Source organism: Meles meles, chromosome 4 (assembly GCF_922984935.1).
Source record: "Meles meles chromosome 4, mMelMel3.1 paternal haplotype, whole genome shotgun sequence".
Classification (NCBI taxonomy): Eukaryota; Metazoa; Chordata; class Mammalia; order Carnivora; family Mustelidae; genus Meles; species Meles meles.
In genome coordinates, this window is record NC_060069.1 from 89454768 (window position 1) to 89526856 (window position 72089).

Consider the following 72089-nt stretch of genomic DNA (forward strand, 5'->3'; position numbering starts at 1 on the left):
TATCATGTTGAGCTAAAAGCACTATTCACATTGATTACTCTGAATTCAGTTCCTCAGTATCTGTCTTCTCTGTTCTGTTATTAACAGTTGATGTAGGCAGACAGTATTGGGAGATAGGAAACATATGGTTAAGAAGCATTGACATTTTTAATCCTCATAACGCATACAATTTTCTAGCATCTTTTTATTTCACTATACACAGACATAACGTAAACAACAAAAATTTATTAGAATTTCTAATGAAATACTGATGTATGAAAACATGGTAAATTTAGACTTTTGCAAAGGCAATAGGCATTCTTGCTTTTCTTTTTTTTTGTTATGTTTAATATTATATTCTAAGTACATTAATAAAGAACAGGAAACAGCAACCCTTTAAAATTTATCAAATGCTTGCAAATACTAAAAACAATTTTTTCACACTCCATTCACTTTCCTAAATTCTTAGGTAAAGATAAAAGTAGTTCTTTTGTTATTTAAATATATTTAAAACAAGTCTGTCCCCCAGAAAATTAATATTAATTTCCTTTTTCTAAATATTAGGACTTTCTTAATCCCATCAAAAGGAAATGCATTTTAAACCTTCTTAAATTTAATAGGGTTATTATTTTTCATTGTAAGCAACTCATGTAAGTAATCTTCAGCCTGACAGGCTGGCACCATTAGAGTCTGGTTAAATCAAATATTTCCATGACCTATAATTTCAAGAGCAGAAGAATTCTAGTTCTGATTTACAAAGCTTTTCTGTATCTTGTCTTCCAGGTAATTTTCAACTCACAAAACCAATGTCGGTTCCTGTCAAGCCTTCTCTTTCTTATACAATCTCTCAGAATTAATATGTATCCTCTGAACTTGAATCTGCTATTAAAGTGCTTTCTTCTTATTCCAAAGCATTATGTGGATTTTTCTGCTCTTAACCATTGGCATTTAGGGGGATGTTTAGTCACGTGACATACCAATCCTTTCATATCTCCTCCTCTTTTTCTCTGAAGCTGCAAAGGAATGTGAAATGATACACAGCTTGCATCTGCTCTCCATGCCTCACCACCTCTCAGCTTTATAGACCACATGCCTTTGTTCTCCCTCCTAATTCATGAGGACTGGTGTTTATAACATTCTCTCTTAAACATTTGTCATTCTATCTCTTTCATATTAATATTTCCATTTTCCCTTCAAACTTCAAAGTTATTCACTTATACCTTGGATAATACCGGTCTGAGCAATGTTAAATAAAACTTGAGTTTTATTTTGCAAATGTATTTTCTACATCTATGGACATGATCATATGGTTTTTATCCTTTCTTTTCTTAATGTGCTGAATCATGTTGATTGATTTGCAAATATAAACTACCCCCCTTGAGTTCCTGGAATAAATCCCACTTGATGGTGGTGAATGATTTTTTTTAAATGTATTATTGGATTCAGTTGGCTAATACTTGAAGATATTTACACCTCTGTTCACCAGAGACACTGGCCTATAGTTTTCTTTCTATCTGGTGTTTCTTTAGTTTTGATATTAGGATAATTCTGGCTTTGCAGAATGAATTTGGATGCTTTCTTTTCTATTTTTTTGAATAGTTTGACAAGAATATGTATCAGTTCTTCTTTAAATGTTTGATAGAATTCATTTGTTATCCCTAAACTTTAGTTTTTTGGGAGTTTTATGTTTGATGATTAGATTTCATTGCCTATAATGTCTCTTCAAATTTTCTATTTCTTCCCGATTCATTTCTGGAATGTTATAGGTTTCTAGGAATTTATCCATTTCTTCTAGATTGTCTAATTTGTTGGCATACAGTTTTTCATAATATTCTCATAATTCTTTCTATTTCTATGGTGCTGGTTATTATTTCTCCTTTATAATTTTGCTTATTTGAGTCATCTTTCTCTTTTTATTGATGAGTCTGGCTGAAGTTTTGTTAATTTTATTTATCTTTTCAAGGAACCAACTTCTGGCCTCTTACTTTTCTTTCTTTTCTTTTCTTTTCTCCTTTCTTTTTTCTTTTCTCTTTTCTTTCTTTCTTCTTTCTTTCGTTTTCTCTCTTTCTTCTCTTTCTTTCCTTCCTCCCTCCCTTCCTTCCTTCTTCTCTCCCTCCCTTTTTACCTCACTCCCTCCATTTCAGTTATTTCTGCTTTAATTATTATTCTTTTCTTTCTTCCACTGCCTTTGCAGTTTGTTATTCTTTTTCCCCCCCAGTTGTATTTGAGATTTTCTTGTTTCTTGAGGTAGACCCATATTGCTATAATCTTACCTCTTAGAAGAGTTTTTGTTGTAACCTAAAGATTTTGGATTGTTGTTTTTTGTTTCATTTGCCTCCATGTATTTTTTTTTTCTTCTTTGATTTCTTGGTTGACCCATTCATTATTTAGTAGCATGTTATTTAATCTCCATGTATTTGCATTCTTTTCTGATTTTTTTCTCGTGATTGATTTCTAGTTCCATAGCATGTGGTCAGGAAAGATGCATGATATGACTTCAATGTTTTTGAACTTGTTGAGACTTGTTCTATAGCCTAATATGTGATTTATTCTGGAGGATGATTCATGTTCACTTTAAAAGCATATATTCTGCTGTTTTTAGATGTAATGTTTTGTGTGTATCTGTTAAGTCCTTCTGGTCTGATGTGTCATTCAAAGCCACTGTTTCCCTATTGATTTCCTATTTGGATTATTTCTCCACTGCTGTAAGTAGGGTATAAAGTCACCTGCTATTACTAAATTACTGTCAACTTCTCCCTTTAGTCTGTTAGTATGTACTTCACGTATATATACACATTAGGTGTATAGATATTTATAACTGTTATACCCTCTTGCTGGGTTGTTCCCTTTATTATTATGCAGTGTTCTTTTTCATCTATTGTTAGAGTCTTTGTTTTAATGTCTATTTTGTCTTATATAAGTATTGCTACCCTGGCGTTCTTTTCGCTTCCATTTCCATGGTGAATGTTTTCCATTCCTTTGCTTTAATCTGCATGTGTTAGGTCTGAAGTGAGTCTCTTGTAGGTAGCATATAAATGGATCTTGATTTTTTTTTTTTTTACCCATTTGGTCACCTTATGTCTTTTGATTGTATCTTTTAGTTCATTTACACTTAGAGTAATTATTAATAGGTATGTACTTATTGCCATTTTACTTGTTTTATGGTTGCTTTTGTAGTTTTTCTTTGTCCTTTCTTCCCTTGCTCTCTTCCTTTATAGTTTTTTTTTTTTCATGGTTTTCCTTAGTATTGTGCTTGGATTCCTTTCTTTTTATTTTATTTATTTATTTAATTTTTGTGTGTGTGTGTGTTCCAAAATTCATTGTTTATGCACCACACCCAGTGCTCCATGCAATACATGCCCTCCTTAATACCCACCACCGGGCTCACCCAACCCCCCACCTCCCCTCCCCTCCAAAACCCTCTGTTTTTTAAAGATTTTATTTATTTTTGAGAGCGAGCAGGAGCTGAGGGGTAGAGGGAGAGGGAGAATCAGACTTCATGCTGAGAGAGGTGAGGTCCTTGATGTGGGGCACCATCACAGGACACTGGGATCATGAACTGGGCCAAAGGCAGATGCTTAACTGACTGAGCTACCAGCTGCCTCAGTCCTTTCTCTTTATTTTTTGTGCATCTCTTACAGATTTTTGATTTGTCAGTACCATAATGTGCATATATAACATCTTACGAATATAGCAATTAAAGTCAGTTGATGGTTGCTTAAGTTTGAACCTATTCTTTTTTATAATTTTTTTTAACATATAATGTACTATTTGTTTCAGGTGTACAGGTCTGTGATTCATCCATCTTACACAATTCACAGTGCTCACCACAGCACATACCCTCTCCAGTTTTCATCACCCAACCACCCCATCCCTTCAGCCCCCCTCCACTTGAGCACCCTTCAGTTGTTTCCTGAGTTTAAGAGTCTCTTATGGTTTGTTTCCCTCTCTGGTGTTGTCTTGTTTCATTTTTCCCTCCCTTCCCCTATAATCCTGTCTTCTTTCTCAAATTCCTCATATCGGTCAAATCATATAATTGTCTTTCTCTGGTTGACATAGCGTAATACCCTCTAGTTCCATCCACATCATTGAAAATGGCAAGATTAATTTTTTGATGGCTGCATAATATTCCATTGCATGCATATATATATATATATACAACACATTTCTTTGTCCATTCATCTGTTGATAGACATATAGGCTCTTTTCAGAGTTTGGCTATTGTGGACATTGCTGCAATAAACATTAGGGAGCATATGCCTTTTCAGGTCACTACATTTGTATCTTTAGGGCAAATACCCAGTAGTGCAATTGCTGGGTCATAGGGTATCTCTATTTTCAACTTTTTAGGAACCTCCATACTGTTTTCAAGAATGGCTGCACCAGCTTGCATTCCCACCAACAGTGTAGGTGGGTTCCCCTTTCTCCACATCCTCTTCAACATCTGCCATTTCTTGACTTGTTAATTTTAGATATTCTGACTGGTGTGAGGTAGTATCTCATTGTGGTTTTGATTTGTATTTCCCTGATGCCCAGTGATGTGGAGCACTTTTTCATTGTCGGCCATTTGGATGTCCTTGCAGATATGTCTGTTCATGTCTTCTGCCCATTTCTTGATTGGATTATTTATTCTTTGGGTGTTGAGTTTGTTAAGTTCTTTATAAATTTTGGATACTAGCCCTTTATCTAATATGCCATCTGCAAATATCTTCTCCCATTCTGTCAGCTGTCTTTTGCTTTTGTTGACTGTTTCCTTTGCTGTGCAAAAGCTTTTTATCTTGATGAGGTCCCAATAGCTCATTTTTGCCCTTGCTTCCCTTGCCTTTGGTGATATCCCTGATGTACATGGATGCAAAAATTGTTACCAAAATACTAGCCAATAGGACCTAACAGTACATCAAAAGGATTATTCACAACTTCCAAGTGAGATTTATTCCTGGGCTGCAAGGTTGGTTCAACATCTGTAAATCAATCAATGTCATACAAGACATTGATAAAAGAAAGAAGAACCATATGATACTCTCAATAGATGCAGAAAAAGCATTTGACAAAGTGCAGCACCCTTTCTTGATTAAAACTCTTCACAGTGGAGGGATAGAGGGTACATACCTCAATGTTATAAAAGCCGTCTATGAAAAATCCACAGTGAATATCATTCTTAATGGGGAAAAACTAAGAGCTTTTCCCCTAAGGTCAGGAACACAGCAGGGATGTCCACTATCAGCACTGCTATTCAATGTAATATTAGAAATCCTAGCCTCAGCAATCAGACAACAAAAATAAATTAAAGGTATCTGAATTGGCAAAGAAGAAGTCAATCTCTTACTCTTTGCAGATGATATGATACTTTATGTAGAAAACCCAAAATACTCCACCCCAAAACTGCTAGAACTTGTACAGGAATTCAGTAAAGTGTCAGGATATGAAATCAATGCACAGAAATCAGTTGCATTTCTATATGCCAACAATAAGACAGAGAAATTAAGGAGTCAACCTCATTTACAACGGCACCCAAAACCATAAGATACCTAGGAATAAATCTAACCAAAGAGGCAAAGAATCTGTACTCAGAAAACTATAAAATACTCATGAGAGAAATTGAGGGAGACACAAAAAAATGGAGAAAGTTTCCATGCTCATGGATTGGAAGAACAAATACTGGGAAAATGTCAATGCTACCTAGAGAAATCTACATATTTAATGCAATTTCTATCAAAATGCCATCAACTTTTTTCAAAGAAATGGAACAAATAATCCTAAAAATTGTATGGAACCAGAAAAGAATCTGAACAGCCAGAGAAATGTTGAAAAAGAAAACTAAAGTTGGCAGCATCACAATTCCAGACTTCAAGCTCTATTACAAAGCTGTAATCATCAAGACAGTATGGTATGGGACAAAAACAGACATATAGATCAATGGAATAGAATAGAGAGCCCAGAAATTGACCCTCAATTCTATTGTCAATTAATCTTTCACAAAGCAGAAAAGAATGTCCAATGGAAAAAAAGACAGCCTCTTCAACAAGTGGTGTTGGGAAAATTAGACAGCCACAGGTAGAAGATTGAAAATGGACAATTTCCTTACACCACACACAAAAATAGAATCCAAATGGATGAAAGACCTAAATATGGGCCAGGAATCTATGAAAATCCTTGAGGAGATCATGGGCAGCAACCTCTTCGACATCAGCCCCAGCAATTTCTTCCAAGTTTGAACCTATTCTAGGAGCATTAAATGTTTTATATATACATTGTCATATTTTACATCCTTTTATTTTGTAAAACTCTTGACTGACTTCTGTACATATAATAGATTTTACTGCTTTTGGGCTTTAACTTCCATACAACATCCATTCATGTTAAAAACTCTCAAATAGGTATAGAGGGAACAAACATCAGTGTAATAAAGACCAGATGAAACCCCCACAGCTAACATTATACTCAATGATGAAAACAGATTATTTCCTCTAAGATCAGGAATAAGACAAAGCTATTCACTCTTACCACTGTTATTCAACATAATATTGGAAGATCTAGCTGTAGCAATCAGGCAACCAAAAGAAATACAAGGCACCCATATTGGTAAGAAAGGAGTAAACCTTTCATTATTCATGGATAATGTGATACCATATGCAGAAAACCCTAAAGACCCCACCAAGAAACTACTAGAACTGATAAATTCAGTAAAGTCTCAGGATGCAAAATTAATATACAGAAATTGGTTGTATTTCAATTTACTAATAATAAGGCAGCAGAAATAGAAATTAAGAAAATTTTATTCTTTCTGCATAAGAAAGAATAAAATACCTAGGAATAAACTTAACTAAAGAAGTGAAAGACCTCTACTCTAAAACTATAGAACATTGGTAAAAGAAATTAAAGATGATAGCAACAAATGGAAAGTTTTGTCTTGCTTATGGATTGGAAGAATATTGTTAAAATGTCAATATTACTCAAAGCAATCTAAAGATTTAATGCAATCCTTATAAAAATACCAATAACATTTTTTGACAGGACTAGAAAAAATAATTTAAAATTTGTATGGAACCACAAAAAAAAAACTTGGAATACCCAAAGCAGTCTTGAGGAAGAAGAACAAACCTGGAGATATTACAATTCCAGATTTCAAGTTATATTACAAGGCTGTAGTAATCAAAATATTATGATAACTGGCCCCCAAATAGACACATAAATAAATGAGATAGGATAAAGAGCCCAGAACTAGACATATATGGTCAGTCTATGACAAAGGAGGCAAGAGTATACAGTAGGGAAAAAGGAGTCTCTTCAACAAATGATGTTGGGAAAATTGGACAGCTACATGCAAAAGAATGAAACCAGACCACTTTATAACACCATTATACATAAATTAACTCAAAAAGGATAAAGGACCTAAATATAAAACTGGAAACCATAAAATCCTAAAAGAAAATACAGGCAGTAATTTCTTTGACATTGACCATAAAAACATTTTTCTAGATATGTCTCCTAAGCAAAGGATACAAAAGCAAAATGAACTACTGGGACTACAACAAAATAAAACCTTTTTGCACAGTGAAAGGAACCATCAACAAAATGGCAAGGCAAACTACTAAATGTTAGAAGATATTTGCAAATAATATATCAAATATGGGATCAATATCCAAAATATGTAAAGAACTTACACAACTCAACACCAAAATATATAAATAAAACCAAAAACAAAATAATTTGATTAAAAAACAGCTAGAGGACCTGAATAGACATTTCTCCAAAGATGATATACAGGTGGCCAGCAGACACATGGAAGTATGCTCAACATCACTAATCATCAGGTAAATGAAAGTCAAAACCACAATGGGATACAATTTCACACCTATTAGAAAGGCTAGGATCAAAGAGACAAGAAATAACAAGTATTGATGAGGATGTGGAGGAACCCATGTGCACTGTTGGTGGTGGTGCAAATTGATGCAGCCACTGTGGAAAACAATATGGAGATTCCTTAAAAAATTTAAAGTAGAATTACTATATTATCTAGTAATTCCACTACTAGCTATTTGCCCAAGGAAAATGAAGGCACTAATTCAAAACATATATACACCTCTGTGTTTTTTGCAGCATAATTTACAATAGCCAAGGTATAGAAGCAACCCACATATCCATCAATCAGTGGATAAAGAAGATGTAGGGTATGTGTCTATCTGTGGTGTATACATACTGGACTATTACTCAATCATAAAAAAGAATGAGAGCTTGCCATATGCAACAGCATGTACAGATCTAGTGGATGTAATGATAGAGAAAAACAAATATCAAAATGACTTCACTTTACTGAATTTATTTCTTCTAGTAGTTTTTTGGTGGAATTATTAGGCTTTTTTATGTGTAGTATCATGTCATCTGCACATAGTGACAGTTTAACTTATTCTTTGCCAATATAGATGCCTCTTATTTCTTTTTCTTGTCTGATTGCTGTGGCTGGGATTTATAGTACTATGTGGAATAAAAGTGATGGGAGTGGACATCCTTGTTTTGTTCTTACTTAAATAGATTGGTTTACATTTTTCATCATTGGGGATGGTGTTAGCTGTGAGGTTTTTATATATAGTATTTACTTTCTTGAGGTATGTTCCCTTTAACCCCATTTTGCTGAGAGCTTTTATAATGAACGGATGTTGAATTTTGTCAAGTGCTTTTCTGCACCTGTTGAGATGACCATATGATTTTTATCCTTTGTTTTGCTGACATTGTGTATGATACTGATTGAATAAATCCCATGTGATTGTGGTGAATGATCTTTTTAATGTTTTATGCAGTTTGCTAATATTTTGTTGAGGGATTTTGCATCTGTGTTCATCAGAGATATTGACCTGTAATTTTCTTTTTTTGGTGATGTCTTAGTTTGGTTTTAGTAGTGAGTAATGTTGGCCTTTTGTAATATATTTGGAAGCTTTCCTTCCTCTTCTATCTTTTGGAATAGTTTGAGGAGAATAAGTATTAACTATTCTTTAAATGTTTGGTAGAATTCACTTGTGAATCCATCTGGTCCTGGACTTTTGTGTTTTGGCAATTGTTTGATTACCAATTCAATTTTGTTTCTTGTAATTGGTGAAGTGCCTACAGCAGCTTGAGAATAGAAACTCTCAACTGAGCTAGTAAAGAGGATTCCAAGGAATCCAACCAATAGTACCTCCTATATTATATATGGAATGGCTCCTAATTTTTGTTTTCAGCTGTGTCTTTTCTACTGATCTCAAAATGTGTATCCAGTACCTTACCGAATATGTCCATTGGATTTCTAATAGATATCTCAAATTGAATTAGCCAAAAACAGTACACCATATCTATCCTTCATCTCTTCTATCTTCTCCATTTCCCAAATCAGTGTTTCTCATTTGAGCCAATGGCATCAACGCCTATTTAGTAGTTCAGGTCCAAATATTTGGTGTACTGCTCTCTTTTCCTCAAACTCCACACATCTAATCAATTAATAAGCCTTGTTGACTATAACACACATATATACATGTGACAAGTATCTATCAATGTGACAAGTTTGCACTGCTTTTGTGACTATAATTTAAACTCTTCAAACTCTTGCCCGAATCACTGAAATGGCCTCCTGAGTGGTCTTTCTGTACACTTGCCATTCTTCTGAGGGCAAGCAGTAGAGTGATTTTTCTAAAGTATAAATCAGGTTAAGCACTTATACCCAAGTTATCATGTTTATCTTATATATGTAATGCTCACTGCTGCCATCTCTACTCCCCAGTAGTTAGAGCACAAAAACATTTAATAAAAGTTAGTTTTTGTAAGCAATGTTAAAGAACCAAAAATTGCCCCCACAATTTGTTCAGAGACAGTATTTTTATTGCCAGAAAAGGATACCCAGGAAGTGTTTAATTATCACTTCCTTTTATCCCAGGTCACAGGTGGTTAAGTCATTTTTTGAACATAGGCAGACTGGCTGAAGCTAGCTTTTTATGACCAAACCCTATATAATCTTTTGTTTAAGTGTTAGGACCATCTTGGTTAAGTCAAAATCCTACATTGACTGAAATTGCATTTACTTTATAATTGTGGAAGTAGATTATTTCTTTATAATAATATATAATTATAATATTAATTGTAATTTCTTATTATAAATGTCATGTAAAAGTTTTCTTTGTACAAGTAACTTTATAACATTAGTTACTGAATACCTCATATTTATTTTTTGCCATTATTGATTATATTTTTTTCATGGTTGTTTCTGGCATGTAAAAATCCTTTTGACTTTTTTTTGTGGAAAGGGAGTTGGGCAGGGGGAGGTAACTCAGTGATGGGCAATAAGGAGGACATGTGATCTGATGAACACTGGGTATTATATGCAACTAATGAATCACTGAACATTGTATCAAAAACTAAAAAAAAATCCTTTTGATTTTTGTATATTTTCAGTTTGATGAACTTGCTGGGCTCTATTATTAGTCGTAATAATTGGTTATACATTTCATTCATTAATTTATCCAACATCTATTTATTGGGTGTCTAATATATTTTAGCTGCCTTTATAGATGATAGAATAACTAAATAAATGAATAATATATGGTATAAATTATGGTATTTCAAATTATAAATTCCTGTGTACATAAGGGAATTTTTTTATGCTAATTCTTTATCTGATTTTTTTTTTGTCTTATTGCACTGGATGGAATTTCTATTCAAATATCAAATGTATCATTTCATTGGGAGGGAGACAAACCATAAATGACTCTTAATCTCACAAAACAAACTGGGGGTTGCTGGGGGGAGGTGGGATTGGGAGAGGGGGAGCGGGCTATGGACATTGGGGAGGGAAGGCGAACCATAAGAGACTATGTCTGAAAAACAACCTGAGGGTTTTGAAGGGTCAGGGGTGGGAGGTTGGGGGAACAGGTGGTGGGTAATGGGGAGGGCACGTTTTGCATGGAGCACTGGGTGTTGTGCAAAAAGAATGAATACTGTTACACTGAAAAAATAAATAAAATGAAAAAAAAATATCAAATGTAAGTAGATATAGGAGGAATCCTTGCCTTTTTCTTATTTGTGAAAGATTACATCTCAATTTTTACCATTAAATATCATATTTGCTATGAGATTTTGGTAGATATTATTTGTTAGGTTAAATAGATTTTCCTTTATTTTAGTTATGAATATGTGTTGGGTGATGCAGAATGTTTTTCTGTATTTACTGAGATACGCATGTTGTTTTCTTTAAATTTGTAATATGGTAGATTATATTATACAAGTTTTCTAATGTAAATCATTTTCACTTTTCTGGGATATATATGGAGTGCCATATCACAATGCTGTACATGTCTTAAATACGTGCAAATTTTACTAATATTTAAGAATTTTGCATTTATAATAAATGAAATTAGTCTTTGAGTTTTCTTTCTTTTACTGTCATTTTCCAGAGTTATTAAGGTTATACTAGGTTCCTGAAAGAGCTGTAGGTCTCTTGCTTTCTTTTTACTCCCTACAAGTATTTGTTACTTGAATATTTAGCAAAACTTGCCTTAAATGTAATATCCATACCATTTAATTCAGTAGACTTATGGCAAACCTAGTATATATGCACATTTCTGCCTTCCCTACTAGGTTCTGTTTTCATGTGCCCAAAAGCCTACTAAGGTGGAATGTTCCATTATTACTCTCAACTTAAATACACAATTTGAATATTCCTCTGTTATTTTCAATCTCAGTATGTATATATTTTCTGACTGTAGGTTATTATTACATGTTTAATTGATGTTTAAAATTCAATTATCCTTGTGTTGTCTTTCCAAATGCTTCCACTCACCAACTTTTTTATTTCAGCCTCTGATACTAAACCAGGAACATTTTTTTAAAATCTAGAAAATTCTTTCTCACCAAATTCTTAGATTTTATTTGTTTTCACATCTAGTTTCTCATTCTTTCTTAGTAAGACTTCTTAGATCTATCATCATTTCTCCTCCACACAACTAGCTTCATCCCTGAGTTGCTGCATTTACTTCAAATTATTGCCCATATTCCACTCTAGCATATGAACCATCATGAGATTTGTCTTCTAAAATGGTACATACCACCATGTCACATTTTTAGTCATGAAACTCAAAAACTCACTAGCATATCTAGTGTGATATTTTTTCTCTGACTTCCTCCATAACTTTTCTTCCCTAATCATTGCCTTAGTTGTTATTATTGTTTTGTGTTTAAATTTCTATTGCTCTGTACCTGTAATTAATATCCCCAAATTGATTGTAAGCACCTGTAGGGCAGAGACTGTGTTTTATCTTTTTTATTTGTTTTCACTGCAACTTCTGGCTGAGTGCTTGATATGTGTTGGTATTCAATAACGTGCCGTTTGATTGATGAATCACTTGTCTCTGCTTGATTAAGTTAGTTGTTGAGTACAGGGTGTTAATGAGGCCAGGGTCATAAGATCAAGCCCTGTGTGGATCAATTAGCTTTGGCTTATTTGATAACCCCAGTGTGTACTCTACCTTAAATCAACATTCACAGAAAATGTGTTTGGGTACAAAGAGGGGAGCTAAGTAGAGGATGAACATTAAGCTAGCATAATTTATTTCTACTAATAAAGGTAACATGTTCAAAAGGTAAAGACTCTTCCCAGTGATGGATCTGCAGTAATTTTAGAATATTTTCCTCTCATTATTCATATCAAAATCAGTAATTTACTTAATTTGTTTATAAAGGTAATCTCAAAACCTCATGAATGAAAGTTATATGAAGGTTAAGTGTCCTGGTCATATAATTTATTTCAAATTATTGCCAATGTAACCTCATCTATTATTTTATAACCTATTTAGTGTTAGATTTTCCAATATTCAAAAGGAATATACTTTATCAGCCATTTTCTAAAACATCTGTTTTATATTTATAGATCTCTATAGTACAATTAATTGGATTTAGTAGTATGAGTTGATTTCACATAAGTGTATGTTCAGTAATAGTCATTCTTTTTTATATTCAGTATAAGAGAAAATCTCAATCAATAGAGACATAATTGTAAGATGAAATGAGAAATGGTGTAGTTAGAATCAAATGATTAAAAAGAAAAACAAATGCATATGAAAATGGGGAAAAATGTAAAAGAAAGTACTCATACTCTTTTTAAGTCCTATTTGATAGAAAGCTAGTAGAAAGATAACACTATTTTTACTTGAAGGGAACACATAATAAAGAACAAAGGAGATAAGAACATCATTGAGTAAAAATATTTTATGCTTTCTTGGAAATTATAATCGGTGTTTGGGATGAAGTAATTGGAAAAACATAAAGTAGATTTGTTTAAATCAACACATTTCCTAAATGTGTTTAAATCAACACATTTCAACTAGTCATTAAAAGATAGTTTTTAGGAATCCATAAACATTATAACAATCTAAAATCAGCATGGCACAAAGAAGACCAAGGAACAAATCAAAGTTTGATTTTCTGAGTTGGTGGACATTGCCTTTCATTTGTCTTATAGGAAAAGAAAAAACATACATACAAAATAGCTGCTTCCCCAGTGTACCAAACAAATAGTCCAGTGAATAGCCCCTTAGAAATATATTTTTTTGCACTTATTTTTCTAACTAGTAAACTGAGTGACTTCCTTTTTTTTTTTAAAGATTTTTTTTTTTTTAATTTGAGGGAGAGAGATCACTCACATGCTCAAGTGAGCAGGAAGGGGCAGGAGGAGAGAGGGAGAGGTAGAAAATCTCAAGCAGACTCCCTGATGAGCATGGAGCCTGACATGGGACTCCATCTTGAACAGTGAGACCATGACCTGAGCAGAAATCAACAGTCGGACACTTAACTAAGTCATACAGACACCTGACTTCCCTACTTCTAAGTATAATATCACCAACTCTTATTTAATATTAGAGCTGTTTTATAGCCCAAGTTAATCATAAATTTCTTACAGGAAGATAAAAGTGCTGACAGGAATTTGTTTTGGATTATCCTAATCTGTTTGTAAAGTACAGCGTATTGATTAAGAGTGTAGGCTTTGACTGTCTGGTTTCCAAACTTGGTTCGGTGCCTCACTAGATGTCTAGCTTTTGGGCAAATTATTTTATCTCTCTGCATGTCACAGTTCCATCTGTAAAATGGGACTAATGATGGTATCCATCTCAAAGGCCTGTTATGTATCTTAAATGAGTTAATATAGTTTAAGGGATTTGAACCATGCCTCCTGACAAATATCAGATACCCAACAGATGTTAGCTATTAGCTGTAACGTTATAAACCTAGTTGGAAACCACTAAGGTGGTCATCACTTCTCCTGATCCTTGCTCCCAGTGGTATTTCTTTGTGCTCTAGGCCTTAAGGCCTTGTGTAGTCCAGTTGTCTTTAAATTTCTACCACAGCTCTCCCATGTGCACAGGAACAATTAACTATTCTCCTGCATGTCTTTGGGCTTTGAATAACTGGTGGTATTGAAAATTTAGCGGTTTAACCATAATCAGTCTTAGATTTATAATACTTTAGTTACAGAAAACAAAATAAAATCTCAAGGGCCACAATATTCCACAGCCATTCATGTTTCTAGAAAGAAAAATAAAGACATACTCAGTGTATGAAATATTAGTTAAATTTTAGTGTTTGTTTGAAAGTGCTCTGTAAACTTCATATTGGGGATAGAACACTAAACAAAATATAAGAATTGCTGCCATCAAATAGCTTATATTCTAGTGTAAGACATGCAATAAAAATGTAAATATAGCTTTTTACTATTAAGGGGTGAGTGTAAAGAGAAAAATAAAGCAAGAATGCGAGATAAGGAGTCTCTAGAATAAGGGTGGGGTGGCATTTTCAATGGAAGGAAGGTTTCAATCCAATTTTTATATTAGACTATCAAGGAAGTTTTCACTGAAAAGATGAAGGAAAAATCTGAGAGATAAAAGGGTGAACCATGGAGATCTTGGGGAAGGAGTGTTCCTGGCAGAAGGGAAATAAGTTCAAAGACTCTGAGGTTGAATTGTGTGCCTCTTATGTTTGAGGAATGGCAAGGAGGTCAGTGTGGCTGAAACAAGTGAGCAATTGTTAGGAGAATATAAACTAAGAGGGCCAATGGAGACCAGATCATGTATGGTTTTAGATATAACATGTCATTTTTCTATTTTTTTTCAATTAATCATTCTATTATCAGTAAGTACTTGACTCCTCATACTTCTACTCCATTTCTAAAAAGTTTAAGAATCCTAAAGGGTAAACCCAGTTCGAAGAGTGTGGTTGCCAGTTTTCTTCTATGCCACAGGGATTTGGATTCTCTTAAGTTATGTATTTCTTGTTGCTTCCACACTGTCCTGCTCTTTCAATGCAAACTTCTGAGTTCTGAGAGACACTCTTCTGATACTTCAGGTCTAAGTCACTGTCTACTTATAGCAGGGTTCATGTTTGGATTCAGAAGATACCATGTTCTTAGACCATGGTTGTATACTTGGCCATAGTTTATTGAGTCATATCTCCTATGCTATTGTAGCTAGGTCTGGTGGTGTAACTTCTAACATAAGTTTCAGGCTGCACCCAATCAGGGTTCCCATTTGACTCTTAGACCCTTGACTTTGGCCTGTTTGGCTGTCAGAGACATTCTTAGTCCGTGTGGTGACTTGGTGTGCATTTACAAAGGCAGTTTCTCATGGTTTGGTGATTCAGTGACACCCTTGTGAGAATTAGGATGAAGTCTCTTTGTCCTCTGGGTATAGACAGCTCCTGGAAGGCTGAATAAACATATGATGGATTTCAGCTCCAACCTACCCCTTCTCCAGCTGGTGCTATATTGCAGGTCACAATCTATCTAACCTTAAATGGTGGTGCTAGCCTAGACTTTTCCCTTAAAGTCCTGGGACTCTTTATATAAATAAGTCTTATCCTTGCCCAGTTATGTTTCCAGAGGCCTTTGGGAGCATCAAATTTAGAAAAAGGAAGATCTACTTTGTACTTTAATCCCAGGGCACATGGTTGCATCCTTAGGTGACCACTGAGAACCCAAGAAAAGACTTCCAAATATTTTTTTTCTTAAGTAAGGTGATCTGTACTTTTTAGCTCTAAACTGAGAGGTTAGTGTTTTCGTTCTCTTCTTAGTAGGGTACCACATTTAAATACTAACTCATATCTTCTCCCTCTCTCTCTTTTTCGTTGTCAACCTTGCTAGAAGTTTATCATTTTTCCCCTCTTAAAAAAAAAACAGATTTTGGTTTCATTTATATTTTCCGTTGTTTTCAATTTCACTCATTTCTGTTCTTATATTTATTATTTCCTTATTTATCCTAGCTTTGGGTTTATTTGTTCTATTTTCTTTTTTTTAATTTGTTCTTTTTTCTTAACATGAAAGCTTAGATTATTGATTTGAAACCTTTTGTTTTTCTAATTTAAAAGCTTGATGCTATATATTTCCCTTTAAGGACTGCTTTAGTTGCATCTCACAAATTTTTGTGTATTTTTGTCTTTGTTCCATTCAAAATGCATTCTAATTTCTCTTTGATCCATTGATTTTTTTAGTAGTGTGCTATTTAATTTCCAAATATTTAAAGATGCTTTGTTATCTTTCTGTTATTGATTTCCAGACTATTTTCATTATATTCAGAGAACATTTTTTGTCTTATTTAAATTCCTTTAAATCTATTAAGATTTGTTTTATTGACCTAGGATATTATTTGTCTTGGTGAATATTCCACATGCCATTGAAACAAATGTTTATTCTACTTTTGTTGGGTTGTGTGTTCCATAAACATAATTTAGAGCCAGTTGGTAGATGTGTTTTGTTATGTGTCCTTGCTAATTAATTACTGACAGAGGAGTCATGAACTCTCTAATTGTAGTTGTGTATTTTATTTGGCAGTTTTGGTTTATTATTTTGAAGTTCTGTTTTCATGTATATTCACTTTTAGGATTGCTATGTCATCTTAGTGAATCGATTCTTGTCATTTTGTAATGTTAATATTTATCCTCAGTAATTTTCTCTGTTGAAAGGTGAACTTTACCTGATATTTTTTAAAACATTATCCTTTATTTTGTGTGTAAGGAATGCATGGTATATCTTCTCTCTTCCTTGTCCTTTAAACTTACCTCTATCTTTACACTTGAAGTAAATTTCTTATAGAGAGCATAGAGTTGATAATTTTAAATAATCATTCTTTCAATGTCCCTCTTACATTTACATGTACTCTAACAATGTGTCTTTAATGTAGTTTCATTTATTGGAAATTTTTATCCCCTCTTTGCTTCCTTAGGTTTATTTAAACATTTTTTATTATTTCATTTAAACATCATATTTTGACTATGTTTCTTCATGCTTTTTAGTGGATACTGTAAGGATTACAATATACATACTTTTCACTGTCTAAGAATGAGTATTTCCATATTTTATTTATTTATTTATTTTTATTTATTTATTTTTTAAAAAGATTTTATTTGTTTATTTGACAGACAGAAATCACAAGTAGGCAGAGAAAGGAGAGGAGGAAGCAGGCTCCTCACTAAGCAGAGAGCGCGATGCAGGGCTTGATCCCACGACCCTGGGATCATGACCCAAGCTGAAGGCAGAGGCTTTAACCCACTGAGCCACCCAGGCACCCTGAGTATTTCCATATTTTAGATGGAATATAGAAACCTTAATAAAGATAAAGGCCCTTATCTTCATCACTTTTACATTGGGCTTGTTTTATATATTACATCCACATACATTAAATACTTCTTTAGACAACGCTATAATTTGTGTTATTGTTTTTAACTTTCACTCATATTTTAAAGAACTCAACAGAAGAATAGCCTATTTGCCTGATATATGTCATTGGTTTTCACTTTATTTTTGATGTTACAAAAATCTTTTCTGGAATCATTTCACTTATGCCTGAAAAAAATTTTTTTAACATTTTTTTGATCAGGTCATATGGCAGCAAAATCTCTATTTTTCATTTATTCCTGAAGGCTATTTTTGCTGGGTATGGAATACTGGGTTGACAGTTCTTTTCTTTCAGCATGTTAAAGCCATTATTTTACTTCCTTCTGGTCACAACCATTTCTGAAGTGAACTCTGAAGTCACTTGAATACTTATTCCCCTATCATTATGTTGCTTTCTTTAATTGAATTCAAGATTTTTCTTTGCCTTTAGTTTTCAGCAGTTTCATTCTGATATATATGAACACAGATTTGGTTTTTTTGGGGGAGGGTGTTTATCTTGTTGGGATATGCTAAGACTCTTGAATCTCTAGCTTTATCCTTTTCTTTTTCCTTTTTTTTTTAGTTTTGTCTTTTCTTAAATTTAAGAGGCTTTCAGTCACTATTTCTTCAAAATTCTGCTTGTGCTCTGTCTTTTCTCTTTCTGAGATTTCAGTAACACAGATGTTTTACTTTTTGGTAAGGTTCCATAGTCCCTGAGATGCTGCTGCTTTATTCTACTCTTATTATCTTTGTAGTTCAAATTTAATACTTTCTACTGATCTATTTTCAAAGTTCACAGATTCTTTCCTCTGTCATATCCATCTCTATTTTAACTCATCAAGTTGGTATTTTATATGTTGCTGTATTTTTCAATTCTAAAATTTTCTTTTGTTTTTTTCTTTATATCTTTCCTTCTTGGCTGAGACTTTCTTTCCATTTGTTTAAAGAGTGTTCATTCCTCTCACAGTATAATAGCTCATTTAGAGTGTTACATTATTTTAACATCTGGTTCATCTATGGGGTGGTATTTATTGATTGAATTTTTTCAAGCAAGTTATTTTTCTGCCTTTTTTATGTCAACTAATTTTTTTTATTATATCCTGGACATCTTGAATAATGTTATTATATTTTAGGCTTGTTTAAATACAACATAAAATGTTAACATTTTTGTTTTGTACACTATTAACTTGGTTGAGTTTAAGCCGCAAGTGACACCCATCTCTGTAGCTAATGGTTTTAAGTTATGTTTTTAAGGATTTTATAGTGTTATTTAGATTTATTTTTCATGTGTGTCATCCATTGACCAATCTGGAACCTGAGCAGTAATCTATATGTTCACAGTTCAAAGTAATTGGTGCCCTGAATGGCATTAGATCCAGACATATATAGCTTAGGGATAAGCCAAACTTATAAAAAGCTTTTTGGAGGCTCTTCCCTTGGAGAACTGGGGTTCCCCTTTACCAAGTTCCATCTTGTCCATAGCCTTATGTTTCTTTGGGACTTCTTTTTTTTTTTTTTTTTTTTTGGTTCTGTCATTAGAAAGCTGGTACTTTATTTACCCTGCTCTGCTGTACATTTTTCATGACTGTTCCTGTGTCTTAGTATGACAGAAAAGAAAAAGAAGGAAGTGCACCTATTTGCATTCCTCAGGTAATAAAGGAAGTTCTTTCCTGCCATCAGAGTTTTAGACTACTGCAGACCTCCATTTTCACCACTGTCATTGCCACCACTTCTTACATGCCAGAGAATGGGGAAAAGAGGAAAAGATCAAGATATGAGAAACTTTCCTCACCCTTTCTGAGCATTAAGAGATGCCTTTCTTGTTCCTTGCACTAGAATTAGCCTTTTGCAGCCTCTTCCCCAACTCTGGCAATATTCTTTTCATGTTTCAAATTGTGTTAAGTTTAGACTCTTAGATACCAGTAGGAAATAAGGTAAATTCATTGCTAGTTTGAAAGTACCTCTAGTTCCGGTCTTCTTTTGCAATGTGTCTGGTACTATTTATTTTTCAGAATCCTAAAATTGATGTTCCATGCATCCTGTTTAGATTTTATAGCTGCACTCAGAGGGAGTGACAGGGTGGAGTGTACTTATTCTATCTTAACTAAAATTGAAAGTTCCCATCCTATTTGATTAAGCACTGAGAGAAGAACAAAAGCATTTTCCAGAAAAAGATGCATTGTGGCCATTTTAACATTAAGTACAACCTATTTAGTCAACTAATTTTAGACCATTGTGTTTTGTTTCATATGCTGGAGAAAAAGAAGTCAAATCATTGGGGTATATACTTCAAGGAAGAAAACTCAATGTAACCATTCCCTATTTATCTGTCACCTTTTATTCTTCATTTGTGGAGAGCTCCAGATGGCCTATGCTCTAGAGTATGAAAGTACACTAAGATAAGGTAATGTCAGACCCAAACACAAGTCTTGCTACAAATAATCAGACCCTGACACTGTCATAGAATATATATGTTCAACACTATAACTGTGAGATTATGCCTTACAATGATTTCTCAGAAATCATGCAGTCTCACTGTTCAAGCACCAGAATTCACCCAGTGTGTGAACAGGAGTGGATATTGATAACACTCCAAGTTTTGCCATGTGTTTTTGCATGAGAATGGTTTCATGTTTCTCATTCCAGAGTTTATAGTGGCTCCCTAATCACTTTGACTGATAACAAAGCCATTTTCTAACTCCAGGGCCAGGTTCATTTCTCTGACTTTTTATAGCCCTACTCTGAGGACTTCTTCAGTACTGTCTTGTGTCTATTGCTGTCTCCTATATTGACTTAGCAACTTGATTCTCTAAAGAAATGATCATACTAAAAAAATAAATTAACATTAACATTTGTCTTTTTTAAAAAATATTTTGTTTATTTATTTGACAGAGACACAGTAAGAGAGGGGACAGAAGCAGGTAGAGTGGGAGAAGGAGAGGCAGGCTTCCCACGGAGCAGAGAGCCCAATGTGGGGCTCAATCCCAGGACCCTGGGATCATGACCTGAGCTGAAGGCAGACGCTTAACAACTGAGCAACCCAGGTGCCCCACAAAATTGATATTTTTAATATAATGGCCATAATTAACAGAATATTTTTTCACATCATTATTGTCCAGTCTTCTCTTGGACTAATTATCCCTTGGGTATTCCATAGGCACTGCAAATTCATGTGTTCAAAACTGAGCTCATGCTCTTTCTAATATGGTTTCCTCCTGTATTCGCTATTACAGTGAACACTTACACCCACACATTGTTCAAAACTTATATTATACCTCCACAGTTAATCTTCAACCAATGCTAACAATTCTATAATTATCCTTTGACTTAAAAAATTGTTAGTGCAATATTGCTTTCTGGAATAAAATTCAGTGATTCATCACTTATATACAACACCCAGTGCTCATCACAACAGGTGCCCTCTTTACTACTCATCATGCCCATCCACCCACCTCCTTCCCTCAGTTATCTATTGTTAAGAGTGACTTATGGTTTGTTCCTTCTTTCCTCTTTTCTTTTCTTCCTTCCCATATGTTCATCTGTTTTCTTTCTTAAATTCCACATATGAGTGAGATCATATGGTATTTTTCTTTCTCTGACTGATTTATTTTACCTGGGCTAATACACTCTAGCTCTATCCACATTGTTGCAAATGGCAAGGTTTTGCTCTTTTTGATGACTGACTGATTAATATTCCACTCTGTGAGTGTGTGTGTGTATACACAAGTGGGGGGAAGGGGAAAGGGAGAGTGAGAGAAAGAATCCTCAAGCAGACTCCCCCCCGAGCTCACAGCCCAACACAGAGCTGGATCCCAGGACCCTGAGGTCATGACCTGAACTGAAACCAAGAGTCAGAAGCTTAACAAACTGCACCACCCAGGTGCCCCTTTTGGCCATTTAAATAGGGCCTATGTCTAATTTTTATATCTCTATTTCAGTGCTTAGACTCAGTCCCTGAAACACTGGGATGTTTGTTGAATGCATGTGTGAAAGAATGAGTAAAAAGTTTGATATCTAAATTCAAGAATTTAGGTTGTTAAGCAGAAAAATGACAAAAATCATTAAAGAACATTAGATAAATAGATAAGGTGAGGATATCTAGAAGTATGTAGAGATGGTGAGAAAACTGAAAGCCATAAAGTCTTTGCAACAAGTTTGAGGTCAAAGTTTTGAAATGATAGGTTGATGATAAGCAAAATAACTAATGACTCCTTTTAAACTTAAATTATTAAAGTCCTAGAATGCAAATGTCATTGTCCCCAGAATAGATTACAGCATCACCTTGCAATTCTCAAAGCAGTATCCCAAATTTATTTATATATACATAACATATAAACTATGTACCATAAATTACATATAGTGTTACCTTTATTATAAACATTTGGGTATAAAGCAAACCAATAATGCTTTAAGCTGTACAAATGTTATGTGTCTTTTATGACACATAAAGACAGGGGCTCTGTCTTTTATGTTTTTAATTTTTCCCTGTTAGGTCTTCTAGCTAGAAAAACCTGATGGGCTTAAAGTTGTCTGTTTTATCTGAGGTGTAAGCTCTATTTTCTTCAAATGTGCTTGCCAAATGCTACCACAGTTGTGCTTTTAAAAGGAAACACTTTGCTTATTTAGTTTATATCAATGTAAAGCTTAAAATAATTAAACTCCATATGAGGTCAAGTTCAGAAAACTGACTGGTATTTATTCTCTTTAAACAGCCTAGAAGTGCAATATGTCATTTTGCTGCAGATGTTAACATTTGTTACATTTGAACAATACGATATATATTTTCAAGGTCTATTATGCTTTGAACAATTTACAATATTTCAAAAACTGTGATTTAACTGTTTCAAGTTAAACAAGTATCACTTAATTTTTTTTTTTAACCAGAGTTTGCAATAGGTATTGCCATCATTCTCTGGTTCTCACAGGTTAGTTCAGAAACTAAATTTTATCTTTAGTTTAGTTAGATGCTCCCATATGTGACTTAAAAAAATACATTTTATTTAATTATTTGTCAGAGAGAGGGAAAGAGAAAAGTGGGTGTGGGTAAGGAGCAGAGGGAGAAATAGGCTCCCCACTGAGCAAGGAACCCAAAGAGGGACTCGATACCAGGACCCTGGAATCATGACCTGAGCAGACACTTAACCAACCAAGCCATCCAGGCATCCTGCTCCAATATGTGACTTAAAAATATTAAAAAAGGGGGGGGGCACTTGGGTGGCTCAGTGGGTTAAAGCCTCTGCCTTCGGCTCAAGTCATGATCTCAAGGTCCTGGGATCGAGCCCCACATTGGGCTCTCTGCTTGGCAGGGAGCCTGCTTCCCCCTCTCTCTCTGCCTGCCTCTCTGCCTACTTGTGATCTCTCTCTCTCTGTCAAATAAATAAATAAAATATTTTAAAAAAATTAAAAAAAAGTTTGACTCAGGCAAAAGAAGGTTCTTATATATTAACCCATGCATTGTGCTTTTCAACTGTTAAAGTGCTTGCCCTCCTTAATTCATATAAAATTATTAAGATATTTTAAATGGTCCATATTCTATTTGAGGGCTGATCATTTATTTCAGTAAGTACTAAAAAGTATTAACAGCCTCATATAATTCAAAAAGAGCTCCCAAGTAGGCAAAGAACACAACATTTTTGTTAAATGATTATGACTAACCAGTCTCTATAGCAACATTAGATTTTGTAGATACCATTTAATTTTATAGATAATTTCTACAAAGTCACTTCAGGGTGCCTGAGTGACTCAGTCAGTTGAGTGCCTGACTCTTGATTTTGGCTCAGGTCATGATCTCAGGGTCATGAGATCAAGTCCTGTGTCAGACTGGCTGCTGAACAGGAAGCCTGCCTGATATTCTGAACCTCACCCTCTGTTCCTCCTCCCACTCTTTTGCTCTCTCTCAAATAATAATGTTTGTAAAATTTGAACTTCATTTTACCTATTACATCATGATGAATTATTTGCTCCCTTTAAGAGAAGTAAAATTCTTATTGTTTTACTACTATATCAAACTATAAACTATTATTCAACAAAACTTTTCTTTTTTTTTTTTTAAAGATTTTATTTATTTATTTGACAGAGAGAGATTACAAGCAGGCAGAGAGGCAGAGCAGAGAGGAAGAGGGGAAGCAGGCTCCCTGCCGAGCAGAGAACCAATGTGGGGCTTGATCCCAGGACCCCGAGATCATGACCCGAGCCGAAGACAGTGGCTTAACCCACTGAGCCACCCAGATGCCCCTCAACAAAACTTTTCTTAAACAGTTTTTGTTATAAATAAAGCTCAGATACAGAAAGCACACAAATGTATGGCTTCATAGATTCTCTTAAGGCTATATCACCTTATCTCCACTCAGGTCAAGAAATAGAGCTTTCTTCCCCACCTCAGGAGCTCTCCATTGCTACTCCCAGCATAACCCTCTCCCTCTTCCAAAAGCAACTACCATTTTGAGTTGTATACTTATCACATCTTTACAGTTTTATCACTGAAGTGTTCATCCCTGAGTCTATAGTCTATAGTCTTGCACAACTAAAAAATTGTTTTTTTTTAAATGAAGCCTCTTTTAATCTAGTTTCTTCCTTCATCCTTTTATTTTTTCTTTTTGCCCTTTCACTTGTTTGTTCTTTCCAATTCATGTGTTGAAGATCCTGGGGGAACATTGACGTACAATTCAAAAATGGTCCTTGTAGGAAACGAAAACTTATTCCTTCTTCACTTTTAGGTTCCTTTGGATGATTTATTAGTTACATTGATGTAAGTCAAATTAATAGGAGAAAAATTAATGATACCCATAGGCAGTCAAGCTATTGAGGCTTAAGTGCCATCTTGAGTTAAGGAGAAGATGGGGTCTCAGACTCTGAAGGGGAGGAAGATGGGAAGATAAATGTTTGGTGAACATTTTCAATGCTGTCAAAAGACAATGGGACACAGAAGGGAATTTGATCTCCAGGCCCTGTCAGCTTCCCACTTCAGTTTATGACACCTATCCCATATTCTTTGTCATTATCTCTGGTGATAGTTTTCTTCCTAGTTTTAAAGATTTTATTTATTTATTTGACACAGAGAGAGATCACAAGTAGGCAAAGAGGCAGGCAGAGAGAGAGAGAGGGCAGCAGGCTCCCTACCAAGCAGAGAGCCCAAAGTAGGGCTCGATCCTAGGACCCTGAGACCGTGACCTGAGCTGAAGGCAGAGGCTTAACCCACTGAGCCACCCAGGCGCCCCTAGACCAGACCCTTTTATCTACATTCTTTTAATCGGTTAAGGGGCAGTTGAAAGCTCAAAGTCTTTGGGCCTTTAATGACTTTAGCTCAAAGTAATGCAGATGCCAAGGTGGCACATTTTGGGGAGGCTCATTTTGAACTACTTCATTCTGTCCTCCATCTTCCATGAAACTTGGTAGCTGGATTCAGAGGCTGGATCCAGAAGCATTTAAACTCAGGTTTATTCATGAGCAGGAGCTTAATGCCGTTTTTCTCTTTGCCTGATGTGAGGTATGCTTGATGCTCAGTGCTTAGATCTATTAATTCTTAGGGAGTTGCAAACAGAGATAGTCTAGTTCTAGGATTTCTCTTTCAAATGTTAGGTGGATAAAAATAGAGATGTCCCCTTATCTGGTACTGAGTAAAACATTTCATACAAGAAAGTCTGGATAAATATTTGATTCTTTCCCTTTTACCATTTTTTAAGATGAGTCGACTTCCTATTACTCTCAGATTACCTATTAGTATTTTTAAAAATATTTAATTAATTGATATTCATTCATTCATTCATTCATTCATTCATTTGAAAGTGTGGAGTGTTGGGGGGAAGGGGCAGAGTAGAAGGGAGAATCTTAAGTTGACTCCATGCTGAGTGCTGAGCCTGATACAAGTCTTGATCTCACAATCTTGAGATCATCACCTGAGCCTAAACCAAGAGTCCAATGCTTAACAGACTTAACTGCACCACCCAAGCACACTTACCAATTAGTATTTTTAAAATATCATTATAAACTCATAGACTAAAACATTTTTATTTTGAGATTATTTTTTATGAAGCTCAAATTGGCAAGTGGGAGCCTCTTGAATTTGGCACCTGAGTTCCCTTCACATTGTCCTGATAGTTTTGATTATTTCTTCTTTGTTCAATGTAACAGTGTTCCTTCAGGTTCATCTTTATCCTAAACCTGAATAAACCTCTTTCTCTAAGAAGTACTAGTTTCTTTTCATGGTAAGTAATATTTCACCACTATTATTATCTGGGCATTAGGGAAGCTTGTTTAGTCATTGTTTCTAGACTTCTTCAGTGGAGAGAGCTAGGACTTCTCTCTCCCTCCACCACCCCCCCCAAAACACACACTATACAGTACTGCATAGATAAATTCACACTGGCATTTCCTATTCAAAGTCAGGACTTTTAAACATAACTTCCTTTATATTTCACTTCCTTACTCCAAACTGAGAATCTTCTTTGTCAAGGATACAATATTTATCAGAATTGGAATAACCCATAATTACTTTTGCCTTTGACATACATTGATTTAGGAGGAAACTTTGGAAGGGAGAGAGAGAATCTCAAGCAGACTCCATGCTGAGTGTGGAGCCCAATGTGGGGCTTGATCCCTCAACCCTAAGCCAAAATTAAGAGCCAGATGCTTAACTGACTGAGGCACCGAATGCCCCAATTGTTGTTCTTTTAGAGTTATTTTATATTTTAGCTCAAAGAAAGGTTTGCTGTCTTCCCAGATCTTTAGTCTTCTCACTCTTCTGTTCCATCAACATGTTGAAGGAGGTCTTTTTATAATCCTGTAGTAAGCATTTCTCTTGGAATGTTACCACCACAGGGTCTGTTTCCCAAATAAATATTGGATTGGCTCCTGTTGTATGCTTTACTGAGCACTGGATGGTGAAATAAATTAATTAGAAGCGAGTACTCTCATTGTGATCAGCAGGTGTTAAACAAGATAATCATGAAGTAAATTTTTTTGTATAGCACAATGAGTGTCTCTTTAATTTATGAAAGAAATATTCCTATTAGTTGATAAGTAATAGAATAGTCATTGGAGAAAAACACTACTAGAATACCTTTATTCCCCTGCAATAATGGGCTTTCCTAAATATTTGCATTTTAACATATTTTAATACTTTAACATGACTTGGGTATAAGTCACAAAATAGAAAGAAAGTAAGGAAAGTAACAGGATTTTTATCTGTGTTATTGCAAGTATTCAAAACCTTCCCAGAATAAGAGTTCTGCATAACAGTTGTGACCCACTCTCTTCTATAGAGGTGAGGCATTTATAAATATAAATATAAAAATTGTTTTTTAATCATAAAGTATAAATTTAATAGAATATAAAGATTGTTTTCTAATATAGAATGTTTTCTAATAGTTTTTATCATAAAATCCAATGAAGATTATGTTGACAATTATGTCTTGAATGACTGCAATAAACAATTTAGATCTTCAGTGTTTTCATATTGAATTTCATATTCTGAATTTAAAAGAAAATTGTGTTTGAAGTTGTCAGAATACTTTACATTTTACCATAAGTATATATTGAAGTTCTTTTTAGAATCCTGGCTAAATGGGGGTGCCTGGGTGGCTCAGTGGGTTAAGCCTCTGCCTTTGGCTCAGGTCATGATCTCAGGGTCCTGAGATCAAGCCCCACATCAGGCCCCGTGTCAGGGAGCCTGCTTTCCCCTCTCTCTCTGCCTGCCTCTCTGCCTATTTGTGATCTCTCTCTCTGTCAAATAAATAAATAAAATCTTAAAAAAAAAAAAGAATCCTGGCTAAATCTTTAAATTAGGAATATAAAAATGACTTTTAATCTGAAAATTTCCAACCCATTTATTATATCAAGTAGAGAGTGGCTAGAATTATAATATACTTACAATTACTGTAGAAATTGGTTTTGAATGATAAAAGAGTGCCTAAGAAAGAATATAGAAAATTATATCAGTGGTATTTTGAGGAGGTGTTCCAAGCCTGTCTTTCCCATGATTTATCTGCTACCTTCCAGCAATGTATTCTATTATTGTGACTTGGCATTTACTGAGCACCTGCAGAAGAGTCCCCACTATACAAACTGATGCTAAGGATGCCACTAAGACTCTGTAAACTGCTTGTAGAAATCTCAAAAATTTAACGACAAGTTAAAAAAAAACTTAAAAAATGTTGTTAAAAACTTGAAAGCAATCCTAATATTCTCATTTAAAGGTTTTAGTGCTGAAAAAAAAAAAACATAAAATGTGTACTGTGGAGGTCAAAGTCACATTACAATTTCAAATAAGATGCTCTCCCATTATATAAAAACATGGCACATTATTGATTTTTTTCTTTTTTTGAGAGAGAGAGAGAGAGAAAGAAAGACTGCACACTTGTATGTGAGCAGGGAAAGGGGCAGAGGGAGAGGGGGAGAGAGAATCCCAAGTAGGCTCCATTAGCGTGGAATTGACTTGAGGCTCGATGTCATGGTGATTTTGAGATCATGACCTGAAATCAGGAGTTGGATGCTTAACTGACTGAGCCACCTACATGCCCCTTCATCTCTTTTTAAAAAGAAAACCCTAGTAGTTTTATTCTTTTACAAGGAATTACTGCCACATGTAAATGAATGAGTGAAAAGGGAAGTTTTAAATACTGTAGTAATTTCAAAAATTTTGGTGACAGATTTTAAATGGTTAAAATATAATAAAGTTATTGGGAGGTATGCCAAAACCTTCTTTCTGATGAATAGACATTACCAAAGACTTATTAAAATGCAGTATAAATGCTTAATTAGTGTTTAAATGCCTAATTTATTTCATTTTTTTGTTTGTTTTTGTGATAAGCATGTTGTGGTTACCACAAATAAATCATAGAGAATGTAATGTGGATTTACAGTGGATGTGATGCTGTAAATCACAGGCTCAATGGTTGAGCCTTTTTTTCATGTTGTCATTACTGAAAATAAGAAAATAAGATGACTTCTCCAAGGTCACACAGGTAGTTAGAGGAATGATTAGCAGCCAGGATATCTGACTTTCTTTTTCAGCATTATTTTTCTAGTAACTGTCCATTTCTACAGACCCAAAAACCCTATGGGTGGATAGGCTGATGTACACAGAGACTGGAAGTGAGCCAGGTGTAAGACAGGAGAGGCTAGCAAGTTCTTAGGAAATGTGAGAGTATTTGCTCTCTCTGAAAGCATTAAAATTCAAATATTTAAAACATTATGACATCCAACTAGAATATGCCTACAGGCTAACAAGTTGCCTGTTTGGTAATCTAAAGGCATTTTTTTTTTTTTTTAGCTGCTTAGATATACTCAGGATCTAAAATGGGCTCATATACAAGTGTTTATAAATAGGAATATAATTTCAATTATAGGTCAGATATTTTATTTTGTGGAATAAATGATAAATAACAGACTTTATAATGACAGCTGAGTAGTTGACAGTGTGCACATCATTGATAAGACTGATTCATTCATTTATTTTAGTGATAGCTTTGGAGGCATTTTAGGAAGTCTTTTCAATCCATCCAGTCAGTCACCCATCTCAAAAGTTGATCCTTTTGCTATAGGGTTATGCAGTGCCTGAAGGAGCTGTAAAGCTTCATGTTTTTGGATACTGGAAAAAAAAAAAAAAAAGGAGGGGCGCCTGGGTGGCTCAGTGGGTTAAGCCTCTGCCTTTGGCTCAGGTCATGATCTCAGGGTCCTGGGATCGAGCCCTGCATTGGGCTCTCTGCTTAGCAGGGAGCCTGCTTCCCTTCCTCTCTCTCTGCCTGACTCTCTGCCTGCTTGTGATTTCTGTCTGTCAAGTAAATAAATAAAATCTTAAAAAAAAAAAAGGATTTGGTGGTTGAGAACCTGCCTATAAAGAGTAAATAATGGTTTTTAATGTATTTTGCTAGTCACTTCTATAAACTTGAATTTTCTATTCAAACATAAATAACTTAGTGCTCGCTTTGGCAGCACATATACAAACATAAATACCTTGAAAGTCCAAAGTGTTAAAATAAAAATGAACCTTCAATATATTTAATCCTCATGTTAAAACTTTAGGATCTTTTAAGATCTATTTCCACTATGAAATATGTCCTTATTATATATTTAACCTTTGTGCTGATGGAAAATCAAACCAAGACTCACCAGGACTTTTATTCTAGAATAAGCAGAAAAGGGGAGAGAGGTAAGAGGAAAGTTTAGTGACTTTATTTACAATTTATTATTTACCTATGTGCAAGACCCTGTAGATGCAAAGCAGTTAAGGAATTTACTTTTGGTTGGGGAGACAACATGAACTCACAGGAAAAAAAGCAGCAATAGGTGCTAGTGAACTAGAGTAGCAAATGTCTATTGTGGTTTATGGCTATTAATACAGTTGAAAGAATACTTCATCCTGGCAAAAGCTGGATGGTTTTAAATGGGAAGAAGAAATTTAGTGTGAAAGGGGAAAGGTGCCTACAAAGGCATAATCATAGGAAGCCATTTGAGCCGTGTCGGGGATATTGGAGAACCAGTTCTGTATCCAAATACACTAAACCACTAAAAGCATTGTGTAAGAAAGGCAAATATGTTTTGCGTATCTGCAATGTGCTCCAAAACTTTTCAAACACTATTTTACTTGAAATAAACTTACTAGTAAGTATTAAGACCATCTTCATTTTATTGATTCAGGAAACTAAGTGAGGCTTAAAGAAAGTGAAGATTTGTCTAAGGATTTCTGAGTCCAAGGCTTATATACTTTGCATGGAAATGCACCTGTCTTTCTCAACATGAATTTGAGCTGGAAATGGAAAAACTTTGTTTTGATTGTCTCCTATTCACACTATTGGTGAGGAAGGATTTCCACCCTATGGTTATGGGGATGGCCAAACACAATACATTCAAGACAAGATAGATGAAATTGACAGCAATTTATTAGTCACATAAACACATAGCCTGAGGGAGGAGGACATCACACACCACACATGGCTACATGGTGGGCCCCTCAGGAGCAAAGTGAAGAAGCAGGAGCTGTGGGAAGCAGGCTTTGTAGTATTAAGAGGGTGAGGTGACTCCTGGTTCCTGTGGGAAGCTATGCTTGGCTACATTGAGTAATTCTGAGGGCTGGCAAGGAACTGACACCAATTATTCAGGGATGAGCAGGAACAGCATTTTTTTTTTTTTTTGGGTTAAATTCATTTTTTTTTTCCATTTTATTCATTCTTTTTGCACAACACCCAGTGCTCCATGCAAAACGTGCCCTCCCCATCACCCACCACCAGGAACAGCATTTTTGATCCAACTGATAAGGAGGATTGTTTGGCTAAGAGGTATTATACACAGAAGAATGGGGAGAAGCCCTTGAGGTTAGGTCGATCATGCAACCATCTCCTGGTTGCAGATGTCAAGACCGAACACAAAATTAATTTAGAACTTTCACCACAGTTATGAAACTGTAGGTTACTCTTAGCTTTCTAACTTTCTCCTGTTCCTCAAAAAGAAGTTTTGCTGTGTGTGTGTGTGTGTGTGTGTGTGTGTGTAGGTAGGTAGGTAGGAGCTCCTCTCTATTCCTATGTATGTTAGTTTCCTTTTGTATTTCTGGTATTTATTCTCTTACTATTTTCTTATTTTTTTTTCCATTTTATTTATTTTTTCAGCGTAACAGTATTCATTCTTTTTGCACAACACCCAGTGCTCCATGCAAAACGTGCCCTCCCCATTACCCACCACCTGTTCCCCCAACCTCCCACCCCTGACCCTTCAAAACCCTCAGGTTGTTTTTCAGAGTCCATAGTCTCTTATGGTTCGCCTCCCCTCCCCAATGTCCATAGCCCGCTCCCCCTCTCCCAATCCGCTTTTTTTCTTATTGGCTACCTCCAAAGAAGGTAAGTTCCATAAAGGCAGGGAACATTTTTGATCATCTTATTTATCGCTATGTTCCCACTGCCTATAGTTTCTGGTGCATGAAAGATGCCTAAAAATTTTGTCAAATAGAACAAATAAATATAGTTATAAATTATAGACTTAAAGGTATTTTTATCTGGTGTTGAGACTTCCCTTAATCAGATATATACACCAAACATATACCAAGGGACTTTCTTGTACCAGCTTCTATTTTTATAATATAGTTTCTACCATTAAATAACTTATAGTCTTGCGGAGGAGACACATTAGTAAAAATACAATTGTAATACTTGATGACAATAGCTATGAGAAAAAAGAGCACATGATTTGGTGACTTTAAGATGAGATTGTACTTGAATAATCAGAAAGGAAACCATGTTGGGTTTTTTGTTTTTTGTTTTTTTCAATCCAGGTGAAGGAAACACCCAACTTTTCATAGCTACATAGTCCTGTATTCTGAACTTCTTAGAGACAGGAAATATCAGCAAAAATATATCTTAAATTTTTTCATGATGGAATTTGATGGAGACAAAGGGTAAATTACAAAAGTTAGGTGTTTTTTTTTTTTCTATATGAGTTTTGTCCATATATTAAATGGAGTATGAAATAAAAGTGAAATTAAGTAATGAATTAAAATAAGTAATGGAAATAAGTAATGAAATATGTGTTTAGCATATGTAGACACTGTTTGCTACCTATTTCATTTATATGTGTGAAACTGTCCTATTGATTTGTTGGTCAATCAGAATGGGTTTTATGAGGTAAGTGGTTCCTCCCTCCCATATCATAGAATGGAAAAATATTTTTCCTCATCCGTCTCTGTGCACTTTACAGAAGTTTTTGTTTACAAATAGAATGTGGAGTCTGAGATCCTGTTCACTATAATTCCAATTCCTTTATGGCCCTTTTTATACCCTTTAGCAATATAGACTAATACAGAACCATCACCAAAAGGTGGGTTTATGTTCTCATATGTATCCCTGGTTTCCCCTGTTTGAAAATATAAGCAGGAAATTTATAGGATTTAAGTCTAAGTGCCCTATAGGGAGTCTTAACCGTCTTCATAGTGTGATAGAAACATATTGAGGATGTGTTCCTTCTGTTTGAAGGTGATCTTGGGATTTTACTATTTTGTAAATTAAAGAAAGGGATTGATGTCATAAATTTATCCTGGAATTCAGTAAAGGTAAAAGTGATTGCTACAAAGGAGACAGCCAATATAAAAGAGGGTTTTATAGTGATCTGAAATATAAGCTATAAATTTTTCCCCTTGAGTTAAAAATACATTGACTAGGTTGGTACCAGCTTGATGAACATTTATTGGGGGAGGGCGTGAAAAGTTGGGCTCTTAATTGGATGTGGATCTATTTATCCTGCAAGTTTTAAGGATGGGATTTATAAATGGAGCATACATTTAAAATCCTTTAAAACACTAAGTGATGTAAAGAATAGGAAGATTTGGTATATTTTCCCCATGTCTGAAATCCATTTCTCTTTTGAATTTTTGTTGTCATGCCCTTAGGTAAGAAGAAAGTTGTATAGGTAAACCAGAGTAAGGCCAGTTACGTGAGGATGGACCCTAAAGCCATAAAATTGATCCTCTGCTTTTCAAAGAGTTATATAGCCCTGGTTTTTTTTTCCTGTGATACTTTTTTTTAAACATATCATGAATCAAAATTTGAGATCAGATTTTACCTCTCATTCTCTCTGTGCTTCTTTCTCCCTTCTTGACCACCCCCTCTTTTTTTCTCTCTCATTTTTTGACCATGTACCCTGAGAACTGCTAATGGATAAGGACTAATTTTAAGATTATCAAACTAAACTTCTTTCAACTTTAGTTGTTTGCTTCTATCTTTTATATGTAAAACAAGTATTAGCACCTTAATTTCCTTATAGATGGCTGCTTTCATCAAAGATCCTTACATGTAAACTATTTGTATTCATTTTATTTTATGAATTCCTCTTTTGAAACCAAAATTAAGTGGTAGTGCTTTTTTTTTTCAGGCTTAATTTTGGGGGCTATATGATTTTGGTCTCCACAATTATTCTTTTATGCCCTCTAATGGCAGCCCAAGGAAACTCCTATTGGATCTAATTTCAAGAAAATAAACTTAAAAAAATAATGAAATAACTTGAAGATTTTAATATAAATAAATTTCACACACCAAATATTTTTGCTGTAGGAAAAAGACCATATGTTCATTTACTAAACTTTAGAAAGTAGATTTTCTGGTTGATTTGTGATAGTTTTAAAAATATTTCTTTATTTGGATGATTATTTTAAAAACTCTATTTCTAGTTGTTAATAATATTTGAGATATTTATGAGTGTATTAGGGTAATAGATATTTTTCCAAAGTGCTTATTTGTTTTTGAATTAGTAAATATATAGGCATGTATATTCATACCTAGATACAATTTACAAATCAATTCTATATTTATTGCTAGGTATGAATGGGAAAGGAAAGATCCAAAAAGGATGAGGATTAGGAAGATCATCCCTTTTTACTGTTTTAGCCCTATATATTTTGAAAACAGCTAGTGAGGGATGCCTGAGTCCCAAATATCATGAGCCTTCATAAGACATTCACTTTCCAGGTTTAAAACATTGAAGATAGACTTTCACCACATCTTAAAAATGTGCTTACATTAGCTGGTTCCAGCTTTGTATTATAAGCAGTGTGTTTTGTTTTGTCGATTCCAACTTAAGTTCTTATTTTTGCTATTCTCTTTCCCTTGCTTTTCTTCCTAGCTCAAGACTGTTGCCTTATATCTAGTTGCAGTTTTTCTGCTTCAATGTAGAAATGTAGCTAGAAATGTAGCTTTTGTTCTTTATAATGGTAGGAAACAGAATGAAGGCATCTGCCAACTGGCTGGAAAATAACTTTTCCCCTTATATATCTACGTGCCTTTGCTGGTTGTCCCATAAGATCTACACTATTTTCTCAAAATGCTGTTAGAAATTTTTCTTGCCTGTAATAATACTATAACATTACTATGAATAAATGTCAGTAAGTACATATCTTAAAAGATATATATTCATAAAGTTTTGTCTCCTTATAAACATTTAAAAGTTCTATATATGATTTTCTACCAAATAATTGGAGGTATTCTCCAGAATTATATATAGATATAAAATAGGCTGAACCCAGAAAAGCTCTTTGAGCCAGGGACTGTAATGCTAATTATAATAGCACCTGTTTATTGAACATCTATCATATGCCAGGCTCTACACAGCTTCCTCTAGTCTTCATCTCAGCCTACACAAGTAAGTCACTGTTCTCATTTGTCTCACCAGAAAATTGATGCTCAAATTGCTGGAGTGATTTGCTCAGGGTCACAGTGATATCAGGAGGGCAGAACTGGGTTTCTGACTCCACCTTCATGAGAAGGTTGTTGGAGGAGGTAGAATAGAGTTGAGTGTACTTTTTAATTTTCTACTGTTCTTTATGACTTTGGATGATCTTCATCTTAAGCTTTAAAATCACACGTAAGATAAGAGACAAGTGTTGCAATAGAGCCTAAAGAATTAGTGCTTTGCAATTAGAACAGGGTTTGGATTTGGGGTAGGCCATTTCCAAAGTGTGAGACATCCAGTGAATTATCTCCTTCCATCTATAGAAAAGGTAATAGTAACCATTTCTTTCCAGGACTCTGGGATTGTGACCTGAACTGAAGGCATACACTTAACCAGCTGAGCCACCCAGGCACCCCAACTGTAACCATTTCATAGGAGCTTTGTGAGGATTAAATAATACATGATGCCTAACTCATGAAAAGTCCTTTATAAATAAGGAAGGGCTATTTTTTGTTGACATTTTTGAATTCTGTTGTCTTGTTTTAAGGATTAATGATTCAGTTTTAAAAGGAAGGAATAAAAAATGCATGTTGTATATGAATATTATTATCTAGATACCATTTTACAACATTTTATTCTACTTTGCCACTGAATAAGTGAAAGCACAAAAATACATTTTGCTCTGTGTTAATAAATGAAACCCAAGATTCTTATTTTTACATGTCTTTTAATTACTACTATTTAAAAAATGTAAAATTCCAAAAAAGATAAAATTTCAATAAACAGTTGTTTATCTAACAATAATTTTTTTAAGGCGACTGAATTTCTGGGCCCAAAATGTAGTTTTTATATCTGGAAACACTAAGGTTTTGTACTGGTTTGGAAAATGTGAGGAGATGGAAGTGTTTTCTGACATTAATTCGGAGAAACCCTGACTGAGGGAGATGGAGGGGTTCTAGATACTGTGCTGATCACTTTGATTTAGAAACTTACTGCAATCCCTGTTGGGTACATTTTTCTTATTTAATCACCCATTTCACAGACAAGAATCTGAGATTTAAGAGTAGCTAAATAACCTGCCTAATGTCACACAGCTAATAAGAGACACAGCTAGATGTTTACCTCCAGAGTCCATAGTAATGGCATTGCTATGTTCTTATTGCTCCAACGAGCCTTTTCCATTTAAAAATAACCACTTACAAAAACAAGCATGAAATGAAAGGGATACAGAGCTTGCTTCAATGAGGCTTGGTGGAATGAGCAAAAGAACACCAAAAATGAAACTTCCTACTATTTGGTACACAGCTAACCTTTATGCACATATGCTTCCTGGAGAATCATTCATTTAAAGGAATTCTCACATTAAATTAACAATCATTAAGTGACAGAATTTAAAAAGTGCATGATGAATTAGTGCTTCTTTTTCTGGATCCTGGGGAGGACCCAGAATGATAATGCTATCCTTTTAAGTAGGTTTGCATGTTGCTTATGGTAGGTAACCACATTACCATGCACTCTCCCATATGAACAAATTACATTTTTTAAGTTTTATGTCTGAAAAGAGGAATAATAGATAGCTTACTGTTATCCATTCTAAGTATGCAGCTGTCTTATTGATTCCTCCTGGAGGAACTTGCTGGCTTCAATAGGTGATATAAGAATAAAAGAATTTAGCTGTTCATATTCCTCAAGGGCAGAGAACTATATGTCTTCTTTATCCTCTAGCCATGCAGACCCCTAAGCATTTTTCATAATGCATCTGTTTTTTCTATTTGAGTCATTCTCTTATCTTCAAATACCTTGTAACACTTCCCCAATGGGCCTAGAGTTTGCTGCCTCAGCAAGTTAACTGTAAAACTTAAAACTTTTGTATTTAATAGTGTGAGGCCTCTTGGGTCTTTCTCCTAAGTGATAAAGATGATAAAACATGGCATTTTGTTAATTTCTGGTACTACTTATGGACTGTTTGGTTAGAACAGAAAATAAATCTTAAAAATAAAAAAGCCCAGATCTTAAGATATAAGATTTTAAGTTTTTATTTGAAACTTAAAGAATGAGCTCACTTACATTTTAATCTGGATTTTAGAAACATCATTATTAGCTTTGAGGACCTTTAAAATAATCATAGGGGAAAAGTCATGTACATGGAGTGAGGGTGCCAGTTTCTAGTCTTGGTCCTGTTATTTCATTACTTATTGGTAAGTAATCTGTCCCTCTAAGTCTTAGCTTCTTCATTTAAAAAAATACCCTTTCTTTTCACAGAGTTGTTGTGATGGTTAAATGAAGTAGTCTCTAAAAATGCTTTATAAATCTCAGTTTTATAAAAGTATAATGTATTTCTATTTTTTAAAAGACAGCTATTATATCTGCTTTTAGAAACTTCAATGGCTTTATTGTTCTTGGTTAATGAGAAGAGTTTGCAAGCATGAACTGAACCCCAATTAAATGAGCAGCACAGTACTAAATACCTAGGAATTTTCCCAACTTCCAGGTTTTGACCTGGCCTTCAGAAGGGCAGGTACTAGAAATCTGGACAGGAATAATCACATACACTTCTCAAATATATTGTATTAAATTATATTATTTTCTGTGTATGTCATAATGTGAGAAAGTTGGCAAGCTCAGCCAGGATGATTAAAAACCCAAAGCACATATCTCCCCTATTTTTCTGAAGGGTATAATCTGATGGGGCAACACATGGATACTTTAGATGATTTAAGAACAATTACAAAGCACAATATTGAGTTAAAAACGCTAAAGTGCTGTTTTGGATACCCTTGTAATGAGAGAGATTTGAACCAGTAAAATAAAAGGAACTTAGAGATTACTTTTTGAGTAGGCCTTTGCCATGAATTATATAGAGAAGGAGATGGGTTATCACCAGAATTGGAGAAAGAAAAGATGCAGAAGGCAAGAAGAAGGTGGTGCTGATGATCCTGCTGTATTAGATGGGCCAAATCAGGCTGCCATGGGAGGGCTGCATTGGGACCATTGGAAAGAAAGCTGTGAATGCTATACTGAAGAGTTTGGATTTGCCAGCTGTATTACCTTCCTATTGCTGTTGTAACAGATTTAGTGGCTGAAAACAAATTATTCTACAGTCTTGGAGGATTGAAGTCTAAAATGGGTTGACAAGACTGTGTTCCTTTTGGAGGCTCTCAGGGAGGTTTCATTTTCTTGCCTTTTATAGTTTCTGGTTGCCAATTGCATTCCTTGATTTGTGATCCCTTCTGTGTGTCACTCTGACCCTCTACTTCTGTCATCATATTGCCTTCTGCCTGACTGTGACCCTCCTGTGTGATTGCTTTGGGTCTGCACATGTAATCCAGGGCAATTTCCTAGTTCCCAAATTCACAGCTTAATCACATTGCTCAGTCCCTTTTGTCATCCAAAGTAACATATTTACAGGTTCTGGGGGATAAGATGCGGACAGCTTTTGGGGAGGGCATTGTTCAGCCTGTTGTACAACATAGTTAATATGTAGTTCTAGGTTTTGAAGTTTAGATGATTTTGTTTCTTATATATATTTTCTTTATAGTAGCATGTGTGTATTTGTGTGTGTGTGTGTAACCACTCATGTGCAAACACCCATGCAATGTTGTTTTCAAAAACACTATTTTACATCTGACCATATATATATATATATATATATTCATATATATGAATACCTGTACTTATGAATGAATTGTATTTATTTTTTTTCTCCATTGTATACCCGTTGCCTACTAAAATGTCAGGTACACAGTAGGTTCCTAGTAATTCAATGATGTAATATTGGGCAATATTAGCCTCTCTATGACAAGAAAAATGATATTTAACAGCTAGAATAAGTCCATTCTATCATATGGAAGATTTAGGTGAATTATTTCAGGGAATAAGAACCTGTGTAGACAGCAAGAGGGTGAATGGTTGGCTATGACAGATGGAGTTCACCATCATACCCTCTGTCTCATACTTTTTCACACTGTGATGTTATTACTGATTTACCTGACAGTTTTACCCAGTTTTATCCAAATAGCGAGCAACTCAAACTTGCACTTCCTCTTCCACCTCTTCCTCCATATTCTTCTCCATCTTCCTTCTCTAGTGTCTAATATAAATCCATAGTGTATTCTTTATATAGCTTTCCTATAGATTGTCAACAATCAAATATAAAATAGAGTGACAAAAGTATCCCATCTCTTTTAGCAAAAAACATCTAGAAATAAACTTGTATCAACCTTTTATGACTATAAAAAGATGAAGAAATTTATGGTTGAGAAGTTTCAATAAAATTAAGATGCTAGTCCTGTCTAAATTAATATCCAAATTTAAGGTATTTCCAAGTAAATTTTCAATGAGACCATTTTTGTAATTTGACAAAATGACTGAAATTTTATGTGAGAATAAACATATGAGAACCAAATTTAAAAAGTTAGATCCCTACCTCCCACCATAAGAAAAAATTCAGATTATCATATTTTGGAAATTAAATATGGATTAGTGAACAGTTAAATAATCTTGTAATTGGAAAAGCATTTAAAACAGGCCACCTTTACAGAAAATCACATTATGAAAGAGTAGTAGTTTTGATTATGGAATAGGATAGAACAAAAGTCATTAATTTGGGAGTGTGCTTAGGTCAGGCATCCTCGCCTTTCCAAAGTATCAGAGAGGACCTTAAAATTGTCACCCAAATTGAATTTGTCACCCCTTTCTCTTTTATAGATGTTGCATATTTCTTGTTAGAAATAGTCAGTGGGCAAAATAAACTTGAGATTGAGAGCATACTTGTGAGCAAGTGCACCTAAGGGAGCACTTGTATTGGAGAAGAGGAATGAAGAGGGGAAGGAAGGCGGGATAGGACAAGGGGAAGAGAGGGTAGCGGGGAAGGAAAGAAAAGCACAAGCTCAGAGATCTCAGCAGTGGAGGAGTATGTTTTGAAAGATATCTAAGGAGCGTCACTAAGGCAGCTGCCAAGTCTGAGATGTATTTATTGGGGAAAAGAAGAAACTCTAATGTTTCTTATGTTTCTAATGTTTCTATTTCTATATGTATCTATATATATCTATATATATATATAGAAATATATATATTTCTAATGTTTCATATGCTAATGGCATATGAAGTGACAATTTTTCTGGAGCCCCATACTTTATTGTAGGGATGCAGATATCTCAAGAGGGTGTAAGGGAATGAGAGAAGAGTTTAGAAGCAATATGTCACCCTATATTTGGCATGCTTCCTCTCACACAACTCTTGATATTCATTTCAAACAATCTTCACTTGGCCGAAAGCACTACGGTAGCATAAAATGACTTGCCCCTAGTCCCAGTTACTCTGGAGTAGCTTTATAGGTAAATTCTTCCTATCACGTAGAATTAACAACAGATGGAGCAATATTAAGTCCTAGAGAACTTACTACACTGGTGAGTTCCCCAGAGTTGGCTACTTATTTTAAAACTATGTGAACATGATACACCAAATGAAACCCAAAGGCTGAAGTCTCATCTCAATGGAATCTGTGGTTTTAGACTTGTGAAACTTATTTAGGTGACTTTGGGTTTCCCACAGCTGTGCCTGAGTCTTCCTTCCCAAGGCAAGAGTCTTTACATCACTGCAAACAGCTTAGGGAACACATCTGCTTAATTTATTGCTATGGTCAGTTCTGTCAGCAGAGGAAATAATGGAGATAAACCTATAGACTATAGTTATATAATAAATCAAAACAGTCATTTTAAAGGCTGAGTTTCGAAACAGATGAAACGTGAATAAGTACAATGATGTTAAGTTTAATGAGTATTTAGAGGGAGGAATACCAAGGAAATTCATTTTTTATGAAACGATTCTTCAGTTATAGCCACTTCTGGAATAGTAGAAATAGCATCCTATCCTGTCTCATGTTCATAAAAAGATTTTACAAAGGACTTGCCTGTAGAGAAAGGTAATATGCAAATGATAGTTACATAGAATTGCTGCTAAACTAGTGTATTTAAGAGTTGATAGTACTGTTGTTTTGTAGAGTATTAGAAATTTGTTTTAGTCATTAATCGCCAATGTAAAGTATCATTTTGATATAGGGATTTTTTAACTGCTAGAACGTATAGATTAAAATATTAAAAACAAGCTTTATTGTCTTAGACTTTTATAGTTGCCACATGATGTCACAGAATTGGACCCTGGAACAAGTCAGCTCACTTCCATCTGTCTCAGTTTCACTTTTAATGAATAAGAGTATGAACTGGTTTCTCTCTTTTTTCTCACCTTTAAACTTGAATAATTCCAGTGGTCTTTGAGTGTATAGATCACTCTGTATATCTTAGCTTTGCTGTTAGTCACCAAAGAAAACAGCAAAATAGAAGTCTAGGATTTCTATGAGGACATGTATGGTGTGTGGCTCATTTAACACTTCTATGGGATTCCTACTGCCATAGTGCAATTTTAAGGGACACCTTTTCCCACATTTTAACATTTATGAATCTGAGATTAGTTTTACATAGGATAGCATGCAATAATTCTACCTTTAACAGCATTTTGTTCTCCGTATGTGTACCTAAAATAAGGTCTCAATTTATTCTTTATGGAGTCTTAGGGTTGGTGAAATTCAAAATATGTCAGGCAATGTGCTATGTGCTGAGGTGCCTGGTTCCTGCTCTGATAAAGCTTCTATTCTAAACATATAACCACAGAAAGAAGTGCTAAAACTGCAAGAGTATTATATATGCTGTGAGATTCTCTCACCACAAGTGTCTTCATGCTGTACCAACTTTATTTCCACCCTCAGTCCTTTCCACTACTTTGCATAGGCTGTTCCCTCCTCATCATGAATAATTCTTATGCTGAATTATGTGTGCTTCAAGAATATAGTATAATTTTAATACATTTTTATGGGATAATATTCTACACCAATGAAGTACTCGTGTGGCCTGGATGAGGGGAAAAATGTGTTTTCTTTATAAGAATATTTGTCAATAATTGAATACTTATTTTCCAACTTGCCCCAAATTTAGTGTCCATTTTTATGGATCAACTTAGTCTTCATTTGACTTTTTAAATGTTTTAAAGTGGTCACAAATTATGCTACTCATTGTCTCAATCTTATGTAGTTAACCGTTCTATAACATCTTCTTAATTTTCAAAAATTATGATTTTGGCTTCACAGTTTTTCACTGTGGACTTGTATTCAGAAATGAGATATGTTACAAGAGGTTAAAAAAAACCCCACACTTTTCTCTTCCTTGGGAAGCACAGCCGTAGCATGAGTTCTATTCTAGCTACAGGTAGAGCCCCTCGGCTTGACGTAATCAATATGTTTGCTCTTGTTATTGAAAATGCTGGGAGAGGCAGAAAAGATGGACACAAGAGGGGAAAAGTATAGAGGAAGTGGCAGGCGAGTGGAGCAGTCGGTAAAGCTTTGTACTTGGAGAGGAGAAAGAGATGACCCTCAGACTGAGCTGTCAATGTGGGGTCAAATGCACAAGCCATAGTCCCATCTGGTTTTGGTTCTCTTTATAGAAGGAAAGTAGGACAGAAACTTTGTAAAGTAATTTTTATAAACAAAAATTTATAAAAATAATCTTTAGTTATTGGTATATTCATTAATTTCTATCTGCCCATGTATTTTTTCATAGTAGCAAAATTATAATGTATTTCTGTATTTATTTTTCTGCTAAACTTTGTACTTTGCAACAGAAGTATTTTTGCCATTTAATTACATAGTGTTCCAAATTTTAATGCTCATGGCTTCATCATTCATTCATTCAACCAATATATTTGAGTGTATACTATACACAGGATTTGTTATTGACAGCAAAACAACAACAGGCCAGAACTTGCATAAGACTTTATTAAATGGAAAGTGAGTGTAAATAATTATTCCCACATTGCTAGACACTTTAGGTTGTTTCCAATTTCCCCCAAGAAAGCCTCCTATGTATATGCTCATCCTTCCCTTGTGTTATTTCCTTAGAAATAGAATTGCTATCCAAAGATGTGAGCATTTTAGAGGATAAGTGGGCTCTTGATTTACAGTTTTCATCAAAATTATTGTTTGCTCTGAAGAATGACAAACAATACCATTGTTTGGCTAATGTCATTTAAGATGGAGATACGGAGATGTTTTATAACTATGTATGGGCTTTTGATAGATAGTTTGAATTATTTATATTAATTGTGTTTAAGGTCTTCTAAATAAAAATACAGTTCTTTAGAAATTAATGGGTATGAGTTCTACTTATGAATACATAAAACTAGTAAGATGGAAATGATCAAATCCAAATAAAAATGACTTTTAGAAATGTTACTTAGCCAAAGGTAGTGTGACATTACAGGAAAGGAAGAAATGTTCACTGTCAAAGAAACCTGAACTTTGTATATGTGCTGCCGAAGCGAGCACAAAGAAACCTGAACTTTGAACAAGCCCTGGAAGACATTCTCTTGGAACTAATCCTGATTTTGCAAGGGATGTAACACATGATCTAAGAGGTCCTTTGCTTTCTGGGACACTATAATAAAAAGATAATTCATGTTTCCATTGTGATACATAGGGATTTAGAAACATTACTCATACCCATCACCTGCTCACTGGTGAAAGATTAAAATCCTTGTAAATAATATGCACATGTATGTGAGCATCATACATTCCTTGTAACTGCTTCTGATGTGAGTATCCTTCTCTGATAAAACCACCTCCAAAGCTTTAAGGACATTCTTTCTAGCCATTCCCATGGGATATGGCCATGACCATATCAGTTACCTCTTTCAACAGACAACTAAAAATGAATTAAGAAAAAAAAAAACAGTTAATGAAGCAGCTTTAATTTTTAAAAATATATAAAATCAAACTGACAGGTCAATTAGGCTGTTAGGGAAGGGTTGCAAATAGTAGACAGTTTTAAAAACAAAAAAATAATTAAAAAACCCCCAGTACTTAGATAGCAAGGAGTTATCAATCATGGATCATAGACTTTCCCTTTAACATGGTAAATTGGTCAGTTTCATTATTATGTAGAGAAAGAAAGGTTATGTATTCAACATTTCCAAATATAATTGTTTTTTTTTCTTTTCTCTCTCTTTTTTTTTTATGGCAATGATATTGGTTCCCAAACCCTCAAGACTTATTTTGATAGAATTCCAGTGTTGTTAGTGTTATGAGAGAGAGAAAATAAGATAGCAAATTCCAGCAGGGGAAAGGGCCTCCACAGATATACCATGTAAAACAGTGCCAGAGTTAGGTAGGCTAAACAATAAAGAGAACTAAATAAAACAGTATTTTTCAAATGACCTAATCTAGTGTGGGTCCTTTTACCTCACAATTTACTGTTGAAAGTTGCAAAACCAGGGGTGCCTGAGTGGCTCAGTGTGTTAAGCCACTGCCTTCAGCTCAGGTTGTGATCCTAGTCCTGGGATGGAGTCCGGCACCGGGCTACTTGCTCAGTGGGAGCCTGCTTCTCTCTCTGCCTCTGCCTGCCACTCTGCCATCTGTTTCTCTGACAAATAAATAAATAAAATCTTTTTAAAAACCAAAAAACAAAAAAACCCCTAAAAAGTTGCAAAACCAAATCTTGGAAGTAGAAACTGCATAGTTCTACTTTAACTTTCTGACAAGAAGTTGTTTTGTTCTGAACAATTTAGAGATATTGTGTATGACTCTGTAACTAATTGGGGGAAATATCCCACTTAATTAGTGGGTAAACCTCATCTTGCTCAAGCATCTGGAACAAAATCTAGTGTATGTACGTTGTTTCTCAGAGATCATTCTCTACATTTGGTCCCTATTCATGATAGTTCCATATGTGTGGCTTTTTAGCTCTGTGAGAATATTGGTGGTATATTTATTGTGCAATTAGGGGACTTTTGTGATTATTGTATCAGTAGGGTTGTAAAGATCAAAGTATCAAAGTATAAAGTATAAAGATACTTTATACATTTCAATTATTATTTTTCCAAATCTTTCGCTAATGTGAAATTCTTTTAGATGGTAGGGACTATGTCCTTTTCATGTAAAAAAAAAAAAGTCCATTGGGAAGCAAAGTGTATGTGAGCAGAAAGTGGTGGTTTAATGAAGAAGTTGACTAATATCCTAAATTTATCTCCTTGTGACTTAAACCTCTGGGGACTTCCTGAAGTTTCCTAAATCAACCTTAGCTTTGGGACCTCTAGCCGGACACAAAAATACCAAAGTATGTCTGATTCTAGATTTGTGCTCTGTCTTCTACCACTACTCTCTAATGGCTTCTACACATGTTGACCCTTCTGTGTTTAGCATATGGGTGATTGTAACCACTACTATCTCATAAAATATCATGAGATGTTGGTCTTGCTTCTACTGATGGAAGATGCCTTTTGGGTGTATGTTTGTAGTAAGAAAGCAAAACAGAAGAAATGTTCATGAGAATCAATACTAAAGGATTAATCTGTAGGAGTTCTATAGGAAAACTGGAATTTTGCCCGATATTTATTTTAGCTTCACCAGTTGGTAGAGGGGGAAAGGAATATTGTGACATGTAGTAGATATTTCAATTAGGTCCTGACAGAATCAATTGCTATTCTTTGCTGAAGTAATGTAAACAGCATTTTGATTTGATAATCTTACATCTGGTAAGAATGTAAATAGCTGTGTTGCACATTCCTTCACAAAAGCTTTATTTTCTAAAACAATTGATATTATCAAAGTATACCTTTTTTTTCAAAACCCAAGGTTTTATAATGAATTTGTATTCATATTTTTTATTGTATTTTAGAGAATAGAATATATTCTCATTAAAACAGCAGGAAAAAAATAAAGACATCTCAATTTAATTAAGGTGATGTTAAAGTTGATGTAGTTAGAGATGTATATGAGCTTTTCAATGTAAACTTTTACTTTCAGGGGTTTATAAGATGATGGCAAAGTCTTCTTAAGCATAAAGTTTTAATAAAGACACAAACCAATTTAGCATATTCCTGAGAGATAATATTAAAGTTAAGAGAAAGGAAATATTTATAAGATTTATTTTTTAGTGCACTATTTGAAATTGCTTTTTGTACATATGGTACCCTTAATATAATATTCTTTGAAATAATGCATATTTGAATCTTTATGTCAGACACTAGTGGCTTTTGAAAGTACCATAGGATCTTTAGTCTGTTCATTGTTTTCCATCTCCACCATTATAATTTTGCTTACAGTACTATTACTTCCTTTAGAGCTCCTGCTGTGTCCTTCTGACTGCTCACTCTCCTTCTCTTCTGGTTCCCCACACCAACCCTTCACCAGCTAAAATAATGAATTGAATACATATGCCACACATTTTCTTGATACCCTTCAATGATTCCTTATGGCACTAAAATTTAAATTCTTTAATCTACAATGTCCCTCAAGATTGTGTCCACCTATTCAGGTTCTCTCACTCTTGCTCACAAGAGGTCTTGAGACTCCCTGAGGTATAAACTCCATATTATGGCCGTAAGCCTCCCCTTAATAAGTTCTTCTAAATTTGCTCTCCTCTCTACTCTGTTTCAGCCATACTGGCTTTTAAGTATTTGTTGCCAAAATATGTGAAGTTCATTTTCTTCTAAGGGTCCTCAAGTTGTTCTTTTTCCCTCAGATCTTTACTTGGCTGGCCCATTCTTGTCAGCCAAAAAACTCAGTTAAAATATCATCCAGTATGTGATTGTTGTATCACTAAATTGTATACCTGAAACCAATATTTCATTGTATGTTAGCTGGATTTTAAATAAAAACTTAAAAATATCACCTTCTCAGAGAAGCATTTGCTGCCAGAAAACCTAAAGTCATCCTCCTCCTAACCTCAGTTACTGTGTATGACATGTTGCAGTATTGTTTCTTTAAAAACAATAACAATATGTTTTTCCCTATCCCCAAATTATAATCTCCCTCTCTTCTTCCTCTCCCCACCCCTCCCCCCTTCTCTCTTTTATGTTTAGTGTTTCCCCTACTGGAGTGTGAGCTGCAGGAGAAAAACCTTTTTTTTGTTGTTGTTGTTACATTAGTCCCAAGAATGTAACTTGGCATATAATAGACACTTAATTATTGTTTTTGAATCTTGAGTAACTAAAATACCTCTTTGAATAGGAATACATAAAAATTGATTCTGGTTCTTCACCATGGAATATTAGTCCACCAACTTTTCAGCTGGCTATCTCCTACTAATTTTAATGCATTTCTTCAAGTAGGTTTAGTCTAATTTTTACATCTTTTATTATATGCTTTGCTTCATAGCACTTACCAAATTTTATTTTTATGTTTATAGACTGCTTCAAGATGGTGTATATAACACACACACACACACAGGTGTGTGTGTGTGGGTGTGTGTGTGTGTGGGTGTGTGTGTATCCATAGTAAGTATGCTGTAAATACTTTTAAATGCATAGAAGGAGAAGTCAATATATTGAGCTATTGATGAAGGAACTTTTTTCTTCTCAGGCAATTGCCTTAGTTAAAGCAGGTCATAGTCACCCTATCTAAAGTAGATGTGATTCTATTTTATGATGCGTAATACTACAAAAAAATCCCAATAATAGTGGTATCTGATTAAAAACTTTGCCTAATTTAAGAATACATAGAATCAGCATCCTGTAAAAAAGAGAGATCATCTATGTATTGATGTTTTTATATAACAGAAATGAAAATAATTTAGGTAGCCAGCCCCATATGTAATATTCTAGTATGTCTTACTTTATGGTAAGCTAAGCATGTTGTGACATATTTTTGAAATAGCAAGAACTGATAAGGCATAAATAAAAACTATAATTTTATTTATGGTCATAACAAAATAGTTCAAATAAGCCCAGACTAAGGACTTTTTAAAAGTGATTTTCAGTATAACTTTAAAGAGGAAGCATTGAAAAAGTTATTGCTTTTCTGTTTAACCCCCCCAATGATAGGCTCTCCAATACACTGAAAACAGAAGATGGCTGTGAGTGATGTAGAAACTGTAAAGGAATAAGAAGCAGAAGGTCTCAGGGATGCAGCTGTCCTGGCTATTACCATTTTCTAGCTGTATGACTTAGGAAATCTTTCTCTTTATTCTTGTTCTGAGCCCAAGTTTCTTTACCTGTAATTGGGCATTAAAAAAATGTCTTATCACTTGTTGGTGAGGATTAGCAAGAATGTATGTGAAACAAATTTTGTGAATGGTAAGGTATGTACATATGATAGTTATAACTATTTTGAAAAGGTTTTCAATCTGACCTCAAAGATTTCCATTTAGTTAGAAGAGATTGTGCTAAGGGTACAATCACTTATCGACATAGACTTCGTAAGTTCCATCAGAGTCACCATGCCTTGAGCAGAGAACTGCTACTAGAGAAGCTAAAAGGCAGGTGTCATAAGCAAAGGGACAGTGCCACTGACCTGTGCATCCATAAACACTCAAGCCTGTAGACTGAACTGATACCCTTCCAAACTTGGCCTCACACATACAGACTAATGCACATTTAGCACATTTCAGATAAGATAAAATAAGCACCTCTCAGAGAGAAAGACACAATTCAGAACTGAAATTGGCATATATCAAATAGGAGAACTGGTACTCATCGGTGTATACTTAAAGTTCTATTAGATTTGGTTCTTCCTGATCTCTTCCTTGGCAGCTTTTCCATAATGTTAGGATCCACCTTTGCTCATCTCCATCTTGGGATAGATGTAGATCAGGGAGATGTCCCAAAGGGACAAATCCACTCCAATCTTTTTGGACATGCACTATGGTCTCTTTGTGATTTGGTCATACTACTAGTTTTACATCCTGACAAAGGTCATTCATTGAAGTTACTTCATACCTTATGTAGTGGGACAGTATTGTGAGATTAAGGAATGTGAGAATGTCCACAGAAGCACAGCAACCAGAATTGTCACAAAGATAACAGGGTTTTCTCTTTCCCCTGAGAGCCACATTAGCACGAGATATTGATACGAGAGACCATTGCATGAATTGTTCGGAATGATTTTTTTATTCCCCAAATTCCCACCACCATGATGAAGAATGATCCATGACATGACCTGCCCTTCTGCGAAGTACTTAATGCTGATATTTTCCAAGAAGTGAAATAAAGCGACTCAACCTATTGTATGTGGTAGACATGTAAATTCAGAGTCTATTAATGTCAATGAAACTGGACTTTCATCAGCATTCTGGGGATAGACTCTTAATATACGATACAATATATTCTTGCAGAATTTATTTTATGATGTTTATCACTTGAGCTCTAAGGAAATTAATCCTACTTTTCTGACTCCCAAAGCCTTGCATTCATGTTTATTTAGCTAAACACAGACAAAATTTTTTTGAATTTTAGTATTACATTTTTCCCCTCCATTCTCTTCTACTTATAGTCACCCAGCATAGTTCTGAGGTTTTTTCCCAATGCATATGTTCAGTGAAAATTCATGCATATTTCACTTAATAGGATTAATTATCAGCCTTCCACTAATTATAATTAAAGTCTCCTCAGGTAATTGTGTAAGTTAACTTCAGTAATTCACACATACAGACAAGTATTTTGTACAATAATAGGGCATTGTGCTGTAAAATACAGTAAAGAGCATAAAGCTATGAACACAGAATAATAGAATTCAGAGTTCTAATATATTAAGCTTTTCTTATGTGTGTTGTGTTATATCTAATTGCAAATTGTGCTACTAAATATATATATTGTCTCTATATATAGTAACGATGCCTTAATGCAAACCTTATGACAGTAGGCATTTCTACTAAAAATTACTTCTAAAACCTCTATTTCTCTCCTCTCTTAATAGATATTACTACTCTTAGTTCTTGCTAAATAGCTTATGATTTAGAAGGTAAATGCCCTCGAAATTGGTAATTTATATGCAAAATAAATGAAAGAGCCTTTCCTCAAAGCATCTATCCCTGAATGTACAAATTAAGGCTTTCTTCGTTTATGAAGCTTATTTTTTAACTTTTATTTATACCTAATGGTTAGTTTATATGTTACTACATTAAGAAGTCAGTGTTTTGAAGATGCCATATGACACTGAAATGGCCATCTTTTGAAATTATGGGATGCTACATTGCAGAGTCAGACTGTAATCTGCAACCAATTTGTGTCAGCTTTCTGCGTAGAAAAGATCTCAAATCCTCTCTTAAACCAGGAATCAGCTGAAGGTTTGTCTTGGTTTCCTGAGCCCAGTGCAATTAGGCAGCACGTGAATGTGGGCCACATGCGTTTATTGCTCTTCCTAGCATGTGTTACTTTGATGTGTTAGGTCGGAAGGCTCAGTCTTTTCTGGGCAGCCTTCCTCCTGGGTCTTTATACTGCTTAGCAGTTGAGTCCAGACTTTGAAACACAGCCTAATTTAGAGGCGGATGCTGCAGCTGCTGCTGTCATTTCAGATGATTTTTTTTTTTTTTTTTTTGCTTTGATGTCAGCTTAGAATCTTGGGTGTTGTATCAGTAAAGCAGTGTCTGCGATTCACAGAACAGAAAGCACACCATTTAAGCTTTTGTTTTAGCCCTAAAATTGAATTCAACACCTCCTAAATGATGAAAAAATTGTAGCTAAGCAAAAATATGTGGAATTCTTCATATTATTAATTGGAAGAAAGGTATGAATAAAGAACATGTAGCTCTACTGGTATTAATTTAATATCAGAATTGTTCAATATCTGGTAAATTTTGATATAAAATGTGTGAAATGTAAAAAAGCAAACTCTTGCTTTTTCATCTTCCCTCTACATCTGATCAATGTGGCATAGAGTTTTTCGTTCCAGATGTTTGTCTGACTCATCTTGAAAACACTTTGTATTAATACTGTTATTTTATTGTTGAACTATATGGTTTACCTTAGAGAGCTTACTAAATCCTCTGGGGACAAGACCAATCATGGACCCGCTTATCTTCATTTTCACTAATTGAAAACCCTAAGTCTGAGAAACTGTAAATCTACTGGCTTTCTAAATTGCAAATAACTTCAATATCTCCAAAGTGTCTGTTACTTAATATGAAGAATAGGTTTAAAGTCCAAAAGAGGTGGACATTTGGAAGTTAGATGAGAGTGAACTTACAAGGCCATATGGATAGGTTTCATCAGCTGATTCAAGACCAAAAGGCATGGAGGATTCCTTTCTGTGCTTTCTCTGGTGACAAGAAACATGTATCACTGAGGGATTTCAGAACAGCACCTGCCTATGTGTATGGAAGTTTGTTTTTCTAATAGGTTGCAAAGATAAACTGCTACTGTCTGTGACCAAAAGGAGCAAATGCAAGTGTTTCTTTGTGTGATATAATTTCATGGAATTTATAGAGGAAAAACTAAAGGTGACTTTACGGTGGTATGTTGGCAATAAGTAAAGTCAAAATTTTAGATATCAAACAAATTTTGTGAACATCCCTCCGTTTCTCCCTTTTGTCTAGAAATTGTTATTGCAATTCTAGAGAAAGTTCTTTCAGAATAGGACCATTATATTTTTCTCTAAGAGCAAAAACCGTATTTACTGTTGATAATAACAAACCATGATTTTAAAAATTGGTGAATGTTTATCCTAGCTTTATTTTAACATAAAATATCAGAAATAGCTTAAACACCTACAAGAGAATTGGTTAAGCAAATATTGCACAACCACTCAGTGGAATACTACATGGTCATTTCACATGTTTATCAAGAGTTTTTAATAATATTGTCCAACTATGCAGGAAAATATCATAGCAAAAGTAGGTAAAATAATAAAGGAAACATACAGGATGATACTTAATTTGGATACAGAGTTTATTTACTTTCCTGTATATTCAAAACATCTTTATATATGGCAGTGGCATAACTTTATCTAGTAATAATGCAGTTATTTAAAATATCTATAAGTGTCCCATAAATACAATGTAATACATTTGTATAATTTGTATAATTTGTTTGTTGTATTTTGTAATTTAAAAAATTATAATTCAATCCTATTTAATTCCTAAGATTTAGCAGGGACATAAACATTCTTCTTTTTCTTTTACTATTTTTAAGCATTTCCCAAACAGAATTTTCACTTTCACATTTTGCTTTGATTATGCAGGTATTTTGGTACTCAACTGTATTTTAATAGGACTTCATTTTATTTTAAAGATTGTGTTGGATTTTCTCAGTATAAGTTTGGCAATAATAATAGCTATAATCCCTTGAAAAATCCTATAAATTATTAAAAATTTTTATTATAAAATTCTTTTTAAAAATAGATAATAAGTTATAGCAAAATAGGGATACTGAACCCACACAAGTTTATCCTGAATTCAGGCTAAACTTGAATAGACCTACATTGTTCAATAGGGTAGCTCATAAATACAAGGTAGATTGTGACAAAATTTAAATTCATTGAAACACATAAATTAACAAACTCAGTTCTTCAGTCACATCAGCTTCATTTCAAGTGCTAAGTAACCACATGTGGCTAGTGACTGGTATTGGACAATGCAGATATAGAACATTTCCATCATCACAAAGAGTTCTATTGGAAGTGCTGATATAGACCCTATTCTGAATAACTAGTGCTATGCTCCTAATTATAGATTTTTAAAAAATTTTATTCTTTATAGCATGTTTAAAGAAGCAAATTTCTGGATGATTATCTCAACTTTCCTTTTTAATTTTGTCCTTATATAGACACTTTTCTGAGAGAGAAACTCTCTCAGCATGTTTTGTTTGCCATGTGTGTTTACGTGACAAAAGAAAGTAATATGACTGAACAATAGTCTGTACTAAAATAAAATCCATCTCTCCTGCCTTTGTTCTTACAATATTTGCTTTTTTCAAAACCCAGATGTTTCTTCTTTCTACTTTAACATGAGCAATAGGGCACAGAGCCTTGTGCAAACAAAGTGTGGGAAAAACCTGGAGGCTACCAGTCACTTAAAACGAAAGGAGGAGGATCCTTAATCAGTAGAGGATAAGAGAGAAGATAAATCCCACTATGAGAATACTGCCTTAAGTGGAAAAGAAATAAAACAATGGCATAAAAATAGCAACCATCTTTTAGAGTATTATGTGTAACCTTTTGTAGCATGCTAGAGATCTTTCCCTAAAAAGCAGCTATGCTGAGTATTGTATAGACAGTGAAATTTAAGATCAAAGTAGAGATCAGAGTTGTATTTCTTAAAAGAATAATTTTCTTTAAATCATAAACATGATAATTCCCAATAAAAATTAAAGAATAAAGGAAAGCATAAAAAAGGAAGTAAAAATCATTCATTATATTTTCACTTAGTTATTATATTCCATAATTCAGATACGTAAAATTCTTTGTTCTAAAAAGATTCTCACTTAACAGTCTATCATAAGCAGTTATCAAAACATTGAGTTTTTCATAAAATGTAATTTTAATTATTTCATTTACATGTGGAATTTATTTAACCAATCTTTCACTTTGGAATACTTGGGTTATTTTAAGTTTTGCTGCTTAAATATGCTGCTATAAACAGCTATTTGCTTCAATCTTGTCCACATCTGTCATTATTTCCTTAGAATAGGTTTCCAAAAATAGAATGACTGACTAGATTATAGAGTGCAAATTTGTAAGCCTCTTGCTTCTTTTTTTTTGTCTTATTGACAAATTTCTTTACAAAATGTGGTGATGATGTATATTCCCACTAGTGACTATGAATATCTTTTTCCTCACACACCAATATTAGAATGACAAATAAAGGAGTATTGATAAAGTTGGGAATTATTCAATATAAACTTTTATATTCATTCATTACAATAAATTTCAAGGAGATGCTATCAAATGTATTTTTCAATATGATAAAGCATCACATTAAATTAATTTTTTTAAAGGTTAAAACTTCAACTAGTATACAGAACTGGAAATAATTTTCTATTAATCCAAATGTCTTAAAAGTATAGACTACATACCAAATAAGCAACAGCATTATGGTATAGCATTTTCTTTTTCTTTTCTGTAACTTATTGAAGTATAACTGACAAAAGTTATATATATTTAGATTACATACCATATTTTGATATACCTTGTGACATGATTACCACAATTAAGCTGATTAACATATCGATCAGCTATGTGTGTGTGCGTATGTGTATGAGAGATGAAAACATTTAATATCTAATTTTTTGGCAAATTTCAAGTATATAATACATTATTAGTCGCCATTCTATACATTAGGATCAAGAAATTATTTTATAACTGAAAGTTTGTCCCCTTTGACCTACATCTTTTTAGCCACTTCCACCCCTCCCAAGCCCAAATAACTACCAATCTTCTCTCTGTTGCTAGGAGTTCAAGGTTTTTCTGTTTTTTTTTGGTTTTTTAAATCCAGAAATGTGTGAAATCATGCAGTATTTGTCAATGTTTGGCTAGTTTTAATTAGCATAATGTACTTCAGTGTCATCCAATTTGTCAAAAATGGCAGAATTTCCTTCTTTTTAAAGGTTGGATAATATTCCATTGTGTTTGTGTGTGTGTGTATCATAATTTTTAAAAAATCCATTAATTTGTCAACATTTAGGTTGTTTCCATATCTGACCTATTGTGAATAATGCTACAATAAATATGGGATTATAGGTATCTTTTTGAGATGCTGATTTCATCTCTTTTTAAAATATATCCAGAGTGGGGGAATTGTTAGATCATATGGTAGTTCTACTCTCAAATTTAGAGAAACCTCCAGTAGTGTTTTTCATGATGGCTATACCGATTTATATTCCTACCAATAATGTTCAAGGGTTCACTTTTTTCCATATCCTTGACAACACTTGTTACCTTTTGTTTTATTGATTATGAGCTACCCTAACAGGTGAAAGATGATGTCTCATTATAGTTTTTGAAATGATGATACATGTTGAGTATATTTTTATATACATGTTTGTTATCCATGTGGCTTCTTTGGAAAAAAGCCTATTCAAGTACTTTGCCCATTTTTCAATTGAGTTATTTTGTTATTGAGTTGTATGTGTTCCTCATATATTCTAGTTATTAACCCTTACCTGATATATGGTCTGCAAATATTTTCTCCCATTGCCTAGGTTGCCTTTACATTTTGTTTCCCTTTTTTGCTGTGCAGAAACTTTTCAGCAATCTTACTTATTTTTGCTTTTGTTACTTGTGCTTTTGGTATCAAATCCAAAAAATCAATGCCAAGACCAATATCAAGGAGTTTTCCACGTATGATTTCTTTTAGGAATTTTACAGATTCAGGTCTTACATTTAAGTCTTTAATCCATTTTGAGTTGATTTTTTTGTATGGCATAAGGGTTCAATTTTGTTCTTTTGCTTATAGATATCTAATACCCCCAGCACCATTTACTGATGAAGCTATCCTTTTCCATTGTGTATTCTTGGCACCTTTGTCAAAGATTAGTTGGTTTTGTATTCATGGGTATATTTCTGGTCTCTCTATTCCATCGGCCAAAGTGTCTGTAGTCTAGTGAAATACTGTTTTGACTACTGTAGCTTTATAATGTAATTTTAAATTGATCCTATTTTTTTCCCCTATGACTTTGTTTTAAATTGAAGACTACTTGACATACACATCATATTAGTGTCAGGTGTATAACATAGCAATTCAACAATTCTATACATTAAATTATGCTCACCAGATTAAGTGTAGTTACCATCTATTACCATACAATGTTATTAAATTCTTATTGGCTAAATTCCCCGTGCTGTAATTTTCATTCTTGTAACTTATTTTATAACCAAAGTTTATACCTTTTAATCCCCTCCACCTATTTTTCCCTTCCTCCCAATGCCCTCCCCTCTGCAAACCACCAGTTTATTCTTGGTATATATGAGTCTATTGTCATTGTTCATTTTCATGTGTGTATGTATTTTAGATCCTACATGTAAGTGTAATCATATGGTATTTTATTTTTCTCTGACTTATTTCACTTAGTATAGTACTCTCCAGTTCCATCCATGTTGTAAATGGCAAGGTTTCACTCTCTTTTTGTGGCTGATTAATAGTCCATTGTATATATGAATCACACCTTTATCCACACATCTATCAATGTACACTTTGGTTGCTTCCATATTTTAACTATTGTAAATAATCCTGCAATAAACATAGGGGTGCATATATATTTTCAACCTAGTGTTTTCATTTTTTTAAGTAAAAATCCAGTAATTTTACTGGATCATATGTTATTTCTTTAATATTTTGAGGAATCTCTATACTCTTTTCCATATCAGATGAATCAACTTACATTTACACACAAATACATATATATGTGTATGTATATATGTATATATGTGTTGTATATATATGTATTAATATACCCATATATATATTCATGTGATTTGCAAATAGTGACAATTTTCCTTGCCAATTATTTAATTTCCATTTCCTTGCCAAAAACACAGTTTTTCCTTGCCAATTTAGATGCTTTTTATTACTTTTTTCTTATTTCATTGCTGTAGCTAGGATTTCCAGTACTATGTTAAATAAAAATTGTGAGAATAGATATCTTTATCTTGTTCTTGATATTGAGGGAAAAGTTTTCAATTTTTCACCATCAACTATGATTTTAGTTATGGGTTTGTTGTATATGGCTTTCATTGAAGTATATTCCCTGTAAATCCACTTTGTTAAGAGGTTTTATCATGAATAAATGTTGAATTTTGTCAAATGTCTTTTCCTGCATGTATTGACATGATTTATTTATTTATTTCTTATTTATTTTACTTTGTTATATATGATGTTATCATAGTGCTTGATTTGCAGATGTGGAACCATCCTGCATACCTGGCATAAATCCCACTTTATCATGGTCAATGATACTTTTAATGTTTTATTGAATTTGGTTTGCTAATACTTCGTTGAAAATTTTTGCATATATGTTCACCAGGCATATTGGTCCATAGTTTTCTCATCCTGTGTGGCATCTTTGTCTGGCTTCAGTATCAGGTTAATGCCGGCTTCATAGAATGAATCTGGAAGGCTTACTTTCTCTTCTATTTTTTAGAATGGTTTGAAGAGAAGAGTTGTTAACTCTTCTTTAAAAGTTTGGTAGAATTTACCTATGAATCCATTTTGTCCTGGGCATTTGTTTGTTGGGAGTTTTTTGATTACGAATTCAATTTTCTTAATAGTAGTTGCTTTGTTCAGATATCCTATTTCTTCCTGATTCTGTTTTGGAAGATTGTATATTTCCAGAAATTTATCCTTTTATTTTAGGTTGTTGTCCAATTTGTTGGCATATACTTTCTGGTAGTAGTCTTGTATAATCCTTGGTATTTTTGTGATGTTCATTGTTACTTCTCTTCTTTCCTTTCTGATTTTGAGTCCTCTCTCTTTTTTCTTTCTTTCTTTCTTTCTTTTTTTTTTTTTTTTTAGTGAGTCTGGCTAAAGGTTTATCAATTTTTTTTTTTTATCTTTTCAAAGAACCAGCATTTGGTTTCATTGATCTTTTCTATTGTTTTTAAGTCTCTATTTTACTTATTTCTGTTTTGATATTTCTTGTCTGATCTTTATTATTTCCTTCTACTAACCTTAGATTTTGCTCTTTTTCTGGTATCCATAGATTAAAAGTCAGGTTTTTCATTTGAGATTCTTCTTGTTTCTTGGAGATAGGCTTCTCTGTAAACTTTCCTCTTACAACTTTTTTCACTGCACCTCCAAGATTTTAGATTGTTGTGTTTTCATTTTCATTTTTCTCCATGTGTTTTTTTTAAATTGTGTTATATTAGTCACCATACAGCACATCCATGTAGTGGATATGGATGTGCTGTATAGATCCATAATAGATGTATGGATGCATGTATGGATCTATCCATCCATACATGTATACATACACACATGTATACATACACGTAATGTTTCATGGTTTGTTTCCCCATAACACCCAGTGCTCCATGCAATCTGTGCCCTCCTTAATACCCATCACCAGGCTCACCCATCCCTTCTAAAACTCTCAATTTGTTTTCTGGAGTCCATGTATTTTTTTTTTTTAAATTTCCTCTTTGACTTCTTCATTTAGTAGTATGTTTTTAATACTACATATTTGTGGGCTTTTTTCCCCAATTTTTCTAGTTTCATACTGTTGTGGTCAGAAAGATTTTCTTGTGGTCAGAAAAGATTCTTGATATGATTTCAATCATCTTAATCTTACTGAGAGGTTTTTTTTGGTGGCCTAACATGTGGTCTATCCTGGAAAATGTTCCATGTGCACTTGAAAAGAAGGTGTATTCTGCTGTTTTTGGATGGAATGTTCTGTATATATCTATGCAGTCTATCTGGTCTAATGTATTATTCAAAGCCACTGTTTCCTTACTGATTTACTCCTGGATTCTGTCTCTATTGGTGTAAGTGGGGGTGTTAAAGTCCTTCTATTACTGTATTACTATTAATTTCCCCCTTTATGTCTGTTTAAAGTTGCTTTGTGTATTTAGGTGTTCCATTGTTGTGTGCATAGATATTTACAGTTGTTATATCTTCCTGTTTGACTGACCTCCTTTATCATTATGTAATGCTCTTTTTTGGTCTCTTATTAAAATCTTTAAGTCATTTTATCTGACATAAGTTTTGCTGCCATGACTTTTTTCCACTATAATTTACATAGAATATATTTTTATATCCCTTAACTTTCCATCTTTATGTGTGTATAGGCCCAAAATGCATCTATTAGAGGTAGTATGTAGATTGGTCTTTTTGTTGTTATTGTTTTTTTTAATCCATTCAGTCACTCAGTGGCTTATGAGTGAAGCATTTAGGCCATTTAAAGTAATTGTTAATAGGTATGTACTTATTGCCATTTTGTTAATTGTTACCTGGTTTTTGTAGTTCTGATTCTTACTCACTTGCATTGTGATTGATAGCTTTCTTTAGTTATGCTTCGATTATTTCTCTTTATTTTTGTGTGTATCTGTCATAGGTTTTAAATTTGTGGTTACCATGAGGGTCATATATAATATCCTAAGTACAAAACAGTGTATATTAAGTTGTACTGAATTAAGTTCAAAGACATTCTAAAAGAATTTCATCTAAAGTCCCCCCTCTGATTTATGTACACGTCATATTTTACATCATATTGTGAATTCTTTTGTCTTTTAAACTTCATACTAACTTTAAAAATGATTGATCTAGGGGCGCCTGGGTGGCTCAGTGGTTTGGGTCTCTGCCTTCAGCTCAGGTCATGGTCTCAGGGTCCTGGGATTGAGCCCCGCATTGGACTCTCTGCTCAGTGGGGAGCCTGTTTCTCTCTCTCTCTCTCTGCCTGCCTCTCTGCCTACTTGTGACCTCTCTCTCTGTCAAATAAATAAATAAAATATTTTTAAAAAATGATTGATCTACTGAATTTATTGTGTTTGCTTTTGCTTATAAATTTTTTTCATGTCATAATTTTCTTCTTATTATAACATTTTCTTTTCCACTTAAAGAAGTCACTTAAACATTTTTTTTAAGGTCAATTTAGTGGTGATGAACTCCTTTAACTTTTGTTTATATGGGAAATCTTTAGCTCCCCTTCAATTCTGAATGATAATCTTGTCATGTGGGATATTCTTGATTATATTTTTTTTCCTTTAGCACTTTGAATAAGTCGTGCCACTCTCTTTCAGCCTATAAAGTCTTTGCTGAAAAATCAGCTGATAGCTTTATGGGGTTTCCCTTGTATGTAACTAGTTGCATCTCCCTTGGTGCTTTTAAGATTGTCTCTTTATCTTTAATCTTTGACATTTTAATTATTATGTGTCTTGGGGGACCTCTTTGAGTTCATTTTGTATGGGGCTGACTGATTCCAGGACGTGGTTGTCTGTTTTCTTCTTCAGGTTAGGGAAATTCTCAGCTATTATTTCTTTAAATAAATTTTCTTCTTTGTTTCTTCTTCTTATGGGACCCTTACAATGTGATATTAGTACACTTAATATTAGCCCAGAGATCCTTTCATCTAGCCTCACTATTTATTAATCTTTCTTTTTGCTGTTCAGCTTAAGTGCTTTCCATTATTTTATTTTCTAGATTATGGATCTATTCTTCTGTATCCTTTAATTTGCCATTGATTCCCTAGTGCATATGTCATTTCAGTTATTTTGCTTTTCAACTCTGGTTCTTTTTTTAATCTCTTTGTTGAAGTTCTCACTGAGTTTATCCACTCTTCAGTCTGGTGAGCATCTTTATGACCATTACTTCAAATGCTCTATTGGGTAGATTGTTTATCTGTTTTGTTTAGGTTTATTTCTGAGGTTTTTTTTTTTTTCCTTATTTGCTCATTTGGAGCATATTTCTCCATCTTCTCACTTTGTTTGACTTTCTGTGTTTGTGTCTATAAATTAGGCAGAGCAGCTACTTCTCCTAGAAGAAATGGCCTTGCATAGTTAAGTTCCTTATGTGAATTTGTGCCCAGCAGTTTTGGCTAGTTGGTTGGAGCTATAAGTGGGCATAGGTGGGAGGATCTGGAGCACTCCAAGTTAGGGCTGCCTTCATGGGATGGCTGAAACTGAAGTGAGAGTGGGCTGGCCAGTTCCCAGGGCACTCTATACAGAAAGTGCCCTGTCAAAACAAAGTGTAAGCTGGGGTGTCCAAGGATATTCCATGCAGGGGACACCCAGGAAAAAAGGCTAGAACTGAGTGACCTAAGTGGTTTTAAGGCACTCTGTGCAGGGATTTCCATGGTAGATAGCTGAAGCAAGTGTGGCCTGGGAGGTCCCAGGGTTCCCAGGGTTCTCTGCACAGACTGTATGCTGGTGAGTTACCTGGAAGAAAAGTGGGTGTGAGTCTAGGGCCTTCTGGATGCTTTGTGTCTGTGTTGCCTTGGTAAGATGACTGGAGTTGTAGGTGATACTGTGCAGGGGTGTCCCAGTATACACTGTGCTGCGGCTGCCTTAATGGGAAGGCTGGGACTGTTGACTGCCAGGGACTTGAATCTCACTAAGATGGCTGGCCAGCCTCAGACTTCAGACCTTGCTCCCCTCTGCACCATCAAGGTAGAAGGGAAATGTAAACAGTGGCATTCCTATGCCCCTCCATACCTAGAGAGGGATCCAGCAACTCCTCTGCCCTTCAGCAGAATTCTAGGACGGGTTCCTTTATATTCTAGTTGCTTTTTAAAGCTGCAACTTTTTTTCTGTGCTCCAGGGTGCCCAGGGCTAGTTTGAGCTAGGAACCCAGACTCAGTTAGGTGGTAGGTGATCATCAACAATGGCACTTGCCTGCCCCTTCACCCCAGAGAGAGGTTCCTCCATTTGGTAGAGGACTAATTCTTTTATATTCTAGTTGCCCTTTAATTTTTAAACTTTATTTTCATTATTTTGCTTATTTATTTGAGAGAGTACACACAAGTGGGGAGGGGAATGGGAGAGGTAGAGCTCAGCCCAACATGGTGCCTCATGGGGTGCACCTCTAGTTGCCTTTGATACCATGGGTTTTTTTTATGTGCCCCAGGGTAGATAAATCTGCTCCTGGTTCCTCTGTACTGCTCCTCCCCACTGAAGTTTTCATATTATTGGGATGGGGTTTCCCTTCATTACCTTTTTCCCCTTCTCCTGCCATATTCTATGCAGTCCCTCTAGTTTTTGTCATGCAAAAGCTGATCATTCAGCCCTCAGCTCTTCAAGAGGAATTGTTCCACATATTTTGTGTGCCTGTGGAGGTAAGTTCAGGGTCTTCCTACATCACCGCTTTTGGATCTTGAGTTTTCAAAAGTGAAATACGACAATATGAAACTATGGAAAAATTTTGAAACTTATTTTGAAGTTTTTCTTTTTTTTTTTTTTAAAGATTTTATTTATTTATTTGACAGATCACAAGTAGGCAGAGAAACAGGCAGAGAGAGAGGAGGAAGCAGGCTCCCCGCCCAGCAGAGAGCCCGATGCAGGACTTGATCCCAGGATCCTGAGATCATGACCTGAGCCGAAGGCAGAGGCTTTAACCCACTGAACCACCCAGGTGCCCTTGAAACTTATTTTGGAGATTAGATATACTTGTGATTATTTATCCAAACTGTCTTTTTTTGGTGTATTTTTACCTAATTGAGGCAAAAAGCATATAGAAAACAAGAAAAGGTAAAATTCCATAACACCATTAAAATTCTTTCCAGCTAGCTTATAGGGATCTCAATGAAGAAAGAACAGCAAACACATTAAAAAAATTGTGATGAATTACAAAAATTTTTTTGCCTAGCTTTTCAATAATCTATAAATTTTATAGTGTACTCTTGGAAATAGCATTTATGAGTAGCTTACATGCAGTTAGCATTTTATTTGTAAAGATTAGGCCAAAGTCATTTGTTTTAAGAATAACAGCTGAGATTTGAACTACTCAAGTCCATTTTCTTTTTTTTTTTTTTTAAGGCAACCAATTTCCTTCCTGTTTATTTTCATTTGTCTTATGTACTCACTGAATCATTTATTTCTTTTTCTTTTTTTTAAATTTATTTATTTTCAGTGTAACAGTATTCATTGTTTTTGCACCACACCCAGTGTTCCATGCAATACGTGCCCTCTCTATTACCCACCACCTGGTTCCCCAACTTCCCACCCCCTGCCCCTTCAAAACCCTCAGGTTGTTTTTCAGAGTCCATAGTCTCTCATGGTTCATCTCTCCTTCCATTTTCCCTCAACTCCCTTCTCCTCTCCATCTCCCCATGTCCCCCATGTTCTTTGTTATGCTCCACAAATAAGTGGAACCATATGATAACAAGTCCATTTTCTATCCCCATATTTAAAAACTTATGGGTAGGGTTGTCATTATTGAGATATACGCTTGGGAGGGGAGATTCTAGGAAGCAAGAGTATGGCATCAAGGAGATTAAAATATATTTGGGGAGAGATACACATAAATTTTTAAATTACACTGATTTTGTGCTATCAACCAAAGCTTAAAATGGAGATTATAAATAGAAATTAATCCTACCTGAAAAAAAAATAAATCATTATTTTGATGAAAGAAGAAAACCCATGATTAGATAAATACATGTTATGCTCTAAGCTACTGTGCAAAATACAAAAAAGTTCTATGTTTACTTATATTGGCATAAATCTCTTGAGATAGTTGGGTAGTTTGAGAAAGAAGCACCTAGCCCATAAAGTCATCCAAAGAACCAAGTCTCTTCCATACTGGTGCTTCACCACCTTCTAGGGCACCTCTATGATTTATATAGTCAATGCTGGTTCATGAGAGGAGAAGAGCCATGTCCAAGTGTTTTAAGAGTACATTACTTTCTTTGCCCCAGAAATTGTATATATAACTTCTACTAATATACCATTAATAAAAACTTAGCCATACTCATTTGCAGGGGAGCCTGGGAAACAGCCTGGGCAGTCATGTTTCCTGCTAAAACTTGGTGCCCAATTATTAAAAAAAACAAGAAAAGAATGGATAGTGGAGGGGAGGATTTCATATGTTATTTATTTTTATTTTTTTTATTTATTTTTTCAGCGTAACAGTATTCATTCTTTTTGCACAACACCCAGTGCTCCATGCAAAACGTGCCCTCCCCATTACCCACCACCTGTTCCCCCAACCTCCCACCCCTGACCCTTCAAAACCCTCAGGTTGCCCCAACCTCCCACCCCTGACCCTTCAAAACCCTCAGGTTGTTTTTCAGAGTCCATAGTCTCTTATGGTTCGCCTCCCCTCCCCAATGTCCATAGCCCTCTCCCCCTCTCCCAATCCCACCTCCCCCCAGCAACCCCCAGTTTGTTTTGTGAGATTAAGAATCATTTATGGTTTGTCTCCCTCCCAATCCCATCTGGTTTCATTTATTCTTCTCCTATCCCCCTACCCCCCCATGTTGCTTCTCCATGTCCTCATATCAGGGAGATCATATGATCTCAGCTCGGGGTTACCTTGAACTGTTATTTATTTTTTTAATCTTTTTTCTTAATATTTTATTTGACAGAGAGAGAGGTCACAAGTAGGCAGAGAGGCAGGCAGAGAGAGGGAGAAACAGGCTCCCCACTGAGCAGAGAGCCCGACACAGGTCTCGATCCCAGGACCCTGAGATCATGACCTGAGCCGAAGGCAGAGGCTTAAAAAACTGAGCCACCCAGGCGCCCCTTCATATGTTATTTTAATACTTAAATCATTTTGGTTTATCTGGTTTTCTTCCTCTCTCTCATAGTATGTTGAAACTTACTGCCTATGTAATCACAGTCTCCCTCTAATCCCCTCCCTCCAAAAAAACCTGGAGGTTTTCTACTCTAATTCTTATGTCTTACTGATGAGAGGAATTTGGCTTAGAGAAGAGTAGTATATACCTCAAATTTCTTCTGCTAGTTTGTGTCAAAACTGAGACATCAATTTATACCCTGCTTTAAAATTTAGGCCATTTTATTCATTTTAGCCTACTTTTTAAAATTTTAAAAAACACAAAATCATAGCAAATATACTCATATCTTAAATATATATATAATATTCATATCTTAAACATATTTTAAGATATACTAAAAATGTGTGGAAAGTTGTTCTTGTTTATAGAATGCATGTTAATTGGAGATTCCCAACATTTTTCTTGAATAAATCTCAACCCATTTGAATTATCTATAATTTCTGGTTTCATTATCTTTGAACTAGAACAAGAATTTAAAACACATTTGAAGTAATCTAAATTCAGGGTTCTTCTGGATTAAATTTTTTTTTCCTCTAGCCTTTTATGGTTGTCTTGAGTAGATCTAAATCAACATTTACTTCAGCCATTGGACTTTATCTAGCCTTTCCGAAGTATTTAACCTTCATGGAAATAAGAACTGTATGTCTCTCTCATTTATATTCTACTGGGTTAAAAAATATTTAATTAAATTATGTAAGTTCAGTAACAAGCTCAATGAAATGAACATGTTGGGTCCAAATGTAACTGACCTTTATTAAACCTACAACTCAACTGATGAGCAAATAGGGGAGGGTGTGCTAAAGAGTTGTTTATGAGTTCAGTGCTCTGCATGGTGCATGCACTGGTAAGCATATTATGTAGACAGCATGGAGAGCTTCAAAGAGAGCTTTTATGCTACCAAATGCCCAGTCGAAACTAATACTTGCTGATTGATCATATGTTGAGGTTTACTATTCTTTCCTTTGTTTTCACTATCATCACCATTAAAAACTGAAGTCATACATAGAAAAAATTGTGCTAGAAATTACAGAATCCCAGAATATTAAGACATGGTCCCTAATTCAATGGACTTGAAATTTAGGAGGGAAGAAAGAACATCAAAGGTAGAGTTCTGAAAGCCTAGGTTAAAATCAAGGAGAATTTGGGGTGGATAGGCAAAGTTTTCCCTATTCTTTTCCATATTCTCTTGGATGTTTTAAGAAAAGCCATATGCTAATTTTATTAAAAATACCAAATTCTACCTAATGCTGTTCATTTCCCATATCAACAAACTGGCCAGATCTATAGAGGTACTAAACAATTATTAAAATTATCCAAAATGCAGACAGAATTTCATTTAATTTGCTTCCAATGCTCTGAAGACCATATTTATAAATATGCAACCATGTGTCATTTAGACCTTGAGAATTTCCCCTTTATGTGTTCTGCAAAAAAGCAAATAGACTTGACCAGGAAATATTACAGTAAAGAACTTGTAGATTCTAAATACATGAATATATTTCTTAAGAACATCAAAATCACTTATGATTAAGTTATTAATAGTTAAAATAGATTGGAATTTTAGAAAACCATTAAAATAGTTTTATGAAGGATTTGAAAATAATACTGAAAACCTCTGGGTATAATTTTTAGTGTAAAACCATGAAATAAAACTGACAATATATATTAACCACAGCTAGTCATGTCAAACCCTGGAAGGACATACACTGTAGTGTTGATTGATGATTTTAATTTTTTTAACACTTGCGTTCAGTTAAAAATAAAGGTTATTTCATATAAATATCACACGCACTTCCGTTTTCTCTGATGTACCATTTAACAGATGTGTTTTTTAAATCTCCACAAAATATACCAATTTATAGAATTTTTTATTCTTCAGTCTTGTGAGGATAAATTTAGGAACAAGTAGCTACAGAATGTGGATGGTTTACCTACTGCAGAGGATAAGGACAAAGCATTAATGTTGTCACCTGTCCATGTCCTATTAAGTGGTTTGTGCTAAATTTATTTAAAATGTATATATTTTAGAAAGTAATATAAGCTAGTAATTTTTTTCTGAAAAACAGTAGCACATTAAAATTAATTAAAAGATATATTTCCCTCAAATAATATAGCTCAAAGTTTTGTTTATAGAATACATTTTTTTCTCAAATATATGGTAGTAAATGAAGACTTGATTACATGATAGCTATCAATATTCATTCCAGATAATCAAAAGTCCATTTAAGTTGCTTACCTTGTAAAGGTTAAATAACAGTTTTACATTCTATTTTGTGAGAGAATTCTGTGCTAAATGTAATGGATTTCATAAAAACAGAAAAGAAATTGTAACTAGTAATGGTTGCTCAAGTATTGAGTAGGTAAGCAAAAAATAAGTTAATATTGCCAACTTGTTTATTGTGTACAGTTTAGTTCCTGTGCCTCACCTACATTCTTCTTGCCTGACTTTTGTTAGAAAAGGTCAGATTTTGAGTAATTGGCTGAAAGTATAATTAAAGCTAATTAACAAGTAATGCAAGCAAGACTGCACAATTATAGAAATGAATTTTACAGTGATAGACTATACCAGTTCCTAAAATACATTTTCTCAAAGCCCTGTTTTCTATGAGTTAGAGTCAAGAATAGATGTGAAATTATGTATGTATTTGACAACAAAGTTTTTGAATTTGTTATTTTACCCTCAAATTAACCAAAACTATCTATCCCTACCAAATTTAAATGGACCATGAAGTTCATTTTACAAATGATACCTCAGAAAAAATTGCTTTTTGTAGGTAAATGAGCTACCTAGAATAACAAAGTCATATTTGATTTTTAAAATTGTATAAAGATTCTAAATTTCTTATGGTTTCAGCTTTAAAAAATCCTTAATGAAAGTGGATTATAAAGTATCTACAAAAGTTTTGAATATATTGAAGAAATTGGTTGAAAAATATTAGTTTACAATGTGTGATTTTTTTCTTTTGATTGTTCACTACCTTATATGTAATGTATATAAATATCTAAAATAATATTTTCCCCAGTAAAAATGCTTCCTTTGCAAGAAATTCACTTATATATTCATTTATATATTTGTTAGGTTCCATTAGACCCTAAGCATGGACTTTTTTCATTGCAATATTTTACCGACCACACCTGTTCCAAATAGGTAAGTAGAAAGGATAAAGAGAAAGTTCTCATGCTGCATATTTCAGTTTTATTTTGTTAAGGTGGTTTTAACAATAACAAGGATCAAGGATAAAAAAATTGAGACAATCTTAACACTTCTTCATGCACAGGTAGGACTAGTCAATGATAACATTTTTTAGGGAGATGCCAAAGAGGTATTAACTATGTTGCCTTTCTTATTAACATTTCATGCCCCTGCTTTCAAGTACCTAACCTTGTTTTCTCCTTTCACTGGTCATCAAATGGAAATTCTCTAAAAACTTTAACCCTCAGCATCAACTTTTTCCAAGTTAATGGTCAAATATTATGCAAGAAGGCAGTGGGCATTGGTGGGCAGTGAGGGCTTAGGGGGTGAAATGCATGCTCTGCATCACTTCTCCCCTTATCCTTTTCTCTCTCTCTCTTTTTTTACTTTTGTATTTGTTCTCTCAGTTAATGCTCCCTAATATTCCACAGTGCAGTCATTTTTAAATTCCCCACAACCCTCTCAGATCTAATGAATCTCCACAATCCAATGATAATCATTCCTCAAAATTTTTAAAATCCATTTCCTCATTTTACTCCTACTGATACTTCCTTTGTTCAGACCCATATAAATTTCACTCTACTATTTCAGTAATCTTTTAATTCTTCTTCTTTTTGGCAGTTTTTTCCCCTCAATATCTTCTTCTTTTTAATGAAAAATATCTTCCTCATTTATAGACCTCTTCTTACAGACTTCCATAATTCCTATATATAATTTTGAGAACTACCCTGATTGATATCTTTTTCACATTGCATGGAGATAAACATAATGATTCTGAACATGATTCTGAACAATATCTGATATTGAATGATTCTTCATTTTTGCCTCATTGTAATGTTGGTATCTTTGCAGAAATGAATTCTCCTTTCTTGATACTATACAAATCCTGGTTTCCTCTATTTCCATCAGTAACCCAGGACTGAAAACAGTGAGCCTTCGGGTCTAATGAACATTAGTTAATAAATGGTAAAGACTAAACTCATGTCATGTGCAGACTTTTTGATTGTAAAATACATGAACTTTATATAGTGTTTCTCAAACTTTAAGCTGCATATAAATCACCTGGGATCTTTTAAAAATGCAGATTCCTCAGTGGGTGGGTCCTGAGATACTAATTTCTTTTTTTTTTTCATTTTTTTAAAGATTTACTTTATTATTTTTTTTACACTAGAAAATTAAAACAGAAGTTTAATTTCTTTTTTTTTAATTTTTTTAATTTTTTAATTTATTTTCCGTAACAGTGTTCATTGTTTTTGCACCACACCCAGTGCTTCATGCAGTACGTGCCCTCCCTAATACCCACCACCTGGTTCCTCAACCTCCCACCCCCTGCCCCTTCAAAACCCTCTGGTTGTTTTTCAGAGTCCATAGTCTCTCATTTCTAACAAGTTTCCAGGTGGTGGTGATGTTGCTTTATACTATATCATGACATCAGTTGCTTTTATCAGTGATTATCTATGTGTATGGAACGCAGGGAACTATGACTATGACAAATTAGCTTTCAATTAAACAAACATTTATGGAGCATCAGTGGCTTTGTACTCAAAGAGATTACAACTCAATAAAGTAGAAAAGCCAAGAATAAAAACAACTGTAATACAGGATAGGAAGTGTTCTATATCACCAAACAGAAAGGCACAGAGTGGCTTTCCCAACACAAAGTGGGAAGTGATCTAATTTGCCAATTATGTCCAACTGAGGAGAAAGCAAAAAAAAAAAAAAAAAAAAAAAAAAAAAATTAGGAAGGATGTGGCATTTAAAGCTCTTTGCAAATAGGATTTCAAAAGATACAATATGAACAACATGACAGGAATAATGTAAATAATAAGAGAATTCTAGATTGAGGAAATTACTAGAACAGAGGTAAGAAGTAGAATACTGTAAGACATTGCAGGAATCATCAAGAAGTCCTGTTTGGCTGTGCTGCTAGGGGAGTAGAATATAGAAGAGTATCGAAGAAACTTAAGAGGTCTAAGAGACAGAAGAGTATTTTATGGGTCACCAGATGAGAACTTGTGCTATATTCCACACAGGAAAGACCGGTATGATACTCTACTTAATGCACACCTTAAATATTTTCAGAATGCCTTGTAGACTAACCTAGACTAGTCCTCTCCCTTGAAGCAAAAGAGCTTTATTTTTTTTTCAATTTCTCTATACAGCTCAGCAAACAAACACATAATGTATAAGATTCAAAAAATGAAGTAAGCCACTAGCAGGTCCTAAATAACTACTAATCAAATGAATATATGTTGACCACAAGGATATATTAATGCACTAGGATTGGCAAAATGACTATAGTTACGGACACGATGGAATGTGACTTCTATGTAGTGCCTTTGTGTATGATATGCAGATGGCATATGGATGGCAGGAACGAAACTTAGTATCTTTAAGATTCAAATTCTCAGTCACATATAAGTTTTTGTACTATGACTTCTGGGTAGATATTCTGATTTAACAAGTTAAGGCACTTTATCTTTGGCTAACCTTAATGTCCCAGTGTCTCCTCTGATCTTTTTTTTTCTTTAAGATTTTATTTATTTATTTGAGAGAGAGAGAGAAAGAGGGAGAGAGAGCAAGCACAAGTGGGTGTTGGGACAGAGGGAGAGGGAGTAGTAGACTCCCTTCTCAGCATGGAGCCCCATGAGAGGCTTGATCTCAGGACCCCAAGACCATGACCTGAGCTGAAATCGAGTCAGACACTTAACCGACTGAGCCACCCATGCACCCACCCAGGATCCTCTTCTTTATACAAAATGAAAACATTAGAGTCTTTCATTATATGAAATATAATGAAAGTCCACTAAGTCACCAAATAAAGACAAATTCCAACTTAAAAATAGTGCTTGTTAAGCAACTAAGATTCAAGCCATTCCAAATAAATATGCAATGCAATTAAACACAATGCTTTTTTGTCACTATTATAGACTATTGCCCCTTAGATTATTCCATATAAAATTCTGGAGTTTTCTCTGTCAAAAATACGGATTCCCTTGGTATCTGCTCTAAATCTCTGATAGGTTAATTTGCCAGTTCCTTGCATCATCTTGACATATGAGTCAAGGTGATGCAAGGAACTGGCAAATTAATTTTATATATATATATATACATATATACATATATATGTATGTATATATATACATACATATATATGTATATATGTATATATATATATATATATGCCAAATAAATATGCCTTCTACTTATTAAACAAAGGAAGACTCAAAAGGGTAAAACAAATGCTTCAAACTATTCACAATAATAAAAAGCATTTTGGGAGGTAGTGGCTCAGGACCTGTCTTCATGAAGGCTCAGAGTAACACAAAATAACAAAGTAATTATAATTCAAACACTTAAGGGTAACAGCACTGAAATAAATCATTCCCATTCAAAGGCCCTTTAAGATTTACAAGCTGTTTTTAGGGATTTCTTTCCCTCTGTATTTTTTATTTACGGTTTCTTTGCTATCCTAGTGAAGTAGGCATTTGTGAGTTCTCTCTAGAGGTTTCCTTGTCTATAGTTACCACTAGAAAATAGAATGAGTCACTCCACTCAAGCCAACTAGAATGTGAAAATTTAAAAATCTGTGCTATGTCCAGGAAAAGTTGGGATGGTCCTTATGTTCCTAGAAGAGATTCATTTAGGGGCCCCTTGGTGGCTCAGTGGGTTAAGCCTCTGCCTTCAGCTCAGGTCATGATCTTAGCGTCCTGGGATCAAGCCCCACAAGGGGGGGGGGAGGGGCTCTGCTCAGCAGGGAGCCTGCTTCCCTCCCCCTTTCTCTGCCTGCCTCTCTGCCTACTTGTGATCTCTGTCAGATAAATAAATAAAATCTTAAAAAAAAAAAGAAGAGAGTCATTTAAATCTTTATGTTATGAGTGAGCATACATCTGAGGCCAATTTTAATGTTTTCCTTGGAAAAATGGTATACTTAAGAGTTAAATATTATCACAGCAACTGGTTTTCATTAGTAAGGAAGTTGAACTTGAAACTTAGGGCTTAGGAATAACAGAGCAGAGGAACCAAATCAAGAAATGGTAGCTTCCTGAATATTCAGTCTCTAGTCACCTACTTATTTTAATAATACCTTGTTAATGCATTAGACATGTGCATACATGTATGATTATCTCTATATGTATAGAAAAGCATTTTCTGTCAAAAGCAGACTAATTTGTTTTATGGTTGCAAATTATATAAATGAAATTCTTATACAATATAAATAGGATTATCTTATTAATTTAAAAGTTAAAGTATACCCTTTAAACACTGATAGTGAAAATTAATCAGAGCTTTTCCCTCCCAAAAGAATTTTGAGGCAAATGATTAATTTCTCATAAATTACTTCTGGGCACAGTGTCATATGTTTATGTCAGTTCAGAAACATTTGTTACACTAATGGCACCAAATGTTGAAGAAGTGTGAACAAATGCAATATACTTCTTCTTAGCCAAGCTTTCTCAATTTGATCAACCACTTTTAAAGGAAAAGGAGTGAAGTCACCATAATCTCTAAATAGTAGGAATTAAGGAGACTGTTAACATTTTATCAAAATATCTGAAATAGTTTGAATCTCCCTTCCTGAGAACCAGGAAACAATGTTCTTAATCTTATCAATATTTTAAGCAGAGAAGCTATATTCCCTTTTTCAACATTTCCTTAGCTATTCAGGGTCTCTTCTGATTCCATACAAATTTTAGGATTATTTGCTCCAGCTCTTTGAAAAATACCGGTGGAATTTTGATCGGAATGGCATTAAAAGTATAGATTGCTCTAGGCAGTATAGACATTTTAACAATGTTTATTCTTCTGATCCAAGAGCATGGAACGGTCTTCCATCTTTTTGTGCCTTCTTCAATTTCTTTCATGAGTGTTCTGTAGTTCCTCGAGTACAGATCCTTTACCTCTTTGGTTAGGTTTATTCCCAGGTATCTTAGGGTTCTTGGTGCTATAGTAAATAGAATCAATTCTCTAATTTCCCTTTCTGTATTTTCATTTTTAGTGTATAAGAAAGCAACTGATTCTGTACATTGACTTTGTATACTGCCACATTACTGAATTGCTGTATGAGTTCTAGTTTGGGAGTGGAGTCTTTTGGGTTTTCCATATAAAGAATCATGTCATCTGTGAAGAGAGAGA